Source organism: Pinus tabuliformis, chromosome 8 (assembly GCF_031772625.1).
Source record: "Pinus tabuliformis cultivar Carrire ecotype Pingquan chromosome 8, CPIR1, whole genome shotgun sequence".
In the NCBI taxonomy this organism is placed as follows: domain Eukaryota; kingdom Viridiplantae; phylum Streptophyta; class Pinopsida; order Pinales; family Pinaceae; genus Pinus; species Pinus tabuliformis.
The window spans coordinates 142,379,341-142,451,429 of NC_142294.1; the positions used below are offsets into that span (position 1 = coordinate 142,379,341).

General features: G+C 38.1%; 1 long non-coding RNA gene across 1 annotated transcript; it reads left to right on the top strand.

Moving 5' to 3' along the window:
• The first annotated feature begins 40,295 nt into the window (after nucleotides 1-40,295).
• Nucleotides 40,296-57,373, top strand: LOC149234515 (uncharacterized). The gene is made up of 3 exons (XR_016246088.1): nucleotides 40,296-40,505; nucleotides 57,182-57,244; nucleotides 57,343-57,373. It is a non-coding gene; the product is annotated as an uncharacterized LOC149234515 (long non-coding RNA).
• Nucleotides 57,374-72,089: the final 14,716 nt, after the last annotated feature.

Below are 72,089 nucleotides of genomic sequence, written 5' to 3' on the forward strand. Positions count from 1 at the left end.
ATATATATATATATTAAGGAATATTGTTGTCCTGTGAGGCAACCTCAGAGAAGGATGAACCCTGCATTGAAAAATGTTGTGAAAGAAGAACTTCAGAAATTAGTGGACGTAGGTTTTATTTACCCCATTTTAGATAGCCAATGGGTTTCTCCATTAGTAATGGTCCCCAAGAAAAATGGTAAATGGCGAATATGCGTGGATTATAGAGAATTAAATAAGGCAACGTAGAAAGATCATTTTCCTTTACCATTTATTGACCAAGTTCTGGACACATTGGCTAGCAAAAAGTTTTTCTCTTTCCTAGACAGATTTAGTGGATATAATCGGATCTAGATAGCCCCTGAAGATCACGACAAAACCACTTTCACATGCCCCTGGGGAACATTTGCATACCGGGTCCTTCCTTTTGGCCTGTGTAATGCACCTGCAACGTTCCAGAGGACAATTTTGGGGATCTTCTCTGATTTGGTGGACGATAGTGTTGAAATTTACATGGATGACTTTACTCCATATGGGGATTCACTTGTAGAAGGGTTGAAAAATTTAGAGAAAGTTCTTGAAAGGTGCATATAGGCATGTGTCTCCTTAAGTACGGGAAAATGTCATATGATGATGGAGGAAGGGATTGTTCTGGGACATTTGCTCTCGGCTAAAGGGATCCAGATGGACCCAGCTAAAATAAAGGTAATTTTGCACTTTCTGATACCCCAAACACCCACGTAGGTACACAGCTTCATTGGTTGTGCTGGTTATTACAGGCGCTTTATAGAAAATTTTGCTAAAGTAGCACATCCACTTTTTCAATTGCTAACAAAAGATGTAGATTTTGTGTGGACAAATGACTGTGATGTAGCCTTCACAAAAATCAAGGAATTGGTCTGTAGTGCTCCGATCCTTAGAGGGCCAGACTGGCCATTACCTTTCCATATTCACACGGATGCTTCCCAGACAGCGGTTAGTGCAGTATTAGGATAGCAAGAGGACAGGGTACCATATGTAGTTTACTATGTAAGTAAAAATTTTGCCCTTGTTGAATTAAATTACACAATGACTGAAAAAGACTTCCTTGTTGTCATCTACGCCATCAACAAATTCCGACATTACATTATTGGGTATCCTACCTTTGTACATACTGATCATGAAGCTATTAGGTACTTAATGAATAAACCTGTTACCCCTGGTCACATTAAAAGATGGCTTTTGCTACTACAAGAATTTGACATTACTATAGTAGATAAACCAGGGAAGGACAATGTGGTTGCAGATTTCCTATCTAGGATAGAAAATGATGGTAAGAATACACCAATTGAAGATATTTTTCCAAATGAATATCTTTTTGCAGTTTCCGCTAACACTCCGTGGCATGCAGATATTGCTAACTATCTTGCTACAGGGAAGGTGCCTCGTCATTTGTCATATAAGGAACAGAGAAAGATTATTCATCATAGTACCCAATATTCATGGATGGCAGAGTATCTCTTTCATACAGGGGTTGACCAACGGGTTCAGCGTTGTGTGGCAGAGGATGACATTTATGAGATATTAAACGTCGCCCATGACGGCCCCCGTGGAGGACATTTTGCAGATAAGAGAACATGCCATAAAGTGTTGCACATGGGATACTACTGGCCTTCCATCTTTCGTGATGCTCGGGATTATGTCCGTAGATGTGATAGTTGCCAATGGATGGGACAACCTCAGAAAGCAGATGAAATGCCTCAATAGCCCCAGATAGTCCTCAAACCTTTCGAGAAATGGGTCATCGATTTTGTTGGACCTTTCAATCCACCTTCTCATAAAAAAGCTCACATCTTGGTCTGCATCGATTATGTGACTAAATGGGTAGAAGCCAGAGCAATCGCAAGAGCAACTGAGCAAGTAGTGGCAGACTTTCTTTTTGAAGAAATCTTTGCTCGATATGGTACTCCAAGGGAAATTGTGTCAGATGGAGGGGCACAGTTCACATCTCACATGATAGGGAAGCTGATGCAGAAATACGGGGTTAAACACAGAGTGACAACCCCTTATCATCCCCAGGCGAATGGACAGGTAGAAAACATAAACAAGATATTGGAAAATATCTTGACAAAAATAGTAGCAAGTCATCGTCGTGACTGGTCACAGAAACTTCCAGAAGCTTTATGGGTGTATAGAAAAACATGGCGGAATACAACCAGGTTTTCTCCATTTGAGTTAGTCTATGGGAAATCCCCCTTGTTTCTGGTAGAATTTGAGATCAACACACTCATAACAGCTTTAGAAGTAGGCCTAGACCTATCAGAAGCACAGAAACACCGACTGGAATAGCTGAATGAGTTGGACGAGATTCAATCGGTAGTTGTCCAGAAAACTACTGTTGTTCAACAGCAGAGAATGAAATGGCATGATAAATTTATCAAGAACAAGGTGTTTCATGAAAGGGATTAGGCATTACTTTACGACCCCCGGTTTAATGATTTCCAAGGCAAGCTTCGCACTCGTTGGATGGGACTGTATGAAGTGGACACAGTATTTGACAATGGAACAATTAGACTAATTACAATAGATGGGAATCATACTACATTCTTAGTAAATGGACACCGTCTAAAGCTATACCACCATCTAGCCTTTAGAGATGCCTTTGTCAAACACCTTTCTGATTCATCTGGTTTAATGGTCGTTGGTATAAAGGATTCTCTCTCTCTCTCTCTCTCTCTCTCTATCTCTATATATATATATATATATATATATATATATATATATATATATATATATATATATATATATATATATATATATATATATATATATATATATATATATATCTATACATATGTATATATATATACATATGTATAGATATATACATATGTATAGATATATACATATGTATAGATATATATGTATATATATATATATATATATATATATATATATATATATATTATGTATATATATATATGTATATATATATATATATAGATATATATATATATATATATATATATATATATATATATATATATATATGTATAGATCTATATATATATACATATACATATACATATACATATACATATACATATACATATATATATATATATATATATATATATATATATTGTTATTACTTACTTGTTGGTATTTTGCAGGAATAACAAAGGAATATGGCCAGGAGAAATGTAACACTCGGCGTTGTTACTCCATCGGTGTTGCTACTTAGCTGTCGCTGTTACTCCACTGGTACTGTTACTCCACTAGTGTTGTTACTCCGCTGGTGCAGTTAATCCGCTGGTGCCATTACTCCGCTGTTGTTATTAGTCCGCTGGTGCTGTTACTCCGCCGGTGGTGTTACTTCGTCGTTGTTGTTACTCCGCCGGTGTTGTTACTCCATCGTTGTCGTTACTCCACCGTTGTTGTTACTCCATCGTTGTTGTTACTCCACCGTTGTTGTTACTCTGTCGTTTCTATTACTCCGTCGTCGTTGTTACTCCGCAGTTGTTGTTACTCCGGCGGTGCTATTACTCCATTGTTGTCATTACTCCGTCACTGTTGTTACTCAATGTGCTGTTACTCCACCACAAGGTAGGTCCCCAGGTATGTCTCCGCTCAATTTTACAGATTTAACTAAAATATTCCAAAAAGACACCAATACGTGCTGCGGACGGCAATAATTAAGTTGGGGGGGTGGTGTCCCGTCATAATAAACGACGACATACCAACGAAAATGCATTCATGTCACAAGATTCACACCAAACTAAATCTAATGATTACAACATTTCGTAATCACGATCTCAATGCATTGGAATGCGTATTCATACGCAAAAAAGTCACAACTAGTCACCTCCCCAACACGTCACATTAAACCACTGAAAATATCCAACCGTACTGCCATAACTCGCCATCATCCTCTGAGATTTATTCAAATGTACCAACACTGTTACCATCCTTTTTCCCAAGGTGACCGTGACATTATTACTGCTACCAACAGTTTGGGTCCCTGTCATTTTCCCCTACCAGTTAACTATATTCGTCATGTTGATCCTGCCTCTACAACGATGGGTGGACTGTCTGTGTGGCATGAGCTAGAAGATACAACAAGAGTTCGAAATAGTTGGGATGTATGGTAGGTCTTCGAAAACACAGGATGGCATGTCTACCTTGACAGGTTGAGGGGGTCCAACGAGGAAATTGCGGTAGAATTTGCACTCAACCTGGAAGAAGAAAGTTCTCAGGTCCGCGGGATAGAAGTCCCTGTTACGGAGGAAGCCATTGCAGAAGTTAGCGGGCTCCCTCAAAATGGACAGAGATGGTTTTCAAGGAGGACTTCCCTCCCGGAGTTTCCCGAAGCCTTTTTGCAGGCAGGAGAAAGCATCGCCCAGAAGGGTCGAGGATACGACCGAAACTCATTACTGCATCCATGGGGAGAGGTAGCAGAGTTTGTCATAAAATATATAACTTGTGAGGGGAGATACTCCACTGTGTTTAAATATCATCTCCGGATATTATCTCACCTCCAATTCCCCCAAGTAGAGGCATTTTCATTAAATGTGCCTTATTTCTTACTAAGGAGTCTTCAGCTGATGGCACATTCTGCTCAACGGTCGCGACAGGTGATGGCGGTCATTACCCACCATGGGCTGGTCCAGTTGTTGGTGATGAATGCAATTAGACGGATTTTGATTCCGTGGGAGCTGTTTCAGGATTCCGCGGAGAAGAGATAGCAGCCGCTATGGCCGCCAAGGAAGATGAACCAGAAGAAATGGAGGAAGAATATGCAGAAGGAGATGACTATGTTGATCAGGAGGAGCCAAAGGAGATGGAAATGGAAGCTGAAGAATTTGAAGAAGAGGTTGCTCCTCAAGAGCAAGCCACAACTGCAATGGAAGACGCAGGAGTCGACACAGAAAGGCCCACTAGTACCATGGCCGAGGTTGTTCCACAAGAACTAGCCTCGACTGTGGAGCTAGCAGAGCAAATTGATAGCATGAAAACAACAGAGGAGGTACCACAACAAGTAAGGATGAGAGAATTGGTCGATATTGTGACTGAAGGTACCCCACAAGGACCTCCTGCCACCATGGAGCCAATGGAGGAAGACAACCCGAATGAAGAAGAGGTCGTGACCACCCCGACCATAGGACCAATGGAAGAGGATGAACCAGGACAAGAAGAGCTCGGAGCTGGGAGAACCATGGAACATATGGAGGGAGTTCTAAGAGAACTAGTGCATGAGGTTGGCGCTACTCCACAAGAACCAACATCAACCTCGGGACTAAACACTGAAGAGCCCTGCCAGTTTTCCTTTTTCTCTTCTATCCCAAGAGGAGCAAGGGTATCTCGTTCCCCTCGGCACACAGAAAAAAGATATCGTCATTCCTCTTGCTTTGAATTTATCATGAAGACCACAACCGGGTGGGATAGATGTTGCCCAGGTTACAAGCACTTCGGAGCCTGAAAGGGGAGAAGAGGCAGAGATCCCTGAGGCAAGGGAAATGGGAGGGGTCCCAGCAGACACATTAATAGGTGGTCATCTCACAAGGGCACCACCGGTCATGGTGATCGTGAAACAAAGGGAAGTGGTTGTTGGCAAAGAGGAGGGACCAAGCAAAGCGGTCCCGACGAATGAGCCAGTGGTAAGGCTAGGCGAGAAGGCCGCAAAATAAGAAATAATCAAGGAAGAATGGGCAGTGGAAGGAAACCCAACAATCGGTGGAGCAGATGCTATCCCGGGGGATTTACCTCTAGCTGAAACAGTTGCCGAAACTGAGGAAGTTTTGGTTAAGCAAGAATGGGTGGAGTTGTGTGAATAGCGAAGACTACTTGTCAAAAAAAAATACCAGCTGCAATTTAGAGAAACAATGCGGCTTAAGATGGAGGTTAGGAAATTAAGGAAGAAGGTACACAAATTGCAGAAGCGGGTGAAGAAATACAAGCAGCAGGCCAAAAAGTCCAAGGCCACAGTAGTAGAAGCAGGGACTCAGGTGGACCAGATAGCCACAACTTCTACTACCACTCAAACAGACCCGGTTGAGCGACTGTTTGAAGACCGGGAATATGCCCTAACAGCCGAAGTGCAGACTTGGAAATCCACTATAGCTCGGTATCAAAGTGAGGTCAAAAGAACTCAAGAACGAGCCTCCACAACCATTTTTGAATATGTGGAGCATATAGATGTCATGAGATTGAGGCATGTGAAGCAGCAGCTCAAGATGGAGCAGCTGGAAAAGCAAGTGGCAGAGTTGAAAACTGATAAGGAGCAGATGTTTAACTTGGCACAAGAGGTGATGGCATGTCGTTCCCCTGCTTCTTGTTATTCTTTATTCTTGCATGAACATTTTCTTTTATTCTGCATGGAGAGCATCAAGAACGAGATTAGTTATGAAATAGAGGATGGTGTACAATTCCTCCGCATATTGAGGAGCCATGACGTGCCAACTCAGCATTTGATGTGTGAGTTTTACATGCATGGGTATTTGTTGCGCATGGACAGAGGATTTAACCTGGTGCCATATGTGGGATACATTCATTTAAGGGCTCTCACCTCTTACACTTTTAATCAGATCAGTTGGAAAAAGGCTTTTAATACATTTGAGTCCAATCAGGTTACAAAGCCATTTATAGTAAGAGGAGAACATGAAAGGTCAATCACCATGTTCACTAAACACAACACCTTTTTGGGAATTGAGGGAAACAGGGAAAGAATGCTAAGGACACAAAAATGGTGCCTTGATATTTGTGTCAAACAATTAGTCACATTTCAAGATGAAGCCCTTGATTGTTGTTAGAAAAGGTGGATGATGTCACCTACAGCTGTCCGGAACACGGAACTATTTGGAGCACCAAATTTTGCACGAGTGCTCACCAGATTGCCCAAGTATGTGGTGTGCGTCCGAACATGCAGGGTCCGGTGGATGGGGATCGAGTTCCAGTTCCCCACTATTTGGTTTCCAGTGGAAAATTACACCCCAGCATATAATGTTTCAGGTGATTGGTGGAAGGAAATCCTCCTCTCATAAGGTTTTAAAGTTCTAGGGACAGAGATGGCCGAAGAGTATGATCTCGCTCAGCTCCAGGAAGCCAACAGTCCGCGGAACCCAGACCTGCGGAGGCGGCGAACTGCATGAGGACATGCAGAAGGCTAGTTGGGGGGAGATGTTGGGCACCAAATCCGGCTATCTTTCTATTGCATTTCCATCCCTCCTTTTGTCCTTTTTGCACTTATTCACCTATGTTTACTACGTTAAATCTGCAAGGTAATTACCCCTTTCCTGTATGTTGGAATATTCTATTAATGAAGTAAAGTTGCGAGGTTTTGCCTATTCACAGCACTAAAATGCATGTTTGACCACAGCTTCCGGAGAACAGGTACCGATCTTTAAGCAATCCGCAGCAGATCCGCAATTCACAATAACGACCAACCACAAGGGAGCCGTGTAGCTAGAGTCGCAAATCCCTGAACCATTCTTGGACCATTTGCTGATCTTGTTCATCTAGTGTTGGTGCCGTTCTAAACTAATGTATATTTCTAGGTATACGGTTACTAGGTTTTGGGGAAAGATGTTGTTCTCCTTCACTGTGTATAAAAGACAGGTTATTCCTGTAATTCAGGGACTCCCCATCAATATTGTAATAGCTCTTTCCAGATTAATAATATCATCTCTTTTGTTGCTCCATTCATTGTGATTAACGTAGCCCTAATCAGAGAGTTGGGCCTGCTCTTCTGATCAGGTGTCGCGAATTTCCTGTGTGTGTCATTTATTATTTCATGGTTGTTGTTACATATTGTTAGTTCCTACAATTTCTTTTCTTGAGTACTGTAGCTAGTTCAGTTTTACAGTAATGTTTTGAATATTAATCACAAACCCTTGGTCGGTAACGGATGGTAACCTTGCCCTTGCATGCACTTTGTGTGTTGCCTTGAAAGGATACACACCCGGATTGATAAATTAATGTAGGAAAAAGGGTGAATAGATTGTTCATCCCTGGACCCCAACAACAACAAAGGAAGCAGATCTTCTTCTGAAACAAATGAAGTTCAAATTCAGTTTTATCTGGTCTTATGGTCCCTTGAGGATTATTTCTAATCTAAGGGTAGAACATAAAACTACTCCTTATGCACACACTTTAAGACCAAAATTTGAACAGTACATGAATCAAGAGGAGTGGTAAGAGAATACATTGCAGGAGGCAGAAGAGCAAGTCTTCATTTCAACAACATCACAGACTCCAATTCCATAGGAAAAACGTGCTAAGAGGACAAGGGAAAGTGTTTCCTCTTCAATTTCAAAAGTTCTAGAGACATAGTTCATAATGTATAAAAACAAGGAGAAGAAGAATCCTCTTAAAGATCCATTTCAGGAAGAAAGTTCACAAGAACATACCACATTGGTTCTCATAGGTCCCCATGCTACAACATTTCCAATGATTGAGGAAATTTTCTCGAGCTCTCCTGTATCTTCAGTCACTCAAGACCCATTATAAACAGCTCAGACAAGAGATCTAACTCATACTACAATATAACCAAGCATCTTTGCTAGATAGTTTAGCACGGGCTTCTTTCTGCACTAGATATTAAGAAAGGACAGTTTCAGATGGCCCTCTTGGAGCCTAAAGTTCCCTTTCCTAGAACTGCAAAAGACTACAAAAAATATATTTTTATTTTTGATACTAAACAAATTCATCTTATTGACTAAATTGATCTGTACAAGCAAGTTGGAGAAATGATTTACTCCACCTTGACTAGCTCAGCAATGGCAACATCTAAGTTGCAGGTTTCAGTGAATAATATTCAGTCTCAGCTAAAGCTAGAAAAGATATCATCTCTGGCCAAAGATACCAAGCTAAAATCCTTATAAGATCTGGTAATCGAATTGGGATATGATCCCAGTAAGGTTAAAGTTGACGAAAAAATTATCAAGAAGAAAAATGATGCTATTTTAGCATTAAGAAAACAACTAAAGCTCCCTACCACAGAAGATCCACAAACCAAAGAAGTTGGTGAATTGGAGAAGGAGAAAGAAAGCATGTTTAAGATTATTGTAGAACAGAATTCACAGATACAGAAGATGGAGAAGGAATCAGAAAATTTATTAAAGGAAAAAAACACCAAGTTGATGTAGCAGCAACTATTCCTATAGCAAGAACTTCTATTGCAAGTACTTCAACAACATGCACTTCTATTGCAACAGCCATAACAGTGGAAACATAGTCCACAAATCAGTAGTTGATCTAGCTAAAGCTATGGGAGATTTATCCTTAAAGGATCAAGAAATTGAAAAGCTAAAGGCTCAACTCAGTAGTCTTCAGGAGCAGAAAATCAAAACTGATAATGCTTATTTGGCAGAGCTTCTGAAAATCTACAAGCTAACTCAGAGAATAGAGACCCTTGAAAATGAGATTTCTATTGCTCAAACCATTGCACAAGCCAAAGAGAATATTTGGTTGGATATCAATGAGTCCATAACCAAATTATGGCCTTCAATTGAAATCATCTTTAAGCAAGAAGAATTATTGGTAAGGTCAAAGGAGGTAATAATAGAAGTGAAGAAAGACTTGGGTCATAAACCAGAAGATGCAACAACATTGATCAGGATTTTGAATTCAAAGACAAGAGAAGAGTTGGAAGACTATGACATTGAGGACATAATTGAAACCATTTTGGAAGTGAGAAGGATACTTACTAAAAGAAATTTAATGTTGCAATTATAAAATTAGTGTCATAATTTAGAAGCTAATATTCAGAAGTTTCATAAAAAGTTTAATGTGCTTCATCAGAAAGGACTTCCAGGTTTGAGAGGAATGGGAGACAAACTGGTTACCATTGAATAATACCAGCGTATACTACATTCTATAGCCGTGGATAAATCAAAATTTGCTAAAATCAAGGGAACCATTACAGGGAAGGCTTTTATTGAAGGTTTAAGTTTTGAATATGTTAATCCAACATGAAATAAAACATTTGTTCATAGTCAAACTCACCTTTCAAAAATACACTGAAGTGGATGAAACTCACAGAAAATTAATAAAATATTGCATTCCTGATGAAGAAAGATGGGGAAAGATATGTCAACTCATTGACTGAACAGGCAATAGGTTTTCAGCAACATGATGAAAATTTTTAGGAGCATAAGGACAGATGATTAGGAAAGACAACAAAACAACAATTTTTTTAGCCTTAGTCATCACTAGAAGCCTCAAATTTTGTGCAAAGATGTCCAAGCAGATTTATTTTCCTATTTTGTATTTATATTTTTGTAATTAGTTTTAAAGATATTTGTAAATAAATTTTGATCTTTAAATCAAGATGTTGTGGATAAAGTTGTATAAATACTTTGTAGTTCAAAATATGAAGGGTTGAACCCTTGTGATAAACTTTTAAGCATATTTTTAATCCTCTGAAGTTATTTTCTGAGATTAATAGGCAGAGTATGGATTCATTTTGAAACAACTTGTGTTTTTGTGAGTACTTCTATGTTATTTATGTTTTTTTTGTTGTTTAAATCTGCATATGTTTAAAATTAATGTGAAATATGGGTAAGATAAGGTTGAATATCAGTCTATCTAAAAACCCCTGTGAAGTTATAATCAATTAGAGAGATTAATTAATCAGAACTTTCTGTTTTCATTAATTCATGTATATCTTTTAATTATCACTTCCTATTGAGCTTTAAATGTATTTTGTTTGGCTGTAAAAGGATTTTACACGCTTCACTTATATATGATTAGTTAAATACTTTGTTTGAAGGTTTAATAGATCATATATCTTCTTAAGTTCAACCTTACACATTTTTTTCAAAGCTAAATACTGTTAAAGGTGAATAACCAACCTTTCTAATATATCATGAATAATTAAGACTATGCATCTGTTTAACAATTTAGAGCATTGGTCATCCAAAAATCCAAAACAAAACAAAACATTTCAGATGCTCTAGCATAATTCCTTAACTTAGAATTGTCTACAGAGGTACAACATCAATTTGGCACCATTGTCGGGGATCGAAAATTTTTGAATTATCTTTCCTTGAGACAATAATTAGGCTTTCCTTTTAATGGTGAATAATAGGTTAGTAGGTTAAAATATTTCACCTGGCGACTCCCTAAAACAAAATTGGCTTCACACAGGCACACAAGTTCTCTCTTATATTCCCATCTTTATTCTCCATTATCAGATCCAGAGAGGCTGGTGAGAGATTCCTCTTTAAGACGAAGATTAGAAGCCTCTACCTTTGCTCCTGTATCACTTCTACCTAAATTTGTTTCAGAAAAAATGATCCTTTTAGACCTGTCCCAATTCCTCTTGAACTATCAGATATGCCACCAAAAGTGTTAGAACTTTATTCAAAGGGGTTGATTTTCAGTCAACTCTTCTTGTTTATCAATTAGAATCTTACCAAATTCCTGAAACTCTTTCTGAATCTCCCAAATGAAAATCAGAATTTGGTTTAGAATTACTCTAATAAAACCTAGTGATTTCATTTCTTCTGTCATTCATACATATCCATCTACTTCTGCTAAACCTGAAGATAGCTTCTCTGTTTATACTAATCCTTTATTTGAAAGTGAAGGAAAATTTGGTCCAGAAGTGTAGAAGTTAGTTATACAATCTTATACAATCACCACTAATAAAAACTTCCAGAAATTCTACTTAATCATCTTCACCTCCTTCATATCCCATAAGTTCATCTTCATCTTCACCTTCCCCGTCTCCTCAAAGTTCATCTCCATCCTCACTATCCTCACCTAATCAAATGGCTGGTTTTCGACCTATCATTCAGGGTCGTTATGCAACCTTAGTCCTTCCCGGTCTGCTTAATAATTTTCCGAATGGATATTTAAAGCACTTACCTAGGTTCAATGGGGAAACTGGTTTGTCTGTTTAGGATCATTTAGCAGCCTTTTTGGATTTTGCTAATAATGTGAACATAGAGCATGAAGATGCATACATGAGGTTATTTGTTCAATCTCTTGAAGGAAATGTTAGGATTTAGTTTAGACAATTGCAAGCTCGTTCTATCCCTACATGGAATGAATTGATTACTATCTTTAAAAACCAATGGGGAGTTAAAAAGGATCTTGTTTACTATCTTACAAAATTTGATGATCTAAAAAGAAATCTTGGTGAACCTGTGGTTGATTTCATAAAAAGATTTAATAAAATTTATAACAAAATGCCACCAAACTGTAAACCACCAGTGGTTGCAGCTAAAGTTATATTTTCTAAAGGTTTTGATGATGATTTTGCTGTTATTCTTAGAGAAAGAACATTTGTCACCCTAGCAGACATGCAAACCAATGCCATTGAAGTTGAAGCTAATAGATCAACATCAACTAAACTTAAGGCAAAGGCAGAAAAAGCTGAGAGAAAGATGAAAGATAGGGAAGAAGGTACTTCTTCTTCTAAAAATAAGAGTAAAGATCTTAAAATAGATCAAATTACTTCTCTACTAAGAAATATTTCAAATAAAATTTCAAAAGTGGAAGCACAGCCTAGAGTAGTTCAACCAGCGTCAAATAGACCTCAAGTTCAGTATAAAAGACCTTTTCAACCTCAAATCTTGCAAAGACCTAATATTGATCAACAAACTCAACCCTCACTAATGATTGATGATTAGGAACTGTTGATGCCTCGAAAATCGCTGAAACAACATTGGGGGATAAACACCCCGTCCGGACCTTAGTACAGCTCCTTTTCCGTTTGGAATGGTGGCTCCGACTGGGGATAATGGGACCAGTTTCCCAGCAATGAACAAACGGGATGAATGGATAATTGAGTGACTAATCTAATGATAGGCGAATAGCTAAATTTATCAGCAAAATAAAAGAACTATTACTTATCCCGGGAACTATTATACTTTGAAGTGTAGTGCTTGATGATCTATGTCTATGAACAGGCATATAGATGACTCCATCTAACAGACATGGACATTAATTCGTTCAAGGATTACTTTGCTTAAATAGCTAAGCAAGGCGATTAAAGCAATATTACTACACTTGTCATTTATATCATCGACACATATATGATTAAAAGAAAAGCACACCATAAACATCCGATAGTGGAAGGAATACAGAGCTGTTGTTAACGCACATACATATATTCGATAATAGCAAAGATAATCAAATAACAATTCATACGAAAAGAATGAATTCAGACATAGATAAAAGTACCATACGAGCTGCTAGACACTCCCAATATCAATCGCTACTTGAGATTCTTCCTTCAACGCAGAAACACTTTCAAACAAAGACAATAGTGCACAGTTGCATAAAAGCTTCCTTGTCAAATTTAGAATAACTGGTCCAGTTTCATAAAAGAATATGACTGAAGCACAATAGTGCGACTTCAGTCTTTAAGTCAAGTACAAAACTTTTACGACCCTTTCCAAAACAATGAAAGGGTCTATAAATACTTAATTAATCTAACTATCTATAAAACAGAAATCCTACTTAATTGGTATCAATTGATTTTGATTCTATTTTCTTCAGCAATCTGGCAGTCGGCGGCATGAATCATCAAGTAGGCTGTTTGCCTTTAAATCTAAGCTGACTTATCGCAAGTATCGGCTCCACTTCGGTGGTTTTTTTAGGCGAGAGCTGAGCTGGGCGGCATAGGTGGCATCCTGAATATTGGGGATAATATACCCGATTGCATCCATAAGGCACTTGAGGGCGGCTCTCTGTGTGTGCGGCTTTACCAAGAAGAACCAATAGGTGTCCCAGGTTAAGCTGTTAATCCCAGCAATTAATCTCCCCTTTTCCTCCAGATCTGGGTAACATGATTTCTCCAATGTTTTCATTGTTGTTAATTTTCCTGGTGTGCATTGGGAAATCATGTTTGATAAGTAGAGAGTGTTATTGACTAATTCAACTAAATTGCTCGAAGTTGATTTGCATCTTGAAACTGCCCTCTTTGCTTTCATTAACTGGGACTGCCATTCTGTAAAGAGTATATATTTATGTGACTCTAAGATTCTTGGTAAATTCGTCGATTGTCCTTGATCAGAATCTTGCCAGTCGAGAAATGCAGCTATCATTTCTTCAGCTTGATCCAATTCAGTCCTCGCCTTGTCAACTTTATTACTTATGGATGCCGTTAATTCACATAGTGGCTCTGCCTGGGCGATTTGTTGACATAGAAGCTTAATTTGGGCTATCAATGCAGTATTTATCTGTAGTGCTTTTGCTCTGAATTCAGCTACTTGTGGAACGCCCTTTGTCTTTTGAATCTGTGCTGATAGTTGAGCAATTTGCTCATCTTTTGATTTCAGCATTTTCTCATTTGCTGCCTTCAATTGCGCCAAAGCCTCTGACAATTCTTTCTGCTTTTGGATTGTGCTTTGGTCAATCCTTTGTTTTCCTGCCTACAATTGTTGAGTCAGTTGACTACTTAATTGTTGTTGCGTCAACAATTGCTGCTCTGCCTGCTCCGCTTTCTGCTTTGCTTCAGTCAGTTGTGCCTGTAACAAGAAAATCTCTTGATCCTTTGTTTTCAGCAAAAGGCTTACCTCTGATGCCTTATCTATTGTCGCTACCGAATAAGCTCCAACATATTCTGACAGTTTTGTCAGGTCATCGGAGGGGTCAAATTCCTCCTTCCAAACCACATTGCCTGTGACCGTCTGTTCTGGGAAAAGGGGAGGTTGATCAGTCCTTCTTCTTTTCCTTTGTCGTTTAACTACAGCTTTATGCCTTGGGCTGTAGAAGACATCCAAGGGAGGAATCTCTTCTACCTACAAAATGATTTGGTCAGAGGGGTCCTTTGGTATTATCTCTACCTCTTTTGAAATGGGTGGGCCGCTGGTTCCACTTAGAACCTGTGGTGAAGTGATTTCCTGTGTGTCTGTTGCCTTTGAAGTGTCAGTGTCCTTTGAACATTCCAGACCACTGATAATGGAATCAAATTGCCGCAATTCCTGGAGCAATTTTGGGTCAATATGAGTATCCACGTTTACTTCAGTGGTGGTCTGTTTTTCCTTTTCAATTTGGGTCTCCTCCCGCACTTTTTCTTGCTCTTTCTTCTGTTGATTCTCATGCTCTTTCTTCTGATTTTCCTCCTGTGGCTTCTCTTGTTCTTTTGTTGTAACTGGAGGTTCCTTTGACTATTTCCGTTCAGGCTCGCTTGACGATGTCGCTGGGGTTGTTGCTAATAAATCTAGAGGCAGAGTTTGCAACCTCTGTTCTCTAAGTCTGTTAAATTCAGTCAACCCTTCATCATGATATTTCATTTTGGCAAAAGTTTTAACCTGCATTATTGACTCAGCTGAAGAGAACAGGTCGTCAAACATATCTTCTTTATGATCAAATTTTGACAATTTGGCCTATTCTAGTGCATTATAGGCAACTTTGTTTGGATCAAATTGCCTATTTGGAAGAGTTGCTAGAGTTAATGATTTAATCTTTGTAGCTTCTTTTTCTGCATGTTTGAGATCATGCAAGGTATAGACACCGCATCTCAAAGGAAAAGAGGGCCAGCCCTGCTTTTTATTTTTCTTGAGAGTCTGTGTAACACTCTCAGAAATAATCTGGTAAGAGATTTCCCTTGCCAGCAGTTTATCAGGTATGTATAAAGGGAGGACATGAGGTTCGGCTTGGCTACCGAAAACTCTTATATAAGTGAACTTTTCCTCCCCAAACCAGCTCCCTACTGCTGTTAAATCAATCCCAGCTTGGTAGGAAATCTTGGGAATGGGTTTATCAAAAATAGAATAATAAATAGGCAACATAAAGCCATTGCAGACTTGGTACAAATGGTGCTTATAAGAGGATTTCCATAATTTCTGATGGTATATGTGAATAGGCGTGGGGTATTGTGGCGTCCACCTCCAGCCAAGCACGGGAAATTCAGAATTAAAACACAAGGTATCTAAAATATATGCACTGTAATAGAATGGGGGAATTATCCTTTCAGAGATGCGAGTCTTATTCCTAAACTCAAGAACAACTTTGGCTAGTTTATCTGAGAGAATAGTGGCCCAATCCATTATTATACTGTTGCATGCCGCTTCCATTAAGGGAACCATTTCTATAGTGAAATTAGAAGAGTCGTGCAATCCCCACAATCTACACATCATTATTCCAGCGTAGCAATAAGGAGAAGCCAAGGAATCAACCGAGTACTTACCGGAAGATTCATGTTTGTGCTTTGCCGGATTTTGTCTCCAATCCCGGATGGGTTCGGATTCAACTTCGTTCTCATTTCGGAATTTTTCCAGGAACGCCTTATTGTATGTCTTCTCTGGCTCAGGCAAATGATACATTTGCCTTAGATCATCAGCTTTGAACGACCCGAAAATTCTCCCGTCTCTGGTGCTGAAGGTTCTATCCAGGATTGGGATTTCCTCAATTGCCCACCGCACTACATCTGTATATGGGAGAATTTGTTCCCTAGCTGCTATCCGGTGAAGGAAGGAGTCAGCTAAGTCCTTAAGAGTACCATCAGATTTACGAGTTGAATCTGCAGTAGCTTGTACCGTTGTCACTTTAGGTTCTTCGACTTCAATCAAGTTGTAGGTACTTTGCCAAGTAGTTCTACCGAGACCAGAACATGTAGTATCCGAGATCAATCCTTTCTTTTTGTTTGAAGGATCAGTGACAGCTTGTCTTGTGGCTGGCGCAACGGAAGCGCCTGTGGTCTTCTTAGATTTCTTCCCCATTTTGCTTGAGTTTTCTTCTTTGGATGAATTCTGCACAGAAGCGAAAATAAACGTAACACAGAGAATTGGCAATGAAAACTTCAATGTGATGAGATATATTGACCGATGCGTGGTAAGAGATTAACTTTTAAAATGGCCGCGGATACAATCCATGGGAAGATTTTAGGACTTACAATTACATTAAATGGCCGTTTAAAACCTGCCAATCCTTAAATGCCCATTATATCATTAATCGGCCGAATGATTCATTTGAGCGTGCTGTAGATGTTTTGGCGGTTGAGTGCAGGTGAATCATTGTTGGACAGATCAAGCTTTTAATATGAATTGATCGTAATATCCCTCCATTTAAATGGCTTTTTTGAAATTTGTGCTTTATCGCAATCGGCCATCGGGGAAAGTTTAACCTCTCAAATTGACACTTCTTGAAACCCCGATCGCCGATAGCGATATCGCATCGCATCGGGAGTATTGGCATTATATGAGACATGTATAGTATATCGCCAATCGTCGATAGCGATATCACATCGCATCGGGGCGAATGGCCTGGGGCATTTTAAGAATGTGCATGGAATATTGCCGATAGCGATATCGCATCGGCGGAAACCAATGTGCCATCTAGTTATGCTCCTTGTGTTATTGCGATATGCGATCTTGCGATCACTTTATCGCAATGATAAAAGATTGATTTATTTGCATAAATGGGTTTTTCAAAAAGGTTTTTTATAATGTTTTGATTTGGTTTTCGGACCTTTTTAAATAATACAATATTGATACCAATCAAAATCTAAAGGGGCCCATTTCATATGATAGTTTTGTGAATAAAAATGATATGAAATGGGGGGTTGTTGTAAAGCACAACAATTGGCGACTCGCTGGAAGAAACAGTTATCTCTGAAAAGTATAGAAATACTTAAACTTTTTCAAAATAGAGTTCTAATCAAAGGGGAAAATTCTAATATAACTAGGTATATATGCATTGCGAGTAAAATGAAACTATTTTTTGCTAAGTTCCTCTCTTTTTAAGAAAATAGATACATTCTAAGTTTTAAATAGGCCTCTGTTGGTTTATAATGATAAGACAGAAAACCTTTCCAAATCAGCTTTTATAGTAAACTCGTCTGTCATAGGTAGAGCCTCTGCTGCCAGAAAACGTTCGTAGTTTCGACAGGGATACCTTTTAACCATGTTATTGTCCATTGTCCCATTCAACTAAGAGTGTGATTAACAGAATGAATTCAAAGCATGTTTTCATATTTTGTATTTCTTTTGCTTTTTCTGTTATTGATAAGATAAAAAGCCATTGTCCTGGTTTGGTAGCCAGCTATTGACAATGCCATTCACTGGTAGTAATCTAACAGAACAAGCTGGCTCGTGATGAGACCCCTTGTCTTATAATTCTTAAGCCATTACCCTGTTATGGTATGCAGTATTGGTAATGTCGGTTAAACTATTTCCCTATGATCATGGTAAGCAGGCTTGTAATAAGACCTCTTATCTTTTATATCAAATTTTAGAATTACACTCTGAGTAATCATAAACTTTGGTGAATGGGATGGACAATTTTCTCCTTAAGAGTAGATGGATGACAGGGTAAGAGTTGAAGATGCTGAAGTTGGATTAGCTTCTATCTTGATATTGATAACCTTTTGTGACCAATTTGAAAACAGAAAATGATTTACAATACTTCTAAATTTTGAGAGGAGTTCACAAAACTTGAAGTGTGGTTTCAGAATACAATGATACCCAGTTTCCTAGACATTATCCCTTTCGGTTAAGACTTCTATTATTTTAAAAGCAAATATCATATTACTTCTGTGGATCAAGTTTTCAAACACAGCAAAGGTCAATGGAGGATACCTTACAACATTATTTTCTAAAAATCCTACAAACTACAAAACTCTATTAAACTAAAAGGAGAAGGGGTTACCTCCTCAATTAAAGAATTTCTTCAAGATAAGGCCATTAACAGGGAGAGAATCTCTCAAACCTGATAAATCTTGCAATATGAAGGTCGAATGGCCTATCTTCTCACAGATCTGAAATGGTCCAAGCCACATCTTCTGGAACTTGGTGTGTTTTCCCTTGTCCTCATGGGCTTTGTCCCATTTCAGAACCAAATCACCGACTTGAAATTGTTTTGAACCGGATGAGACTGAATCAAAAGCTGCCTTGATGATTTGTTGATGTTTGGCATGAATAACCTTGGCTTTTTCTCTTTCCTCTTCTAATTTTAGAATTTGATCATGTCTAAGCTGAATAGAAGAAGAAGGACTTTCCTCAATGAATTGAACTAGGGCTAAAGAAGGAAGAACAAGATTTGTGGGTAGTACTGCTTCTTTTCCATACACAAGATTGAACGGAGAAGATCCTATAGAAGCTTTCTGTGTTATCCTATCAGCCCATAATGCAAACATTAAGGATTTGTGCCAGTTTTTATGATTCTGTTCGATAGTTCGCTTAATGATTTTGATCAGATTTTTATTGGTAGACTCTGCTAAACCATTACCCTGGGGATAGTAATTAGCAGAATATTTTAATTTAAATCCTCTTTTAATAGCGAAATCAAACATAGCATTGCCTGAGAAATAAGATGCATTATAAAAAACAAGAGCATTTGGGACACCAAACCTGGTAATGATGAATTGATCTATGAATTCAATGATTGCTTCAGAATTTACTGTCTTCAAAGGAATTGCCTCAACCCATTTAGTAAAATAATCGGTAGCAGTAAGGATATACTTATGCTGTTTGGAAGAAGGTGGAGTAATTTCCCCAATGATATCCAATCCCCATTGCTCAAATGGTTGTTCAATGTTGACTGGTTGCAGTGGGAAAGCTGGTTTTCGTTGTTTTCCACTAGAAGTTTGACAATTGCGGCATTTCCTTACATACTCGTGGGCGTCTCTAAACAGAGTGGGCCAATAGTATCCAGCATGAATAATTTTGTGAGCTGTTGTGTCAGCTCCAAAATGTCCTCCTGCTGGTCCATCATGTAACTCCTGCAAAACCTTTTGTGCTTCAGGTTTCTCAAGGCATCTTAATAAGATTGAATCATAATTCTGCTTAAAAAGCACATCATCAATAATCGTAAATTTTTTTTCTTTTAACCTAATGGCCCTTTTGTTTTTGTAAGACAGGTTAGGAGGTGCATAACCATTTTTCAAATAAAAGATTAAATCTGCATATTGAGACTCAGAATCAGTAACACTTATCTGGTTAACTTCTTTAGTTTGATTTGTACCACTTGATTCTGGAATGTTGGATGCTCCTGCCAATAACCTGCAAAAACCTTGGCCCCTAACAATCTTTGCTGGCTTAATTTCTAAGTCATATTCTTGAAGCGCTGTGACCCAGTTTGCCCTTTTTTCACCCAGTTCTCTTTGGATTAATAGTTGCCTAACTGCAGGGAAAGGAACTATAACTTTTGTGTGGGTTTTCAACAGGAAGGGTCTATAATGTTTGACCGCTTTAAATACAGCAAAGGCTTGTTTTTCTACTTCAGAGTAATTCAATTCAGCACCCTGAAGATTTGAACTAAAAAATGAAATGGGTGCTTCCAAATTGTGATCGTTGAGCTGCGTGAGTACTGCTGCATAAAAAGAGGTGGATGCGATAGTGTATAATGTAAAATGATTAGAAAAATTGGGAGTATTTAAGGCTGGGGCATTGATTATTGATTGCTTGATTAAATCAAACGCTTCTTTTTCTGTTGATTCCCACTTAAAGACTGAATTTTTCTTGATCATAGTTTGAAGTGGCAAAATAATTTGAGAAAATTCTGGAACAAACCTTTTAACAAAATTGATTTGGCCTAAAAATGACTGCATGGATTTCTTATTATGTGGAAAAGGGATTTCAGAGATTTCTTTGATTCGATCAGGATCAATATAAATGCCATCTTTAGACACAATAAAGCCTAAGAGCTTTCCTTGGTCAAGAGCAAAGAAAGATTTTTTAGGGTTAAGAGAAATACCATATCTTTTCCAGCGTTGAAAGATTTGATTTAGGTCATGCAAATGATTGGACCTCTCTTTAGAGAATACAGTAATATCATCTAGATAGACGACTACTGTTCTATTAATCATCCCTTTAAAAGCTATATCCATCGCTCTTTGGAATGTCGCTCCTGCATTAATAAGTTCGAAAGGCATTTTATGATATGCATATGTTCCCCATTTTGTTCTGAATGTGGTTTTAAGCTAGTCATCAGGATGAACCAAAACTTGGTTATATCCTGAGAAACCGTCTAGAAAGGACATTAATTCAGAGCCTGCTACTGATTGGAGTATTTGCTCCATGGTAGGTAATGGGAAATTGTCTTTTAAGCTCGCTTTGTTCAAATTTCTGAAATCAATACAAATCCGAATGTCGCCATTTTTCTTTCTGACTGGCACCATATTGGAGACCCAGTTTGAGTGTCTGACTGGAAAAATAATCTTGGCTTTCAAGAGTTTGTTAAGTTCAGTTTTTATTTGACTCTCTAAGCTTGGATGTATTTTTCTTAACTTCTGCTGAATTGGTTTCTGATCGGGAAGCACTGGAATGGTATGCTGGATAATAGATGTATCATATGTCTTCAAATCATCATATTTCCAAGCAAAAACCTGTTTATTTTTCCTTAACAGTTTAATGAATGCCTCTTTTTCTTCCAAGGAAAGTCCTAATCCTAAATTAATGTTTTGAGGAGTTTGATCAGTGCCAAGATTTATCAACTCAAACCGTAGGGTAGAACTTTGGAGCTTTGTATTAGTCACAGGTTTAAACCTGTCTTTAATATCATAAAGATCCTCCAGCTTTACCACAGGTTTAGGAATTGAATTTTCCTGAGGTGTTTCTCTCATTTGAAAGTCATGCTCATTTTCCTCAATAATTTGATTATCATAGGACTTTTCAGAAGTTAAGAATTGTAAAATATCCTCATCATGATTGAATACTCTCCAATTAGTGACATTGTCAGGAATTGATGGCCTAAAAAGCAATTCTACTGAAAATCTATCTGGGCTGTAGTCTTCAGAAAGTAGGAGCTTGGAAGCTACATTGGCTAGCAGGTCGGCTGCCGAGTTTTGAGACCTCGGGATGGAGGAAATATTGAATGCCGAAAAGTGTGAGGTGAGTTCTTGTACTAGCGACTGATAATGTTTAAGATGATTTGAAAGACAATGAATTGTATTTCTCACCTGTTTGATAATAATTTCAGAATCGCCGAATACTTTTAAATATTGCACTTTAAGGCCGATTGCTTTATACAGCCCTTGGACTAAGGCTTCATACTCGGCTGTATTGTTAGTGCACTCAAATTCCAGCCTACAAGACAGCATTGTTTTTTCTCCTTGTGGGCTAACCAAAATACATCCTGCTCCTGAGCCCTCACTAGATTTGGACCCATCGAAATATAACGACCAAAATAAAGAAGTATTAACAATTTTATTTACAGTTTTCTCAGCATCATTGAAACATCTAGACCTATCTGTCTGTGAAAAATTCTCAATTTGAGATGTAAAATGGTTTACTGAGAAAGGGGATGGCTGGGCAGTAATGTTGCCAAAGAATGACTCAGATGAATAATTCCCCAAAATGTTGTTATTAAATGCTACCGGTTGGTTTTCTTGCTCAAATTCAGTAACTGTATGGGTCATATGTTTTTCTCGATCAATCCTTATTTGATTTGGCTTACCCTTATAGGGAAGCCACATATGTGACCAATCAATAGAAATATACCCATGTAGTTTTTCAGACTAGTCCCTACTAAATATTAAACCGTAAAATTCAGGTATATCGGCTATTAGGATATTAATCCTTTGTACTACCCTGGGATCAGCAGATAACCTGATAGTTACGGAATTAATCTCTCCCACAACTTGTACTTTGGTCCTGTCCAACTGTACAATATGAATAGCAGACTTCTGGGGTTCAATGTTCAGTTTGGAACAAACTGAAGCTGGCATTATGTTAGAAGATGCCCCTGAGTCAATCAAACAGTTGTGCAGGTTTCTGTTGTAGATCTCATAGGTTAGAAGGAAAGGTGGAGTATGAGAGTTTGATCTATCTCCAATCAAAACCGCATCGGTAGCTTCAACCATACCGGGAGGAGGTTGCCCTGAATCATTAGCAGCTTTAGCACTGGGAAGAGGTGAAGAAGGAACAACATTCAATTCTTTGAGAAGCAATTTCTGCTGATGTTTTAATTTACTAAGTTTGAACATAGTAATGTTTGCTTTAGTTTTCTTCATGTCATCAACAATATTGTACTCCATTGAATCGGATACCACTAATGTTTTAGATGTTGAAGGAGTATTAGAAGTTGAAGGATGGTCTTGGGGGACTGCTGCAGGTGGTTTCTTTGTAGGTATTTTTTCCTTGGTTGTAGCAGCACCTGCACTCCTTTTCTTTGATGTTGCCTGAACAGGTTCGGAAGTACTTTTACTCCTAGTAGTGACCGGGAACGCTTCTTCTTCATTATCAGTATCGGAGTTGGGGAGTATAAAATCCCACATTCCATGACATTCGACTACTTCTTCTTTAGCATCGGTTGGTGAGATTGTTTCCTCTTCCTCTTCTTCTTGTTCTGAATCTGCATTAGATATGACATTCGGTGGCTTTGATTCGGTTTTCTTATAAGTCCTAAAGGGTCTTTTGGTTGAAATTTCTGCTACCTGTTTTTTTATTTCAACCATTTCATTTGACAAAGTTTTTAGGACTTTTGCAAACCCTCCATGTCATATGGGTCTTTTGGGGTCTTCTTCCTTGAGTCATCTTTGAAAGAGACTTTTTTGGCTTTTCTGTCTTCCAGAGCATCTTTCTTTTCTAGAGCATTGATACGTTTCTCCACAGCAAGTGCTTCTTTCATATTTTCGGCTAAGGTAGGTTTCCCAGCCCTATCTACGAAAATGGCTATATTGGCAGGTAGGGCGGTTATATACCATTCGCTTCGAATTTGTTCACTTGGTTTGGAGGCCGTTGGGATTTTATTCAGGAGTTTATTGAATCGAGCATTAAATTCCTTAATTGGTTCCCTATGCTCTATCCTAAGATTGGAGAGATCGTTTATTAGCGTAGCCAAGGACCTATCATCTCCATATTTGGTAAGAAACTACTCTTGGCAAGTGTTCCAACTGGTAATGGAACCAGAGGGTAAATAAAAATACCAGGATCCTGCTGATCCTTGCAAGGTGTAAGGGAAAATTCTAACAACAACATCTTGTTCTGTTACTCCTTTCAAGTTGACTGCCAACATGAAATTATTAATATGTTCCTCAGCCTGGGTCCCATCATCTGGGTTAAACTTGGGTAGCCATTTTTCAGGAGCATCTAGTAATGCATGCAATGGTGCAGGCATGTTGACTGCACCAGGCCTGGTCCATGGATCTGCCATTGTAATAGCAGTAGTGGTTGATACTACTGTTGGAATTCCAAATGTCTGGGAAGAAAAGAATGTTGAGGAGTGAGCAGTTTGGGATGTTACAGTACCTAATCCCTGATGAACAACAATATGTAATGGGGGAGTGGATGGTTGACTTTGCAGAGGAGAAGATGAAATGGAGGATGTGGATGAAAGCTCTTCACTGTCAGATCCTTCAGTATATTTCTTCGCCTTTTTCCTTTTGGGTAAAGGGAACTCAGTGGGTTCAATACCGAGCTTTTCGCTCTGAAGTCTGGTGAGAGGGTGAGGTAAATTGAACTTCGAAGTCTCACTGCTTTGTGATACTTCAGATTTCTGTGGTGAAATTGCGAAGTGCTGAAGTTTGTGGATAAGAGACTGGACTTCAGGGGATTCAAGACTTAATTGTTCTAGAGTATGATGGGTTTGAGCAGTGGTAGTTGATTCCTCTTCTTCTTGTTTGGATACTGGAGAACCAGCATGCAATTAGGAAGGTCGAGGGGATACGGAGGGAGAATTTCTCTTAGAATGGCCTGCAGATTTGGGTTTGCTTGCCATTCACATTTGATGGCCCTCCTTCTAGCGCCAAAATTTTTGATGCCTCGAAAATCGCTGCAACAACATTGGGGGATAACCACCCGGTGCGGACCTTAGTACAACTCCTTTTCCGTTTGGAATGGTGGCTCCGACTGGGGATAATGGGACCAGTTTCCCAGCAATGAACAAACGGGATGAATGGATAATTGATTGACTAATCTAATGATAGGCGAATAGCTAAATTTATCAGCAAAATAAAAGAACTATTACTTATCCCGGGAACTATTATACTTTGAAGTGTAGCGCTTGATGATCTATGTCTATGAACAGGCATATAGATGACTCCATCTAACAGACATGGACATTAATTCATTCAAGGATTACTTTGCTTAAATAGTTAAGCAAGGCGATTAAAGCAATATTACTACACTTGTCATTTATATCATCGACACATATATGATTAAAAGAAAAGCACACCATAAACATCCAATAGTGGAAGGAATACAGAGCTGCTGTTAACGCACATACATATATTCGATAATAGCAAAGATAATCAAATAACAATTCATATGAAAAGAATGAATTCAGACATAGATAAAAGTATCATATGAGCTTCTAGACACTCCCAATATCAATCGCTACTTGAGATTCTTCCTTCAACGCAGAAACACTTTCAAACAAAGACAATAGTGCACAGTTGCATAAAAGCTTCCTTGTCAAATTTAGAATAACTGGTCCAGTTTCATAAAAGAATATGACTGAAGCACAATAGTGCGACTTCAGTCTTTAAGTCAAGTACAAAACTTTTACGACCCTTTCCAAAACAATGAAAGGGTCTATAAATACTTAATTAATCTAACTATCTATAAAACAGAAATCCTACTTAATTGGTATCAATTGATTTTGATCCTATTTTCTTCAGCAATCTGGCAGTCGGCGGCATGAATCATCAAGTAGGTTGTTTGCCTTTAAATCTAAGCTGACTTATCGCAAGCATCGGCTCCACTTCGGGTGGTTTGTTGAGGCGAGAGCTGAGCTGGGCGGCATAGGTGGCATCCTGAATATCGGGGATAATATACCCGATTGCATCTGTAAGGCACTTGAGGGCGGCTCTCTGTGTGTGCGGCTTTACCAAGAAGAACCAATAGGTGTCCCAGGTTAAGCTGTTAATCCCAGCAATTAATCTCCCCTTTTCTTCCAGATCTGGGTAACATGATTGCTCCAATGTTTTCATTGTTGTTAATTTTCCTAGTGTGCATTGGGAAATCATGTTTGATAAGTAGAGAGTGTTATTGACTAATTCAACTAAATTGCTCGAAGTTGATTTGCATCTTGAAACTGCCCTCTCTGCTTTCATTAACTGGGACTGCCATTCTGTAAAGAGTATATCTTTATGTGACTCTAAGATTCTTGGTAAATTCGCCGATTGTCCTTGATCAGAATCTTGCCAGTCGAGAAATGCAACTATCGTTTCTTCAGCTTGATCCAATTCAGTCCTCGCCTTGTCAACTTTATTACTTATGGATGCCGTTAATTCACATAGTGGCTCTGCCTGGGCGATTTGTTGACATAGAAGCTTAATTTGGGCTATCAATGCAGTATTTATCTGTAGTGCTTCTGCTATGAATTCAGCTACTTGTGGAACGCCCTTTGTCTTTTCAATTTGTGCTGATAGTTGAGCGATTTGCTCATCTTTTGATTTCAGCATTTTCTCATTCGCTGCCTTCAATTGCGCCAAAGCCTCTGACAATTCTTTCTGCTTTTGGATTGCGCTTTGGTCAATCCTTTGTTTTTCTGCCTGCAATTGTTGAGTCAGTTGACTGTTTAATTGCTGTTGCGTCAACAATTGCTGCTCTGCCTGCTCCGCTTTCTGCTTTGCTTCAGTCAGCTATGCCTGTAACAATAAAATCTCTTGTTCCTTTGTTTTCAGTAAAAGGCTTACCTCTGATGCCTTATCTATTGTCGCTGCCGAATAAGCTCCAGCATATTGTGATAGTTTTGTCAGGTCATCGGAGGGGTCAAATTCCTCCTTCCAAACCACATTGCCCGTGACCGTCTATTCTGGGAAAAGGGGAGGTTGATCAGTCCTTCTTCTTTTCCTTTGTTGTTTAACTACAGCTTTATGCCTTGGGATGTAGAAGACATCCAAGGGAGGAATCTCTTCTACCTGCAAAATGATTTGGTCGGAGGGGTCCTTTGGTATTATCTCTACATCTTTTGAAATGGGTGGGCCGCTGGTTCCACTTAGAACCTGTGGTGAAGTGATTTCCTGTGTGTCTGTTGCCTTTGAAGTGTCAGTGTCCTTTGAACATTCCAGACCACTGATAATGGAATCAAATTGCCGCCATTCCTGGAGAAATTTTGGGTCAATATGAGTATCCACGTTTACTTCAGTGGTGGTCTGTTTTTCCTTTTCAGTTTGGGTCTCCTCTCGCACTTTTTCTTGCTCTTTCTTCTGCTGATTCTCATGCTCTTTCTTCTGATTTTCCTCCTGTGGCTTCTCTTGTTCTTTTGTTGTAACTGGAGGTCCCTTTGACTGTTGCCGTTCAGGCTGACTTGACGATGTCGCTGGGGTGTTGCTAATAGATCTAGAGGCAGAGTTTGCAACCTCTGTTCTCTAAGTCTGTTAAATTCAGTCAACCCTTCATCATGATATTTCATTTTGGCAAATGTTTTAACCTGCATTATTGACTCAGCTGAAGAGAACAGGTCGTCAAACATATCTTCTTTATGATCAAATTTTGGCAATTTGGCCTGTTCTAGTGCATTATAGGCAACTTTGTTTGGATCAAATTGCCTATTTGGAAGAGTTGCTAGAGTTAATGATTTAATCTTTGTAGCTTCTTTTTCTGCATGTTTGAGATCATGCAAGGTATAGACACTGCATCTCAAAGGAAAAGAGGGCCAGCCCTGCTTCTTATTTTTCTTGAGAGTCTGTGTAACACTCTCAGCAATAATCTGGTAAGAGATTTCCCTTGCCAGCAGTTTATCAGGTATGTATAAAGGGAGGACATGAGGTTCGGCTTGGCTACCGAAAACTCTTATATAAGTGAACTTCTCCTCCCCAAACCAGCTCCCTACTGCTGTTAAATCAATCCCATCTTGGTAGGAAATCTTGGGAATGGGTTTATCAAAAATAGAATAATAAATAGGCAACATAAAGCCATTGCAGACTTGGTACAAATGGTGCTTATAAGAGGATTTCCATAATTTCTGATGGTATATGTGAATAGGCGTGGGGTCTTGTGGCGTCCACCTCCAGCCGAGCACGGGAAATTCAGAATTAAAACACAAGGTATCTAAAATATAGGCACTGTAATAGAATGGGGGAATTATCCTTTCAGAGATGCGAGTCTTATTCCTAAACTCAAGAACAGCTTTGGCTAGTTTATCTGAGAGAATAGTGGCCCAATCCATTATTATACTGTTGCATGCCGCTTCCATTAAGGGAACCATTTCTATAGTGAAATTAGAAGAGTCGTGCAATCCCCACAATCTACACATCATTATTCCAGCGTAGCAATAAGGAGAAGCCAAGGAATCAACCGAGTACTTACCGGAAGATTCATGTTTGTGCTTTGCCGGATTTTGTCTCCAATCCCGGATGGGTTCGGATTCAACTTCGTTCTCGTTTCGGAATTTTTCCAGGAACGCCTTATTGTATGTCTTCTCTAGCTCAGGCAAATGATACATTTGCCTTAGATCATCAGCTTTGAACGACCCGAAAATTCTCCCGTCTCTGGTGCTGAAGGTTCTATCCAGGATTGGGATTTCCTCAATTGCCCACCGCACTACATCTGTATATGGGAGAATTTGTTCCCTAGCTACTATCCGGTGAAGGAAGGAGTCAGCTAAGTCCTTAAGAGTACCATCAGATTTACGAGTTGAATCTGCAGTAGCTTGTACCGTTGTCACTTTAGGTTCTTCGACTTCAATCAAGTTGTAGGTACTTTGCCAAGTAGTTCTGCCGAGACCAGAACATGTAGTATCCGAGATCAATCCTTTCTTTTTGTTTGAAGGATCAGTGACAGCTTGTCCTGTGGCTGGCGCAACAGAAGCGCCTGTGGTCTTCTTAGATTTCTTCCCCATTTTGCTTGAGTTTTCTTCTTTGGATGAATTTTGCACAGAAGCGAAAATAAACGTAACACAGAGAATTGGCAATGAAAACTTCAATGTGATGATATATATTGACCGATGCGTGGTAAGAGATTAACTTTTAAAATGGCCGCGGATACAATCCATGGGAAGATTTTAGGACTTACAATTACATTAAATGGTTGTTTAAAACCTGCCAATCCTTAAATGCCCATTATATCATTAATCGGCCGAATGATTCATTTAAGCGTGCTGTAGATGTTTTGGCGGTTGAGCGCAGGTGAATCATTGTTGGACAGATCAAGCTTTTAATATGAATTGATCGTAATATCCCTCCATTTAAACGGCTTTTTTGAAATTTGTGCTTTATCGCAATCGGCCATCGGGGAAAGTTTAACCTCTTAAATTGACACTTCTTGAAACCCCGATCGCCGATAGCAATATCGCATCGCATCGGGAGTATTGGCATTATATGAGACATGTATAGTATATCGTTGATCGCCGATAGCGATATCGCATCGCATCGGGGCGAATGGCCTGGGGCGTTTTAAGAATGTGCATGGAATATTGCCGATAGCGATATCGCATCGGCGGAAACCAATGTGCCATCTAGTTATGCTCCTTGTGTTATTGCGATATGCGATCTTGCGATCTCTTTATCGCAATGATAAAATATTGATTTATTTGCATAAATGGGTTTTTCAAAAAGGTTTTTTATAATGTTTTGATTTGGTTTTCGGACCTTTTTAAATAATACAATATTGATACCAATCAAAATCTAAAGGGACCCATTTCATATGATAGTTTTGTGAATAAAAATGATATGAAATGGGGGGTTGTTGTAAAGCACAACAGGAACCTGAAGAAACTGGTCCTTTAGTTACAAATGATATCAATTTTTTTGATGATCCATCATTACAAAATGCTATAATTCTAGTTTCTCATGATCAACCTTCAATTCAAAATCAAGAGGCTTCCCAAGTTTCTAAATATCAAGGCTTCTCTAAATTTCTTATTGCATAATTAAACAGAAGATATGATCTGAGACCAAGACCAGGACCTTGTAGACCATCTAAACATGTCACTATCAATGAACCTCCAGTCAAAAAAACTTAAACAAAAACAACAATGATTCAACCATTAAATCACCAAATGAACATAATACATTTGAAAATATTTTTCCAATAACTTTAATTGTCGAGAAAGAATTAGATAGAGTCCAGATTCCCATTCCATTATTTGAACTCTCCAAAAATACAGGTTACAAGAATCAAGTGTCAAAATGGATTCAATCTTCAAGTATTGACACTGAGGGAGATGTGATTAGTTTACATGATGAAAAACCTTCAGTGGTTTTTGGTCCTAGTTCTGATATGATTGATGAAAATGTCCCTCCCTTCTATGTTACTTTGAAGGTTCATGATTTTCTCTTATATAATTGTATGTTAGATTATGGGGCCTCTCATAATCTAATGCCTAAAGTAATTATGGACCAGCTTCAATTACAAATCACAAGACCCTATCATGATCTATATACCTTTGATTCAAAGAAAGTACCTTGTCTTGGATTAATCAAAGATTTAGTTGTAACTCTTGCTCAGATCCCTGTTAAGAGTGTAGTTTTAGATATTTTTGTTACAGATATTCCCCCAAAATTTGGGATGTTATTATCCAGATCTTGTTGTGCCAAGTTAGGGGGAAGTCTGCAAATGGATATGTCTTTTGCTACAATTCTTGTTTATGGGGGAGAGCATCTTAGATTATACAAAGAGGTGAGATTTATTAATACTGTTTGCAAAGCTGATAAGGCAATAAATCATCTTATTTATGTTGTTGCTCAAGAATTTGGATGTTTTACCTTAACCACTAATAATCTTCAAAATTCTCAACTTAGCACTGAACTAACTGTGAATAAACTCCAATGTACAAAAACTGATGTCTAGAAGCTATACTTTGATGGAGCCTTTTCCAGAGATGGAGCTGGAGCTGGAATTCTACTTATCTCTCCAGACAAAGAAAATAAAACTCAATCTTTTAAGTTAGACTTTGATGTTACAAACAATGTAGCAGAGTATGAAGCCTTACTTTTAGGACTAGAGTTAACCAAAAGTTTAAAAGTCCAAAACTTAAGTGTATTTGGTGACTCAGAACTAATCTCTAGACAAATTATAAATCTATGCCAAGCAAAACATCCTAGGTTTAGATCTTATCGGAATAAGGTATGGGATTCTGTGGGCAATTACTTTCAGCCTTTTAATATAACATCAATCCCAAGAGATGAAAAACTTAGCAGTATCTGCTAGCTCTTTCAGAATTCCTGATCCTATGCAATTACAATATCAAATTCAAGTGAAATACAGACCTTCAATCCCTGGATACTAAGAAAGGACGGTTTTAGATGGGCCTCTTGGAGCCTAAAGTTCCCTTTCCTAGGACTGCAAAAGACTATAAAAATATATTTTTACGTTTGATCCTAAACAGATTCATCTTAATGACCAGATTGATCTACACAAGCAAGATGGAGAAATGACTTACTCCACCTTAACTAGCTCAGCAATGGCAGCATCTAAGTTGCAGGTTTCAATGAATAATATTCAGTCTCAGCTAAAGCTAGAAAATATATCATCCCTGGCCAAAGATACCAAGATAAAATCCTTAGAAGATCTGGTAATCAAATTGGGATATGATCCCAATAATGTTAAAGTTCTCGAAGAAATGATCAAGAGGAAAAATGTTGATATTTTAGCATTAAGAAAACAACTAAAGCTCCCTACCATAGAAGATCCACAAATCAAAGAATTTGGTGAATTGGAGAAGGAGAAAGAAAGAAGGTTTAAGATCATTGTGGAACAGAATTTACAAATACAGAAGATGGAGACTGAATTATAAAATTTATTAAAGAAAAAAGAACAACAAGCTAATGTAGCGATAACTATTCCTATAGAAACAAATTCTATTGCAGGTACTTCAACAACAGGGAATTCTATTTCAGCAACCATAACATTGGAAACACAGTCCATAGATTCAACAATTGATCTAGCTAAATCTATGGGAGATTTATCCTTAAAGGATCAAGAAATTGAAAAGCTAAAGGCTCAACTCAGCAATCTTCAGGAGCAGAAAATCAAAACTGATAATGCTTATTTGGCAGAGATTCAGAAAATCTATAGGCTAACTCAGAGAATATAGACCCTTGAAAATGAGATTGTTATTGCTCAAACCATTGCACAAGCCAAAGAGAATATTTGGCTGGATATCAATGAGTCCATAACCAATTTATGGCCTTCAATTGAAATCATCTTTGAGCAAGAAGAATTATTGGAAAGGTCAAAGGAGGTAATAGTAGAAGTGAAGAAAGACCTGGGTCATAAACCAGGAGATGCAACAACATTGATTAGGATTTTGAATTCAAAGACAAGAGAAGAGTTGGAAGACTATGACATTAAGGACAACACTGAAAACATTTTGGAAGTGAGAAGGATACTTACTAAAAGAAATTTAATGTTGCAATTAGAAAATAAGTGTCATAATTTAGAAGCTAATATTCAGAAGTTTCATAAAAAATTTAATGTGCTTCATCAAAAAGGACTTCCAGGTTTGAGAGGAATGGGAGACAAACCAGTTACCCTTGAAGAATACCAGCATAGACTACATTCTATAGTCATGGATAAATCAAAATTTGCTAAAATCAAGGGAACCATTACAGGGAATGTTTTTATTGAATGTTTAAGTTTTGATTTGTTAATCCAACATGAAATCAAACATTTGTTCATAGTCAAACCCACCTTTCAGAAATACACTTAAGTGGATGAAACTTACAGAAAATTAATGAAATATTCCATTCCTGATGAAGAAAGATGGGAAAAGATATGTCAACTCATTGACTGAACATGCAACATGATGCAGGTTTTTAGGAGCAAAAGGATAGATGATTAGGAAATACAACAAAACAACAACTTTTCTAGCCTTAGTCATCACTAGAAGCCTCGAATTCTGTGCAAATATGTCCAAGCAGTTTTATTTTCCTATTTTGTAGTTCTATTTTTGTAATTAGTTTTAAAGATATTTGTAAATAAATCTTGATCTTTAAATCAAGATATTTTGGAGAAAGTTGTATAAATACTTTGTAGCTCGAAGTATGAAGGGTTGAACCCTTGTGATAAACTATTAAGCAGATTTGTAATCCTCTGAAGTTATTTTCTGAGATTAATAGAAGGATTTTGGATTCATTTTGAAACAACTTGTGTTCCTGTGAGTATTTCTATGTTATTTATGTTTTCATTTTGTTTAAATCTGCATATGTTTAAAAATAATGGGAAATCTAGGTAAGATAAGGTTAAATATTAGTCTATCTGAAAACCCCTGTGAAGTTATAATCAATTACAGAGATTAGTTAATTATAACTTTTTGTTTTAATTAATTCCTCTATATCTTTTAATTATCACTTCCTATTGAGCTTTAAATGTATTTTGTTTGGCTGTAAAAGGATTTTACACGCATCACCTATATATGATTAGTTAAATACTTTGTTTGAAGGTTTAATAGATCTATATATTCTAAAGTTTAACCTTACCCATTTTTTTCAAAGCTAAATTCTGTTAAAGGTGAAGAATCAACCTTTCTAATATATCATGAATAATTAAGAGTATGCACCTATTTAACAATTTAGAGCATTGGTCATCCAAAAATCCAAAACAAAACAAAACATTTTAGGTGCTCTCGCATAATTTCTTAACCTAAAATTGTCTACAGAGGTACAACATCTTGAACATCCATGTCTTCGTCTCTTTGCTCCTCCTTTTCTTAATCTCATGAGCCTTCTCTCACAGCTTAGGCCATCATTAAACTCACATCGTTTGGTGTAGAAGTCCCATCCTGAAATACAGCCCGACTGTCGTTTACTTAGAGATTTACCTTGGATTAAGAAATTAGCATGAGAGAGTAGCACACATGTGCTTTTGAATGAGCAAGAGAGTGTGCCTTGTGAAATGTTAAATGTAGATATATCAAGGTTCTTTCACTGCAAGGAAGAGAAAGTGAGTCTCTAACAGAAAAGTAATAGTACTAATCTAGTGGAGAAACACACACATAAATAAGAAAGAAATGTTAAGCATCAAGTGAAGTAGTTCACATAGATGTAATGATCGTTAAATCATCACAACACATTTCCAACAAGTTTAGCACCAAAGTCACTGAAATAGTTCAATTACTTTAATGCGTATGAAAGCCACTATAAATTGAAAACATTAGAAGAATAGTATCAAAACATCCACGATTCATGCATGAAAATGTGTTGGTCGAATGGCATCAAGTATTAAGAAAAAGTTCCAAGATACATAAGTACAATGAACATCACTAGCTCCAATAGTGAAGCGTTAGAGCCACTATTTTCTCCCCAAAAGTACTATCTCTATCTCTATAATGCCTTGTGGGAGAAGCCAAGGTTAAAAGTCCTTTTCTTGAGTAATGAGGCTCCTTTTATTACTTGAGGCATGACTTTTCATATCCACATGACTCTTTACTTTCCAACTTCTCCCTTTGTACTTCTCTAACTCTTGAACTTCCAAATGACTTTTGGAACTACACATGACTCTTAGAATTACATGTCTTTTGGACTTCTTCACATGGATCTTTTGTTCATACACGACTCTTGGACTTTTACTTCTTTGTCTTTGCAATAATTACATCATTACATCCTAATTTCCACATCATCATGTGATGAGGACATGACAAGTCACTATTGTTGTTGATTTGGACTCATAGTGACTGATGACATGGAATTTATTCGATAGGTGACAAGGCTGCCAATTATGTCTTTGATCTTTCATGCAAATTTCATGTTGTTAACGTCTTCACCCTCCAAAGGGTCTTTGATCTCATGGAATCTTTTGGGCTGCTTTAATCATCAAAATTTGAATGTGTTCTTCGTTCTTGAATGCTTCCTTTAACTGCCCTCTTTGCCTGATTTCTTTGTGCATCCTTACCATGTTGTCTTGGAATACCTGCAACTGAAATCACTCATGGCAAGTAAATGTCAACTTGAAAAATATCCTATTATAACAATGTGTTTCATGCAAGTGTTCCTTTTATGTCTTAATAGTGCACTCAGAAAAGATAGGGGAACTTCTAGGTGTAAAGGCACACTGTGAAAGGCTGAAGAGTGAAAGCTTCGAGGCTTTTGGGTGCATTCATGCACTCAAGAGATCTAATGAGGGCACAAGGCGTAAATATGAAGGACGAGGGAAGAGAATTCGGGCTTCCCAAGTGCATTATGAGCACAAGGGAGACAAGGAGGGCATAGGGCGCACTGTCAAAGGATGAAGAAACGCTTCAGGGTGCACTCATGTGCAAAAGAGAGCCAAGGAGGGTGCAAGGCTTAGTGTTGAAGGTTGAAGGGGTTAGGCTTCATACTTTCCAAGTGCGCCATGCACTCAAGAGGGTCAAGGAGGGCACAGAGCACATTTCTGAAGGCTGAATGGGTCATGATGATGCTTCCATGCACTCAACAAGGAGGAATGCATTATTTGAGGGCACAATTCGAAATGAGGAAGGGGACTGAGGTTTAGGAGTGCACTATGTCCTCTTGGAGGGCATAGGGTACACTTTTGAACAATGAAGGAGTCTCGATCAAGGCTTAAGAGTGCACCATGCGCTCCTAGCCTTAATGGGTTAACTTGTACAACCAAAATTTGTCTAAGTTTGGAAGATAGAACAAGGGGCGAACACAATGAGTCTAGACATGAAATCAAGTGTGACACATACCAACTCATCAATAAGACTTAGATAGGATTGAACAATGAAAAATACACATCAAAACGCCAGTTTACAAACACTCCCCAAGTACAACGAACAAAGTGTGTGACGACCAAAAGTGTCATTTTACAACAAATAAAGGTGTTATGACCATGAAGTGCACTAAAGATGTTCTAAACAATGCAACGATACTTAAGAATGATCAAGAACACTTGAAACATGTAGAATGACTTGAAATGACACTTGATGCGATAGTTAGGTGGGCTCCAAAATTTGAATGTAGTGAAATTTTGGAGGGTTTTTTAGCAACGACAACACGCTAGTAGTTTACAAAAATTGTGATTCCATATTTAAAAGATGAGTAACAGAAATTTGTCCTTAATGGGAAGATGAATGAGGCTATGGGAGTCATAATGACCTACATCTCCTAAGAGATTTGTTTTCATATATACGAGATTGATTGACTTAATATTGTTTGGAGAAAGTTTGACCCTTGTTTTATAAAACCAATGAAATGTTGGTTATGCAGATTGAGCAAGAGTTAATCTCTCTAGATCCTCTCTCTTTTGAAAGAAATGAAGATTACTTGGCCCACATGAAGGAACTTCAGGAGAAACTAGGTGAATGCATATTTTTTTTTCCCAAAGAAAGATAGTTAGCTCATAGCTATAATCTTTATGAATCTAAAGACAGCCTATGGCATGCTTTGTTTGACATTTACACGATAGTTGGACTTATAGAAAGGACGACGACAAGTATTACTCTTTTGATTCTTATTATGGTTCACTAATTAGGCCACATGAAAAATTATTTAATGAAGGGAAACTTAGGGTCAAGAAGCAAGCCCAATTGTTGGACGGGAATGGTCGATAGAATTATAAAGAAAGATATCAACAATGCAGTCTAGAGAAAGAACGTCATTGCATATACCTAATGATTAAGAATAACATGTCAATCATATTCAAGTAATAAAAGCATAAAGAAGAAGAATTATTGTGATTGTAGGAAATTGGGGTACATGGAGAAGGTTTACTGCTAGAAAACCAAAGACCTAAAGGAGAAAGTGAAGAAGCTTGAAGGAGATGTCTCAACTAGAAGATTGATTGATCTACAACACCAAACTTTACAAGATAAGGCAAATAATTATACATTTTCCATCGATGATTTTCACCCCTTGAATGCTTACACTTCTAAGAATGAGTGGATAGTTGACTTTACATTCACCCATCACATGGATAAACATGCTTCTCTCTTTTCTTCATTAATTGAATTCAATAAAAAAAAAAAATCTTTGTAACAAATGAGTATGTACTTATTCTTGCTATCTATGCCAAGATTGAATGTCAAAATGGTGTGATCATTGTTTTGTATCATATACCTAGCTTGAGTGCCATTTTTTTCTCTATACAATGACTAACTTAGACTGCCAAGAAGGTAGAATTTTGGCTAGATTGGTTTGATATGAAGGTGATGCCATATAAATTTTGTGGATTTCCCAAGAAATATCTAGTTCCAACTGCACTCATACCTTAAACTAATGGACATAACACAATTCAACATGAACGACTTGGACCCTTGAATTTTTGAAGGTAGAAATTAGTGGTGAAACATAACATGATTACCAAACTACCTAAGCTTGTTTCTCCTAATGGAATATGTGAACAATATATGCCTAGCAAGCATCATCATGCTACTTTTGAAACAAGTAAGGCTTGTAGAGCAAAGACTTGGTTAGAACATGTTTGTATTGACCTATACTCCCTAAACAACCATCATTATATAGTGCAAGGTTAGTTATGCAATTCATTTAAGACTCTTATAGGTCTACTTGGGTATATTTCTTGAGTAATAAATGCCATATATTTAGGGCATCCACCAAAAAGAAACGCGGTACACCCATGAAATGCTTAAGATCATGCAATGGAGGAGAATCTAGGGCAATAATTTTGAAAGGTACTTGCCACCAAATGGTATTTCTTGGCAGAGATATGTACCTTACACACCTTAGTAGAATGACATCACAAAAAAAGGAAAAATAAGAGTTGGATATAAATGGAAAGTTGTTTGCTTTAGGCCAGAGCTTTGTCAACTACGCTTTGGGTTGACATTGTCTATTGTTCAAACTATTTGTTAAATTTGATTTCAACTAAAGTTGTATAGGATCTAACTCTAGTTAAGGAATGGAGTAGGAGAAAATCTTAGTTGGACATCTTAGAACCTTTGGATGCATAGCATGGGCTAACATCCCATGTGATAGAAGAAGATAACTTGATGTGAAGAATCTTGCTTGTATCATAATGTGCTTAAACTTTGAAGAGTCAAAGGCCTATAGGGTGTTTAACCTTGTTAGACGTGATTATCTCCAAAATGGATGTTGTCTTCCATGGGAAGACCTCAAGTATTACTCTATTGAATTGCTTTTCCAGTGCTTTTAATAGTGATCCTTTGGACATTCTACATAATTTTGGACCGACTAACTACTTCATAGAACTATCCACTACACATTTGACTTCTTTACTTAAATTGACTTGTAGTGGACCATCCACAACATAATTGACCACAAGTTTTGGAATCCCTATCCAATGCAATAATGGCGATCTTGTTACAATACTCTTTCAACAAAAGGGATTTGTCTTCTTAAGTGGGAAATTAAGACAATTAAAGCTAATGGCATTGATGCAAGAGATATTAAAGACTCAAGAAAAACTAGAAGTCAAAAACAATTTGGTAATGTTGCTCTAATGTCATGTGGTGCTACAGGTATGCAATCCAAATGCATATGCAAAGGCACATGGTTGACTTAAATGGGAGAATGTTATAGTTGTTAAGTATCATTCCTTTGTCAAAAATGACACATGGGATTTAGTTCCTTGATTACAAGGAAATAATATGATGAAGTATCGATGGGTCTAGGAAACCAAATTTATCTTTAAATGATTTGTTGAAAGACATAAAGCTTACTTGGTAGTGAAAGGTTTTTCTTAACAAGAAGGCATTGACTAGACTAAAATCTTGCTCCTATTTCCAAGCTGAACTTTGTTCGGTTGATTATTTTATACAATTATCATTTTGGATGGGAGGTACATTAGATGGATGTCAAAAGTGATTTTATATAATGATCTCATTAAAGAGATTTATATGGAGCACATTGAGAAGGACAACAATGTAGCTATCAACCAAAGAAATCCTTGCATGGTTTAAAACAACCCCCCTAGGGTATGTATAAGAAGACTAGTAATTTTTTCCTCAATCTTGGTTTCAAATGCTATGAATTTGATCATAATGTCTATGTATCACATATTGATGGTTAAACATTAATTATTGCTTTATATGTGGATGACTTGGTCATCATTGGAGACAATTTTGACTTGATTTTGAGGTTAAAGAAACAATTTGTAACTACATTTGAGATCACTAACCTTGGTTTGCTACATTTCTTTTTGGGCATCCAAATGTTACAAATGGATGATGGTATCTTTATTTATTGACCTAAACATGTGTTGAACCTTCTATAATTGTTTATAATGGAAGACTATAAGCCATGTGCTATACCTTCTCCATTAGGAGTGAAAATAACCTAGGAGTGTGATTTTTGAAAGTCAATGTTACACATAATCAACAACTTAGTAGTTTTTTCTATTTAACTAAAAATCAACTTGATATTTCTTCATCGTCAATGTGTTTTATTTCTTTATGCAATATCGAGAAGAAAGTCACCATAAGGCTACAAAAGGGATTGTTTGTTATATCACAGAACTTAGCAACAAAAGAGTACCAATTATTCATTACACTAACTCGAATTCAACTAGAGATGACAATCATAGGAAATCTACATCTAGCTATGTTCTCATCTTGGTTTTAGACTCATAGTTTGATCCTCAAGTTGACATGAAGGCAATATTGATTCAACATCTCATGGGTGAATTTGATTTCTAAGTCAAGATACAAAATATGGTATATTGTGACAATCAAAGTGCAATGGATGTTGTAGAGATTCTTGTTGCACACAATAAGATAAATCACATGGAGCTTCATTCTCATTACTTTAGATGCTTAGTACAAAATAATGTTGTCAATCTTGTTTATTATAAGATAGATGATTAGGTTACTAATATCTTTACAAAGCCCCTACTAGAGTTATAAACATTGGCATATGATTGGGTTTTAGGATGCTGTGATTATTGGGGAGGTATATAGAAGTAATTTCACATCTTGAATGTCCAAAGCGTTGTGTTGATGGTGGTTGTTGGGATAATGGGCTAAGTAGGTTCATCACACCTCTAGATCTTCTAGAGATGGCGAGTTGACAATAGATAATTAACTAGGAGAGTCCATTGATTGGTCTATTAAATGGCTGACTGAGCATTCTATTAGTCATGCAGTTAGACCAAAGTAGTGAACTAGTGTGCCAAGCAAGGTAGAATTCACAAAATTTGTTATTTACCCTGACCAATTTGTGTGGACCTTAACTCCCTTACTTAAAAAGAGTTATTTAGATTTTGGTGATCTATAAAATAGCCTTATAAATCCATCACATAACATGAATAAGTACATCTACATAACATGAATGCATAATATTGTATATACATATTTTATAATTTGTTACACTTCCATATATATTGAACTATGCTAAAATGCTGTGATGATATTTTTAGATACCACCCCTCTTTGATTAACTAGCCTCTAATCTACTTAATCTCCTAGTTCTCCAATAAATTAGCAAAAATCTAAATCTAAAATGTTCTAAAGGACACCCACGACAGTGCTAATTATACGATGTATGAAAGTAGAGAGGGACATAATAGATTCCTCCCGGTCAATCATAGGTTGAAAGCGCAAGATCCTGTGAAGATTATATCCACGTAAGCAAATTTAACCGTCTGCCGGCTGACGTGTACAAGGGAAAGGCATTTATTTGTAAACGCGTCTACTTCAATTTATGCACATTTTTAACTCTTTGCTCGATTCTACCGTGCGGTTTATACACAATGAGTTTTCGTCTCTTTCATTTTCACGGACCGGTTTCTTTCAATTCAACAATTCAACGTCGGAAAGTTATGTGACAATCATAAGGATGAACCATAGATCCGTCATCGCAGGATTTGGAGAAGGTAATTCACCTCAAACCTTAGATTACTATATTGGCCTCCAACCCTAGATCAATATATGCTGCTTGGATTCTTATTTTACAGCAGGGAATGATGATTTTCCATTTAATGATAATACAGTGCAGTGCATGAGAATATAGCACAGATGATTGCACAACTGGCAGAAAACCATCAGTGGGGCTATTTTATGTTGAGCAACATAATAAATTCTGTACAAAGTTAAGGAGAATAGTATTTCTTTGCTGTTTTATAATTTTCCTTCAATTATAATTTGCCAAGCTTTCGAAGTTTTCAAAAATCAAGGTTCAGGTATTTCTCCTTTTGTCAATAGCCCCAATTGATTGCATTTTTGTCCATAATGAAATATACGCCACAGCATTTGGGCTGCAGCTCTAGGGCAGTTATTCACGCTTTAGGGCTTTTGCTCAATGTTGCATTTGATAGTATGTTCAGAAATTGGTTATCTGCTGACATTTGTATTCGTAGCCTAGGTTATGAATCTTTACTTTAGAGATTCTGCCATAAGCAGCACAATTTATTTTTGAATAATATGTTTCATAATTGTTATTGAACAAAATATTTAACTACAATGAGAATAATACGAATAAATGAACAACCAAAAAACTGTCACAATTGGACACCCATCAGGGGCAATACCCAGTGCCCTCAATCGAATATCTAATATGAGACAGACCCCACTAGAGCACGAAACTGAGTAGAACCACAAAAACAGTGTCAAATACTCTCTCAACAGAGACCGGGAGAACCAACAACAACGAAACGTGAGCTATCACAGTCTCTTCTGCAACATGCAGGGAACAGCATGTGCTTGGCCAAGAAAATGGAACCTTCTCCGACAAAACGTCGATAAGGTGCGCATAGAAAGACATATCCCTATGGTTACAATTCAATCAAACTGGAGAACCTTAACTCGCGAAAAGGCCCATGATGGGCTGGCGCAAAGTAGTCACGATGGGAAGACCACGGCAAGAGTAAAGAACCACCTACCCACCTACAACATAATGCAATCCATCAGCAGCCAAAAAATCAGTGCAGAGCACAACCAAACATTACATGCAAGGCCGTACTGATCTTACAAGGTACCATCTAAGGCCCCTCGATCATTCTACTAATTGAACACGGGACCAACAGCACAATCATCTTCCATGGGCCAAGCCACTCAGTGCTGTCCACCATAGAATGGGGGCTCCACACAGCTCTGTTGTGTGCCTTTGCAAAAAAGGGAAAGCCTGCTCTTTGAATCAACTGTGGCCAGGAAGACTGAACTACAAGCCCTGTATGAAATGGTTTTGGGTCTTTGAACATAACTTGCAAATAAAGCCCATCGATGACCATGCTGCTGTCACTAACTTTGATTAACAAAACCCTGCAGGAGAAAAGAATAATCCTTAGATGTATTATGAGTACCCTCTGCTACCCCTCATTTTGCACGAGGCTCAACCCAAGTTTCCCAAGTTGTGTCCCTCCTAAAATTGTAAGGCCTTAGGGGAGGTCCAATTGGACTAGGGCTAAAGACTAACCCTCCTAGAAAGGTGAGAGAACAAGTTTACTATCAAGATCGGTCGTTCATCCAAGTCACCCTTTTATTCATGTTAGAATGCCCAAAACATTAAGTAAAAGCACTTGATTGCAAAATGGTTAAAGTACTTGCTAAGTGGTAACCCACCATTTTTCAAGAACAATGCTGAGTGGTGAGGGGTGTGTGACCAGTGCAAATGGTGGAGAAATGTGGCATTTCATCATAACTGAGCAATGTATAGGGCTGCTGGTTGGTTGGCTGTCCAAGGTAGGAGATTTTTTTTTCCTCCCGTGGGGTACCCGTAAGAGTCCTTAGTTCATTAAAATCCATGGCCTCTGTCAATCAGAGCTTGTTAAACAAAGAAAGAACTGGAATTGGTTTTGCTTCACACCATGGAATAGAATTCCCTACTGTTAATTCTTCCTTCTCTTGAGTGCTCAGGTTGCAATCAAGGGAGCCATGGACTATGAATTATTAATCCCACCCTTGCTGCATGTGATGAGACTGTAGTGATTATATCCCAAGGTGGCGCATATGTAAAACATAATGAAAAGAGGTGTATGCTTGAGGGATGTTCTACTTCCTTCGTGTGGATTTAACTCCTTTGTCATTCCCCCAATGATTACTTCTGAGGTGACGCTTGGAGGTTTAATATTCCTATGGGATAGGTTGTGCGACATGTTGCTCATTAAATGAAAATTGCTCCTTTTTGTTAATTGGATGACCAAATTGGCTTGGGAATCGATTAAGTGGTCATTGTTTCTTGGGATGTGGAACGGTTCAAATTGGCAATCCATATTATCAAACCAAAGATCGAATTCTAGTGAGAATTGCTTCCATTCTTAAATCCTTGGCCTAGGTTCCTAGCTATAAGTGTCCATATTTATAATGGTAAGTGAATCACCTATGATGGTGAGATGTCTAGGACGAAGAGAGCGAGACAATATAATGCCTTGAAGAAGTGTATAGGCTTTGGATAGATAATTTGTCATGACCCCTAACTTCCAAGTGAATTTTCCTTCAATTGTTTTTTGGGACGAAAGATTTGTAAACAAGTTACTTTGATTGTATATGGGAGGGTTATCACAAGGCCTTGATAGGTGCCTCCAACCCTAAGGGGAGGAACAATTCCTAGAACAACCCCTTAATCAATAGGTGTAAGTGATTAATGACATGATATGGGGTTTACTTTATGGAGGATGCTACAATCTTGTACCACCTATGAAATTCCAACATCCTTGAGCATTATGATGTGAAGAGGGAACAATCGTGGGACTTGAGTTACCACCTTGAGCATTATTTTTACCACCCCTCTTGTGTGTCTTTCTAATCATCAATATTTTTTTTAAACAATATAGCTTCGGCTACATGCGTTCATTAATTCATCATTGATGCCTTAAAGATGAAGCGTTTCCTTGCTCATCGGGGTTGGGATATTCAAAGTTCCTTTTATTTAGATAGCTCGTGCATTACCCACGAATGGGGTGAGGGCTAATGAGGGGTTACAGGTCAAGCTAGGCTTTTGTCCATGAACTTTCATTTATTTCTGCCAATGTTTTGCATTTTCTTTTCTTTTTGCTGCATCGACCTCTTGTGGCAAAGTTTCCAAGCCCCTACTCAAGGTTGAGGAAACCAAGGAATCGACATAGGTGACAGATATCAATTAACCCGAAGATGGGATGTGGATACATGGGAAAGTTGTGCTAATTTTCACAATGTTCTATGCGGTAACAATCACTTAAAAACTTTCTTCTTTCAACAACATTCACTTTTCCAATTTATTTTCAATCACCCAATAAAAATAAGAAGTTGTAGATAGAACAATAAACAATATGCACAATGGAAGACAACTAAGATCAATGAGACACAGAGATTTAGGTCAAAGACCAGGGAAAAAGCCCCACAAGGGGGAAACCAACTAGATTCTTCTTCAATTAGGTCGAATTTTCAGTAGAGATACATAGTCCAAGCCATCAACAAGTCAAAGGTCAAAGCTTGGACTATCCAAGTCAACAATCCAATAACTAATCAATGATGAGACATAAAGTCAAATCTAGTCAAAGTACTAGTCTTGCAATTTTCAGTCCTGTCAAAGTGCAGTCAACAATAGTCAACGACAACCCTAACCAGTCAATGTCAATGGTCAAAATAGCTTAGTAAAGTTTGGTCTGATCAACAATGAGTTTGCCCTTGCTTCCTTAGTTAAACTCAGTCAAAATAGTCCACAAATCAGCCAGCAGCTCGATCAAACTTCAGGGTCAACCTGTGGTCAAACTCTAGCTTCAGACCTGTGGTCAAAGATGGTCAAAGTGCCTAGAAGAGTTTGGTCAACCCCTCATTCAATGGGTCCTTCCAAAACAGATCATAATTCGGTCAAATGAAGTCCAAATCAAGCGAAGTCAAAGTTGGTCAAATATGCCCAAAACAAAAAGTCAATGATAGTCAAACAAAAGTCCTCCTTTCACACATGTGAAGTCAACCTGCAATTTTCAGAAGTGTACTAACCAAATGACGAAGAAGAGATGTGTGATGCCTCCAAGTGAAGTCAACGATAGTCAATCTATATGTGATGGAGGGTCAATTGCTCTCTCTAGGCCGACTTGTACTTTTCATTTTGAGTTGGACCAACGTAAAAATAATATTTTTCCATGTGCAAATTTGATTTTTTCCTAGTGGAGGAGGGGTCTCTTTAGGGTTTGTTGGGCTTCCCCAATTGGGAAATTGCTCTCTCAACTGCCAATTTTCAACACTCCCTCTTAGCGAGGGAGGAATTTCCATCTACAACATAAGTCTCATCTTGGATGTACATGTCTCATTGTCCCTGCATCACATCTCATCTCATCTCTTCTCATCTCGGCTCATCATAATGATGTCTCAATCTAAAGAAGAAGAATCATCATAGGGGAGATCAATTTACCACTAGGGTACAAATCCTCCAAACCCTATATCAATGACAATAGGGGAGATCTATTTACCGCTCCTTGGTAATATCCTCCAAACCCTATACCAATGACAATAGGGGAGATCGATTTACCGCTCCTTGGTAATATCCTCCAAACCCTATGTCCACCGACTAATCCTCATCGACCATAGGGGAGATTGATTTACCACAAGTGGTAAAGATCCTCCAAACCCTATGTCATATCCAACATTAATTCTTAGTGATCAAGTGGTTGAACACCATGCATCTCGGACTTAGGGAGATCAATCTACCAGACGCGTCTACCATAGGTAAGGATCCTCCAAACCTAACTCTCCTCACTCATTGGCTAGATGAGTAGCAATCCAACAAGCTTGTCTTGTGGGTAGGATGCATGTTGGGGTATGTACTTCGTCAAGGTCTAGACTTGACTATTGGAGATCAACTTATCAAAATGATAAGGATCCTCTAACTCTATAATTCCAAGGAGTACCCCACGGCCCCCAAGAGCTCCTAGAGCTCAATGTTCTTGATCAACCGTGACCCCTTCTCAGAAGGGTCACATCCACCAGCCCAAACTGCTCTTTGAAGACCAAGAACTTCCCTTTTGGCAAAGGCTTGGTAAGAATGTCAACTATTTGCTTAGCAGTCGAAATGTGATGGAGCCTTACTGCTCTGCTCTGCACCATATCCCGGATATAGTGATATTTAATCTCAATGTGCTTGGAACTGTTGTGTAACACAAAATTATCTGAAAGTCGAATCCCACTCTTATTATCACAATATATCACATCGTGTCCAATACCTGCTCAAACAATTCCCAAAGAGCTTTCTCAGCCCAATGCCTCACAGCTAGCTGTGCTAGCAACAATGTATTCAAGCCTCAGTTGTACTAAGGGCAATAAAATTCTGCTTCTTGCTCATCCAAGATATCATGGTGGACCCCAAGCTAAAGCAACACCCAGATGTGCTCTTTCTGTCAACAACATTTCCAACCCAATCAACATCGGTGTATTCATGAAGTCTCAAGTCTCCGAAAGTGTATTTCAGTCCATGATTAATAGTCCCATGTGGGTATCTCAGTACATGTTTATCAACAACCCAATGTGCTTGTAATGGCTCCACCATAAATTGACTCAAGGTGTAGACAACAAAACATGTCTGGTCTCGTGGTCACTAAGAACATCAATGACCCTATTAGCTGTCGGTACTCAGAAGGATTTGCCAAGTTAGGTCCTGCAGCTTCACCATATAACTTCTTGAAATTCATTTCCATTGGTGTGGCCATGGACTTACATTCCACCTTTTGAAATCTTTCAAACAACTTGACAACATATTTTCCTTGAGAAAGGAAAATCTCATCAGGTCTTTGCCACAACTCTAGTCCCAGGAAGTAGTGCATCAAACCAAGGTCTTTCGTCTTAAACTCAGAGGCCAACTCCCTCTTACACTAGAGAATAATTGGTTCTCCACCTGTCAAGAATAAATCATCAACATATAGTACCAGAATCAAAGGCATACCTTGGTCAATTTTGTAGTAAAGGTTTGGATCAACATTGTTTCTAGTAAATCCAAGCTTCATTAGATAGCTATCAATGTGGACATACCAAACCCTGGGGGCTTGCTTCAATCCATAAAGAGCTTTCTTCAATACACACGTCTTCTTGTCATGCTCCTCAAAGCCCTGTGGTTGCTACAAGTATACCTCTTCCTTGAGAATTCCATGAAGAAAGGCAATCTTCACATCCATCTGATGAAGTGTCTATCCTTGGCTAGCAACAAGAGCAATGATACATCGGATGGTAGTATATTGGGGCCTGGGCAACTGGTGAAAAAATCTCATCGTAGTCCTCTCCCTCTTTTTGGGAGAAACTTATAACTACGAACCTCGTCTTCTACTTTTCAATACTTCCATCAACACCATGCTTAATTTTGTAAATCCACTTTGAAGTCACAATAGATTTACCTTCCGGGCTCAGAACCACTTCCCATACATTGTTCTTCACGATGGACTCATATTCTTCAGCCATAACATTTTTCCAAACTTGTCCTTTCACAATTTCTTCAAACGTGCATGGTTCAACCTGTATAATGTTGCTCATAGCTACAACGTATCCCTGGTATCGACATGGCTTCTTACTTTCTCTAAAGGTCCTCTCGTGGTAGCATGTTTCTCAGCGTCCTGTAAAGTGTCACAAAGCCATAATGGTCTCTTTCTATTAGAGGGAGGATCACATGGAGGGGGATCCAAAGGATCCATGGGTGCCATTTGTGCCATAACCTTGGGTGTATGAATGTGGGAGGGAGCAATCGTTGTACATGAGTTACCTCATCCTTTGTTTTTCCACCCTTCTTCATATGCCTTCTGCCTTTTATTGATTTTTCTTTATTTTATTCCTCGGGCTTAGGGGATGAGAGCATGATGTGTAAGATATAACAGTGATTAAGGTGGGGCAGTTCATCGCCCACCAGGGGTTGGGACATTGATAGGTTCCTTAATGATGTAGGGCGTACTCATAGGGGCCCTATGAGCCAAGGTGATGGCCATAATGATAAGGGGTAGAGCTCAAGTTTGGCTTTTGCCCACGTGTTAAATTTTATTGTCCGGACCATCTTTGCGTTTTATGGTACTTTTCCTGTTGTATGTGGCCATAATACATATTACGCTTTTATCTTTTTGTTTTTTAGGTACATCAACCTCTTGGGCATCATTCCACGCTTGACCCAAGGTGTGGGCAAGGGGAAGAGGACGTTAACACCTTCTGGACCCAATGGACAAATGTAGACCAAGATATGGAGAATGTGAAAAGGGCTTGTAATGATTGGAGGGGAGCGAGATATATGGTATTGGGAAACGGGACCACACAACCAAAATCAAGGTTTCTCATGTAGTGCCATTCCTAGAGCTAATAGCCAATAAAGTAGATCCCACGGGACTAGGGTTCAGGATTAACCCCCCAGTTAAGGTAAGGGAACAAGAGTATAGTCAAAGCCCTTCCTTCTTCCAAGTCTCCCAGTAATCCATTCCCAGGTGTGCCTAAGAAAAACAAGCATAAACACCCAATTACATAATGAAAAATATACCTTTGGGATTGGATGGCCCACCTTCAAACATACGATCATGACAGATGAACTAGGGTACACATTGGCTGACTCAGGTGGCAGAGAAAAGTGGCACATCAAAGTTATCAGGTGTCTAGCAAGGGGTTGTTGGTTGCCGGTTGAAGACAAATCTAGGAGAAAATTTCTCCTATGGAGTCACCCATTGGTGGTGGGTAACAAGATCATCGTCAAGATTAGGCTTGGGTTCAGGCATAGGCTCTTCTTGCACATCCATGGCATCATCCTTTCTTTCAACATTAGTAGGGGGAGGAGTGTCCCTTGCTTACCCAAGAGCAACATTGTCATCAAATGTCACATCCCTACTAAACTCTATGTTCCTTTGAACAGATACATATAGCCTTAGAATTTTCACAATGTCCAACAAAAGTACCTTTCTTTCTCGAAGCTTCTAGCTTGGTCCTCTTCTCCTTCGGCACATGAGAGTAAATGGGGTAGCCAAAGAGCCTCAAGTGTCCAACCTCGGGCTTCATACCTGTGAAGGCTTCTTCGGGAGTCTTGTCACCTAAGACTTGGTGAGGAGTTCTATTTTGAATGTAGACAATAGTCTTAGTAGCTTCTGCCCATAGAAACATTGGTAGCTTTTGGTCATGCAACATAGCTTTGGCTACTTCCATGACAATCCTGTTCTTCCTTTCAACTACACCATTTTGTTTAGGATTATAAGGTATGATAATCTCCTTCTTAATTCCAGCTTCCTTGCAAAAGTCAATGAATTCATTTGAAATGAATTCTCATCCATTGTCAGTCCTCCAAATTTTGATCTTCTTTCCGGTTTGATTTTCGACCAACACCTTGAAGTCCCCGAACATGTTAAATGCTTGGTCCTTGTTCTTAAAGAAGAAAATTCGTGTCTTGCGGGAAAATTCATCCACAAAGATTATATAGCAAATAGCAACCAAGAGAGGTCACAGGCATGGGTCCACAAAGGTCAGAATGTATAAGTTGAAGTATTCCATTTATCCCACTCCTACTGGAAGGGAATGGTCCCTTCACATGTTTTCCATTGGCACATCCCTAACAAACTCCATCATGATCTAGTCATATTTTAGGCATCCCAAAAACCATATTTCTCACATTAGGTGAAGCTCTATAGTGAAGGTAGGTGAATCTTCGATGCCACAACTCACATTGATGATTACTCTCATGGACCAATGCTTGGATTGGTCTTCCATTGACTTTGTAAAGGCCTTCAATTCTAGACCCCCAAGCGAAGACATCCTTAAGCTAGACCCTCTTGGCCAAGCACGAATCTTTCCATCTATGAAAGCAACTTTGAATCCTTTGTCCTCTAGGGTAGATATATATACAGGATTCTTCTTCAATCCCGACACATTTAAAACCTCTTGTAGATGTATAGTTTGATCAAAATCCAAATGAAAAGAAACAAAACTAGTTCTCTTTATAGGATATGTAGCATTATCTCCAAGAATAATCTTCAAATTGGACTCCCTCTCAAATAGGTTTGAGAGGACTTTATGATAACTAGTGAAGTGTCTAGAGGCCCCACTATCTACTAACCAGCTATCAAAAGAATCCAAAGGAGAGGAACTAGAAATCGCAGAAATAAGAAAGTATTCAGATTGAGTTTCAACTGCATTATTATCATACCTTGAATTCCTTGATCTCTTGGGAGTTGGACGGGTCTCTTCACGGGCAGGGGTTCCTCCTTTCTTCCTTCTATGATCAAAGTTGTTCCTTGGAGCGCTTCTTCCATCCGGACAATCTCGAACATAGTGATTATGCTTGTGGCAATTGTAGCATTGCATCTTGGACATATCCTTCTTGAATCCTCTATTGTTGTTCTTGAATCCTTGATTGTCGTTCTTGAATCCTTGACCTGGCTTTCTTGACTTCCAATTTGAGGGCCTTCCTTTCTCTTTCTTCTTCTTGGCTTGGGCAGAAAATGTAGTAGGTTCTCCTTCTTCATGCTTTTGAATTCTTCCTCTAGAGATCATCTTGGACTCCTCTTGAGTGCACTTGCCTAAGAGCTCATCAAATGTGGGGAGCTTGTCATTGTTGCTAATGGTTGTGATGAATGTTTCCCAATACATAAGGAGGCCTCCAAGTGTAACCAGCACCAACTCTCTATTATGAATAAAATATATAAAATTAATATAAATAATAATAATTAGTAATAATGATTAATTTTAAATTCAATAATAATTAGTTATGAAGAGGCATGTCTCTAAGGACATGGCTGTTCATGAAGGGGCACCTGCATGGATATTTATATATTTCAGATCTTCTGAGTATTCTCCTGAGTTTATGAACTTTGTTTATAACAAAGGAGAGAGAAGAAGGGGCAAAATTTGCCCTGCTGGACTTCTGGTGACCTGGTCTTCAAAATTTTGATAGGTGCCTAGTCCGTCCGTTAGGCCATGGGGTCTTCAATTCTGCTAGGTACAACTTAGCGGATAACAAATAGCATGTCTAAAAATAGATGCTGCTAAAAGTAGCACCACCGTGCATTTTGCTTGAAAACAAGCTGATTTGACTCATTGTGCCAAAGAACAAGAATATGTTGACTATTTTCCCATCTGAGCTCCCTAACTTCACCTTCTAAAAGTAAGTCTCTCAAAACATCATGCATGTCTCTGAAAATGCTCTCAATTCACTCATGGAAATAAGGAAGATGGATATTGCATCAAACCCTGCATGCAACTTCTGGAAGCATGAATTCGAAACCTGCTAAATACCATGATCCACACTAGCTCCCTGTGGACACATTGATCTCTTTAATGTAACTGAAATCCTGGAAGCTGAAATCTAACCACTTGAGTGTGCAGCCATAGAACCCATGGAGAATGTGTCCACAAACTGTCAATTCCTGACAATCAAGTTGGACCAAGGAGAAGTCCACTCTGATCTCGAATGTGCTCATGAACAATAATGAAGGTACCACTTGAATTTACCAAGGGTAAATTCAGAGTTAACAATTATGGCCTATTTTGTAAACATTATTTTAAACTTTGAATTTTGAAGTTTGTACCTACCTTTGAAGTTTGAACTGTTGACTGCATATTACAACTGTTTGGTAATGAATATGATGCTCTCTTTGGTTTTGTGATTGATGTTACCTGTTACAGTTTCTTCATGACAAATGTCGTATGTTGAAACTTGAAGGTTGACAGTATAGTTGATCATTTGATGACAATGTTATATGTTATAACTGCTAGATGATTGATATTATGTGTATTAAATAGTTGATGCTTTATTGATCATCATTAATCAATTGTTAACTCTATGTTTTCATGTTTTCTGCAACTAATTTGAAATTTTGCATAGTTTTTTTAACACATATCCATCAAAATAATATTCAAATAGATACTTGTATAAAATATGCTGTTTAAACATTCCACTTCCGGAAGCTTTTGAAAATAGGTGTTTCCTGCTCTCACTCCCACTTCCACTCTCATTTTCTGCTTCCTGCTTCTGCTCTTGTTCCCATCTCAACAACCTTTCTCAAAACATCTTGGTGCCAATAACAATAGTCAATCCAAAGTCATCTTCCAGAACTTTATATGCATGTAAGAAATTTAAGGTCAGTGAACACGAGCCAGCCAATTGTTCTCACATCCCACTTTACAATTCATGTTGAAATATGTAACTAGGTCCGGTCTTTGTGTAATCATGCTTTTATGTATTTGATGTAATGAGAAAAAATAAATTTATTATTGATCTTGAGGCATGGGCTTCTTGCTCAAGAAGATTTAGTTTTAGGTCAAGCTCCCATTGTGAGCTCTTAGGGTTTGTCATTGAGCCATCAAGTCATTAGAGTCATTGTCATGTATGAGAGACCCGTTTGGGCAAGTTACATATTGTAAAGAAAAATATTTTTGTCCAAAAGTTATCAAGAAAACCCCTCCAGGATCAAGTATGCAAGCTACAAGTCAAGTTGGCCTGCTAGTGAAGTTGGCCTATTTTGGAGCCCAGCAAAGCCTATATAAAGGAGGACTCGGCTTCTCTCAAGGACACTAATTCAAGCATTACAGAAGTTTGATGAAGAGACAAAAAGAAGCTTCATACCCTAGCGAAGAAAGGAGAAACATAAGAAGGAAGAAAGCAAAAGTCTTTGGGTTTTTTTTGGGTCATCTCTCACATGCAGACTGTAACTAGGGCACACTTTCAGCTGCAAAAGGACGAAATTACAGTCAGATCAAGGAGTATCAAGGGTCAAAGAAGTTTGGGAATGTAAGCCGAATTGTTGCAAAAGAAGCCTATTTCCCAGCGAAGGAGAAAGGAGGAGAATTTGTCCATCCTTAGGTCAAACCTAAGGTTTCTGCAGAAGAAACTGAAATTGCAGGTCTGCAACAGCAAGCCAAAATTTTTGAGTTATGGCCGAAATCTGAAGCAGTGGATCAAGACGAGAAGTGCATCAAGAAGAAGCTTTGACTTGATCTTGGAGGGGTTGTTGGTCAAGGGTCTAGGTATTGGAATTCATCAATTGAAGATTTTATAAGAAGAAGAATTCTCGTGGGTTTTCCTCTCAAGTTTGGAGAGGTTTTGGCCCTGGCTGAATACCTATATCTTTTGTCCTTTGTCTCATTGTTCTTTATGGTTTGGTAGCTGTTTGATGAAGAAAACACTCATAATAACAAAAGCAAGAAGAAGCTAACTAAGTAAAACTAAAATTACATCACAAACAATTATTAAGTAAGAGAAATCACCTAATGTTGCTGCCCCTAGATTTCTCAAAATAGTATCGGAGCTAAGGTGGCAAGTCAAGGAAGGGCAGCTCAATAAAGGACACTCAAGGACCAAAGTTCTAGAAGATTATCAAGGGCATCAATCGTCAAGAAGATCCTCTCATCTCCAAGGCACTTCGAGGACATGGATTACATCATTATCTTGAAGTAAGTCAATAAAAGAAAATCTCAAAAACCCTAGTTTCTACACTTGAAGCATTCATGGGAACCTCGCTCAATTTTCAACTCAAAGAAGGAATACTTAGAATTTAAGAAGAAGGCTTGACCAAGTTCGGAAATTCTCAAGTCTGAAAGCAAAGAAATCTCAGAAGACTATATCTCTCTCAAGACATTGAAACTCATTCCAAAGTTAAGCAAAATTCTGGCTATAATATCAGTCCTCCAAGTAAGCAGAGTTCCGAACTGTGTGCATAATGGACTGACTTTTTAAGATACTATATCACTGTTTCAAGATGCCAAAGGCCTAATTCAAATATTCAAAGCAGTCCGAATCCTGTGACAAGAAGATCAAATCTCTGTGCCTTGAAGAAGAAGACTATTTTCATCACCAGATTATTTGTAGCGATCACATGACCTAATTTCTAGATATCTTCAGAAAGGAATCAAACTCCTCAAGAAGACCGAGAACTTCATGAAGATAATTCATATCACAGTTTGCAAAGCACCGAGTTTGGGATGAATCAATCATCTATGGCACTGAGGGTGCAATCATCTTCAAATCAAATATACTTGTTCTTTGTAGAACAATCAATCATTTGAGAAGGCTAACTTTCCAATGAAGTTCCTTGACAATCATTTTATACATTCTAAAAGGTAGTAAAAACAAGAATCTACAGGCAAAAAATAAGTGCAACGAAAAGAATCCCTAATTATGAAGTTCTGTTGCATTGAAGACCTGTAGCCAACAAGGTAGCAGAAAGGAGCTACAATCATTCTATGTCTTAAAGGAACTCGTGGAGAAGCAGGGCCCATTAAGAGAGCTGTAAAAGAAAGTCTGAAAGATAGCAAAAGGACAACAAAAGATACCTTTGTAAAGGAACTATGGCATCACAAGTAGGTATCCAGGAGGTATGTATGATACTTTTATTATTGTTAAGGGTCCATCATAAAAAGCTGCAGGGTTGAAATTATGACCTCTAGGGTTTGTTAGGATTCTAGGGCATGGGATAAACCCTATTGTAACATAATATAATCTATGGTTTGATCTTAAGAAACCCTAGGATTGCAAAGAAACCCTAGATAAATAACTTGATGTCATGTTTTAGTATTGTATTCTTTGCTTGGGGCACTTGTTAAGTTATATTGAAGGTACAAGAAGTAAAGATGGGCTGATCCTTTGAGAAACATGATGGAAAAAGGGAACTATACGGACTCTTAAGATCCTCAGACAATATTCATGATATAGTTATAGAACTATAGATAGCAAGGAGAAATAGAAGATGAAAAATCTCTGCCATGGTTAAAGAATTACAGTCAATAGAGTATGATAGGCTGCATCACATTAAGAATGGCATCATAATAGCATATGATTGGAGCAAGGGCCCATAGGAAGCTTGAAAGATAATTGAAGTAAAAAGTCTATTGCAGTCATCATTAGAAGTAGCTCTTGATAACCTCATTTGTAGCATAAATAGTACTTATGGGTAGAAGAAAGTCATCTAGTATAAAACTCATCATACATCATTGGAAAGGAGCATTTGCTGAATGAGGATAATTAAGATCTTGCATTGGAATCTTGATTAGAAGGTTCATCTCTTGAAGGAAGCAAGTGTCTCACTGAGAATTCCACCTTGGATGGAATTCATTGTTTAAAGGAATGATGGTATGATGACAAAGGAATGAAACATATCAAGGTGTTTGAAGAATCTTCAATCAAGGAAAAGAAGCTGTTGAAGGAAGCCTAGATGACCAAAAGAAGAAAAAGAGGTATGTGTGCATATGTTTGATAAGATAGGTCATGTCATCATATAGTTGCAGAGAACAGGGATAAATACACTACCTCATGAGTATAATCAAAGGAAAGGGATCTCTTTTGTTGGAAGAATGCATGAGGGCATGAGTCACATATTGCCTAGATGAAATCAACATAATATGCCCCCATATGGAATATGAGGTGGTTGACAAAAATGTAGGAACTATGGATAAGAAGTTCCTGGGGAGCAATATGTGAAGAAAGGAAGAAGAGATCATGAAAGATGCAACTATGATCATATAGAGGAATGCAACATCCGATAAAAGAAGTGACCACGAGTCTCCATGGGAAAGGTATTAAGACCCTTGATAAAGCAAGAATACCCTTGACAATGAATATCTTGGAGATGTGTCAATATGTATGCAAGATGTTGATTTTACAACAACCAGATGTCACGATGAAGGGCGATCACAAAAGGTAATTTTTTATTTGGTGTTCATTTTTTATATTTGAACAATATCTGGACGAGTTGATACAAGGCTACCAAAAGAGAGTTGTGGAACTCACCCACAACTAGTTATCATGTGGTCGGATGGAAGATCCTGAAGGAAACATGATATGGAAAAGGTAGTTGTATGAAGAAAAGCCAGATTTGATCTAATGGATCACTTACCGATGAAAGGAAGGATGATATGACTGCCTTGATTCGAGAAGGAAAGTGATGGATCGCCGATGCCCTATGAAGAAGTCCCAAAGATGAAATTCATGACATCGAATGAAGGAGCGCTACAAGCAGTTGAAGGTCCCATGATCTCCACCAATGAAGAAAAGCGTTGCTGCTGCAAATAGGTCCCTAGTTAAGAGGGAGCTTGGAAGAAAGTTTTTGATTAAAAGGAAACTTGGAAGCAAGTCCCTAAGCTAAGAGGGAGCTTGGACAAGTCCCTGGTTGAGAGGGAGCTTGGGTACATTCCTTTTATGGGAATGGGTACATTCCTTCATAGGAATGGGTATATCCTCCTTAGTTGAGAGGGAGAGATAGACACATCATTCTTGTCTTCACTTTGGAAGAAAGAATGGAGGATTGGGCAAACATCTGGCATCTGATACTCTTTGAGGATGTGGTAGGGCATTCAAGGTAAGAGTAGTCGTAGAGGACCAATATTCTTTGAGGACTGGGAATCCAAGATAAGAATAGTCTTGGGAGGACATACCCCTTGAACACCCGGGTAGGGTATGTTCCTTGAGAGACAATGATGAAGGTGTCTATAAATCATTGGTCTCGACAACATTGTGCTCTGATCTTGTGGAAAGACAGAGCTGTTAGTCAAGGCCTTGCTATGTGACAATGCTGGTTGATATGATGCTATATAGATGGGTTACCAATCCAACTCTTCTTATGAGAATTACTCAGATTGAGAATGTCCAAGTACCTGCAAAGCGGCCCATTTTGGAGCCCTGCAAAGCGTATATAAAGGAGGACTCTACCTCTCTCAAGGACACTAATTCAAGCATTACAAAAGTTTGATCAAGAGACAAAAAGAAGTCTCATACCCTAGCAAAGAAAGGAGAAACATAAGAAGGAAGAAAGCAGAAGTGTTTGGGTCTGTTCTAGGTCATCTCTCTCACGTGCGGACTGTAGCTAGGGCACACTTTCAGCTGCAAAAGGACAAAATTAGTCAGATCAAGGAGTATCAAGGGTCAAAGAAGTTTGGGAATGTAAGCTGAATTGTTGCAAAAGAAGCCTATTTCCCAGTGAAGGAAAAAGGAGGAGAATTTGTTCATCTTTAGGTCACACGTGTGACCTAGGGTTTCTGCAGAAGAAACTGAAATTGCAGGTCTGCAACAGCAAGTCGAAATTTTTGAGTTAGGGCTGAAATCTAAAGCAGTGGGTCAAGGCTGACCAGTGTTGACTTAAAGACGAGAAGTGCATCAAGAAGAACCTTTGACTTGATCTTGGAGGGGTTGTTGGTCAATGGTCTGGGGATTGGAATTTGTCAATTGAAGATTCTATAAGAAGAAGAATTATTGTGGGTTTTCCTCTAAAGTTTGGAGAGGTTTTGGCCTTGGCTGATCGCCTATATCTTGTGTCCTTTGTCTCATTGTTCTTTATGGTTTGGTAGCTGTTTGATGAAGAAAACATTAGTAATAACAAAAGCAAGAAGAAGCTAAGTAAAAGTAAAAATACATCAGAAACACTTATCAAGTAAGAGAAATCACCTAATGTTGCTGCCCCTAGATTTCTCAATAATTCACACTCCATTTTTTAACCCTTCCCCTTTCAATTTGTACTCCGTCATTTTTTAACACTTGTACTTTTCAATTTACACCACATTATTTTTTAACACCTAATAAGATTCAACTGCATAATCTCTACACTGGGATTGCTTTTCAGTTTCCTTCTTTCTTTGTTTCCATCAATTAGTTTCTTTGTGTGAATTAAGGTGGTTGAATTTATTATAAAATCTAACTGATCAACAGTGCCACTTTAGGTGACTACAATAAAAATGCACCATTGTTTGGTCATTGAAGGATTTGAAGAAGGCAAGTCACTCCAAAACCATGGTTAAGCATTTTTTCTGAATGCTTATTTTACATTTGTTTGAGGAGATAATTTTATTTGTTGTTGAATGGCCATGCAGTGCATGAGAATATATCCGAGATGATAAAGCAGGTGGCAAATGAACCCTCAGTGGGACTTTTCTATGTCCAACAACATGTTCACAATGCTGTTCCAATTTTGCATGAGATTAAGGTGACTACTTATTTTGTTTTTGTTTTATATTTTATTGAATGTCTTCCTTTTACTAAGCTAGCCGTTCAAAGATCTAAAAATTCTGTCCAACTTTCAAAGAATTATGATTAGGTTATAAATTCTTCTCTGTTATCCATTAACCCCAATTTACTGGTTATCTGCAGATATTTGTATTTGTATTTTATGTTATCATACTGTGCTTTAGACAATATCATAAGCAATGCATTAAAATAATAAATCTGGTTGATTTTGTCTATGGGATGAAAATAAGGATTTTATCAGTTATAAGTATAAAGTAAACACCACAGTTACTGAAAGTAACCAAAATAGAGGGTACCAAATATGCAGGATTTATTCCCTTACTAGTTTTTGAAACAGAACATGGAGTCTTGTTTATGATATTAAGATGATTGAGAGAAGTGTGATTCTTAGAAAACAGCCGTGTGCAACAACTATATAGAATGCTGTTGCACATGGATTTAGTTCCTTGAATGCATATTATCTTTTTACAAAATTATTATTTCTATACACCCTTGTAAAATTAAATTTTATATGTTACTTTGGAGAAAGAAATGTACATAAAAGTCCTATATTCCTGTATTCCTATATGCGCTTTATCTTTTTTTGACTTTGGGCTGAGTAACCATGGATGCCTTAGTCGAGTTTTTGTTGATAGAGTGTTATTTTCAAATGGAGGATACTCTATGGATAAGAATAGAATAGAATACAGTTAAATACACTATAATTTTTAGTAATATCCATGAGACCACTTCGTCTATGGGATGGAAAGTTTCTTATTTGTCAGGCCAAGCCTTTACAGAAGTATGAAAAAGTCGAATGCAGAGCTGAGAGAAGCTATACCGAGGAAGAAGATAAACACCATGGGGGCCCAATTTAGGTTTCTCTTCTATAAAACATTTATCTACTTATCTGGGAGACACCCATGAGATGGTTCAGCTACTCTCACCCAATCCATATGAATTATTCCCTTTAGATGCAACATTCTTGAGGTCCTTCCTGTGATGTCTTCCATGTTTCCATTTGAAATTTTTTCCCCAGCTAATTCTTTTCAATACTGTTCCTTTTCGATGTGTTTATATGCCTTACATTGGACCGTGAAGTGCTGTTTAGTCTCTACTTCCCCTGAAACGCAATCCAGGAAAGTCTTGCAGTTCCATTCTTCTTTGGTTTACCTCCATCTACCTTTCTCACATCTTAACCTATGTGAGGTAGTCTTTCATTGAGACAACACATGTTTTCCCCTTGGTGGTATATTTAATTTCACTTATTGTTGTATCTTGATCCTACATGAGGGGTTGAACTGATTGATGTAGTACTAAAGTTTTTGCTGTGTTTTTCTCTGCCATTTACCTCTCCAATATCAGCTTTTTATGTAGCTTTTCATCTGTCTATTTTTGCATTCTTCCCATACGCCCCAACTTTCAACCTATTTCCTGTGGCAGATTTCCTAGGTATTTTTCTGTCTTTGAAGCAGTGTTGCACATATCGTGATATTATTGTCAAACTTCTGCTCGCCCATATTATCACCTCAATTTATCGCGATATTTTCTATCGTGAGATGACAGCAAATTATCGCCCTGCTGCTCAATTTGGTGAAATAAAAGCTCTGGGTGAGGTTTTTTGGGGTCATTTTGAGTTTTTATTTTGCTGAGATTGAGCTCTGAGAGTACTGTGAGCCTCGTGGCCATTTTTCCACCAGCAAACAAAGGAAAATCCACAGTTCTAGTTGCTATTAGCTGAGCGTTTGTGAAGTGGAGATCTACTCCAATATACCATATCCATATTTCCAGGTATGTAAAAAAAATTGCCTTCCTTTTCTTTGTTTTTCAAGATCTAGTATAGGGTATGCAATGTTCATTAGATATACCTCTTTTTTCCCTCTTTGAATGGAGGATTTAATACTTATGTAGCTAGGGTATTTTAATTGGAGCACCTTTGATGCTTTTCAGTTTTGTGGATTTGTATTCTTTTTCCAAGTTCCCCTCCTTTTTTTTGTCCCATAGGTTTACAAATTGAATTAGTGCTCTAGAGTCTACACATTTCAAGAATTAAAATGCCAAAGCCATTAGATCCAATGTGGGAGTATGGTCTATCCAATGAGGGTCATAATAGAATGAGGTTGAATTACAAGTTATGTGGTATGAAAATGTTTGGTGGAATCAACTGTTTGAAATACCAGCTTGCTAGAATACCTGGAAATGAAGCAGATCTTTGCCCAACATCCACCCCAGAAAACATCCACATTGCAAACCAATCCATTTTTCAAATGCATAAGAAGAGAGATCAAAAGGAAGAAGTGAGGCTTGAGCTCACAAATAGATCTAAAAACTTCTCAGGAGTGGTGGAAAGCCAATCCTTGGGCTTCCCTAAATGTCCTTAACTTTCTTTGTGTTCCGTGCCTAGGGGGGCAACCTTCTATTCAATCAATGGCGAAATCAAAGGAGATGGAATTTGCTGACAAAAATGTGGCGAAATGCTTTCTATGGAGTGACATACCAGTGAACATTGCCAAGAACAACCCATTCTACCCTTCCATGTTTGAAGCTGCTGCCATTGTTGGTCCGGGCTACAAGGGCCCTTCTAATAATGACTTGAGAGGGCGTCTCCTTCAAGGGGAAAATGGTGATTGCACAAAGAGATTGGCTGAGTTGAAAGAATCATGTCAAGCCCTCCAATCTGCCCTGCAACTCGGCCTGATCTGATTTGCCCTGGCTGCCAGGAGCTGCTGGCTGCCGAATGAAGAGATAAGTAGGAGAAAAATTCTCCTATGGGGTCACCCAAGTTTGGTGGGTAACAGGTCAAACCCCTTCAAGTGGTGGTGCCAACTTGTCCATTTGAGGTTGACTTGGACAGCTGGAAAATACATAATTTCTCCTTCAATTTTGGCCATGAAAATATCGATTGAAGCTACCAATTTCCAACACTCCCTCTTAGCTGGGGAGGTACTTTTCATTCTCTCTTAAGGTCAATCTCCCCGACCACTACATTGTTCTCTCAGTAATGACCTAAGGGAGAGATTCTCATCATAAGGAAAGCTACATAGCATCAAGCTCATCCCACAAGCCAAAACTAATGGCATCAAGGTCAGAACCCAACTGGCCATGTGATTGATCAACGAGGCCAAAGTTTCCAACCATATGAAATGGTTTTTTAGTCAAGCATAATGACTCAAGAGAGTACACAAAATCAATCTTCTCGACCAAGTCCACTTGGTCTCTTTGTCAAACACAATGAATCAAGGGAGAGAACTCAAAAGTCAAAACCAGTGTTCCTGACCAAATCCACTGGTCTCTTAGTCAAACAAAATGACTTAAGGGATCACTCCAAGCCTCAGAACCAAACACCCCATCCATATTGGTTTCTCAGTTAATCTCAATGACCTAAGGGAGTAACCAGGACAATTTTCCTGACCATAAATCATGGTCTCTTAGCTAATCCCAAGGAAGATTGTCAGTCTCATGATGCTACATAATCAATGCTCCCTCTGTCCAAGAGAGGGATTCTCAACCACTCTAAACTGTTCTCTAAAATAAGCAAACTTCTTCTAGGACAATGGATTTGTCAAAACATCAACAACCTGCTCATCAGTAGGTATGTATTTGAGCTTCACAGCTCCTCTCTGGACAATATTTTGGATGTAATGATACTTGATCTCAATGTGCCTCAACCTGTCACAAAAAAATGGATTCACAGAAAGCTTTACACAACTTTGATTGTCACAATATATAATGGTCGATTTCAACACCTGATCAAACAAACCAGCAAACAACTTTTGAACCCAAACTGCGTCACAACAGGCTGAACAAGTAGTTATATCCTCAGCTTCAGTCGTACTAAGAGCAACAGAGGTCTGCTTCTTACTTGACCATGAAATCATAACAAAGCCCAAGCTAAAACATAAACCAAAAATGCTCTTTCTATCTTCAATGCATCCAACCTAATCAACATTTGTAAAACCATGCAACTGTCATTCTCCATTAGAAACATATCTCAAACCATAATCAATGGTGCCACGTAGATATCTCAATATATGTTTTGTTGCAACCCAATGCACATGACGGGGCTCAACCAAGAATTGGCTCAATGTGTTCACAACATAGCAAATATCAGGTTTGGCGTTAACGAGATTGTTTAATGAGCCAATCAATTTACGATACATAGGGGGATCAACCGGATTAGATACGGTCTTTCGACTTCTTCAAATTGGTCACCATGGGAGTATCCATGGACTTACAGATCATCGTGCCAAATTTCTTAAGGATCTTAATGATGTACTTTCCTTGCCCAACAAAGATTTCAATAGGCTTTTTCCATATTTCCAATCCCGCAAAGTAATGCATGAGACCAAGATTCTTCATCTCAAATTTAGAAATCAACTCCCTCTTACACTTGACAATGAGATTTTAAACCCGTGTCAGAAATAGATCATCTACACACAACAACAAAATCAAGGGCTCACCTTCAACAACTTTGAAGTATAAATTTGGATCAACATCGCTCATTGTGAAACCAAGGCTTAACAAATAACCATCAATACGGGAGTACCATGCACGAGGAGGGTGCTTAAGCCTAATACAAGGCTTTCTTCAATTTACAAACATGTGTCTATTATGAATCTCAAAGCCTTAAGGCTGTTCAATATATACTTCCTCTTCAATGAATCCATTAAGAAAAACAATTTTAACATCCATTTGATGTAGTTTCCAACCTATAATAAAAGCAAGAGCAATAGATCTAATAGAAGAGTACTTGGCAACAGAAGCAAATGTGTCTTCATAATCTTCTCCCTCTTTCTAGGAGAGTCCATTAGCCACAATTCTTGCTTTGTACTTCTCAATACATCCATCGACTGCATGCTTAATTTTGTACATCCATTTAGAAGACACAATAGATTTTCCTTCAAGTCTTGGTACAATTTCCCATACATCATTCTTCAATATGGATTGGTACTCTTCAATCATATCATCTCTCCAAACTTGATGTTCAATTGCCTCTTCATAGGTGGACGGCTCATATTCAATGATCTTACACATCAATGTTGCATACCTTGAAGACTTCTTTGGCCTCTTGCTTTCTCTGAAGGTGTCACAAGGTGTTGCATGTCCTTCTACTTATTTTAAAGTTCTTTCAAGCTAAGCTGGTCTTTTTCTCGTCTCAGGTACCATGATCCAACAAACTCATGTTGTTCATCTGACTCTTTAGGAGGATATTGTTCTGTAGGTTCATGCTTTTTAGGTTTTGATTCCACATTCTTAGGAGCCACCTGCATGTCATCATCAGAGTCCGAGTGCAATCCTTTGGACTTTCAGAAGGGAACGTCCTCATAAAAAATAACATCCTTGCAAGTTTCAATTGATTGTTGTCTTGGTACACAGACTCTGAAAGCTTTTGAATTTTCACTAGTCTACAAATTTTCCCTTCTTCTCTGAAGGTTCCAACTTTGTTCTTTTGTCCTTGGGCACATGAACATAAACAAGACAACCAAAAACTCTTAAATGTTTGACATTGGGCTTCTCACCTGTAAAGACTTCGGTGTGGACATCTATTTTGGACATAAACATCTGCCTTTGAAGCTTCTTCCCAGATAAATATAGGCATCTCTTGATCATGAAGCATGGCTTTGGCAACTTCTATAATAGTTCTATTTTTCCTTTCAACAATACCATTTTGTTGAGGATCGTAGGGAACTACCAACTTCCTCTTAATTCCAACATCCTTGCAGAAATCAATCAACTCCTTGGATACGTACTCTCCTCCATTGTCATATCTTAATGTCTTGACCCTTCTTCCTATAGCATTTTCAACTTCTGCCTTGAATTCTCGAAACTTTTCAAACACTTCATGCTTGGATTTCAAGAAATAAATCCATGTTTTATGAGAGTAATTATCAATAAAAGTGACATAGTACAAATATCCGTATAAGGATTTGCTAGACATAGGTCCACAAACATTAGAATGTATAAGGTCCAAGATTCCTTTGGACTTACTATCACTGCTAGTAAATTTTCCTTTGACATTTTCCCCAAGAGCACATCCTTTGTAGACTCCATCATGTTCAATCTTGATTTCAAGTACACCTTTAACAAAATCCTTCATTCTAGTCAAAGCTTTATAATGAACATGAGTGTATTTTTGATGCCATAGTTCATAGAGATCAGAGGTATTGTGTATCAAGGTTTGAATTGAGTGTCCAAGGAGACGATATAGGCCTCCTATTTGTATACCAATGACTTTGGTAGATTCAAAGGAGGAATCTTTCTTCCATACTTAAAACTTGACCATCAACAAAGGCAATTGTATATCCTTTATCATCAAGAGATGAAATGGACAACAAATTCTTCTTCAAACCAAGAACATATAAAATATTGTTAATAGAGACATTACCTCTTGATTCCAATTGGAAGGATGATGAACCAATGCCTTTTACTTTGTACTTTCCATTGTCTCCAAGTTCCACCCTTTGAGATATCTTCTCAACTAATTTAGAGAGATTATCACGACTTCCAGTCATGTGCCTATAGGCACCATTGTCCACCAGCCAAATTTCTTCATGACCTGCAATAGAACCTATGAAAGCAAAATAAAAGGAATATTCATCATCAAAATCTTTCTTCCTAGGCCTCCTCTTGTGTGAAGGTTCATTAAGATCAGTTGCAGAAGCATGTTGCTTCCCTTTCCTTTTTTGATCATCATTCCTTTGAGGACACCTATTTTGATAGTGACCATATTCTTAGCAACGAAAACATTGAACAATAGGCATGTCCCTTCTTTCTTGAAAGGGAGGAGGAGGTATTCTTTGTGGAGTAGGTTCTCTTCCTGGAGTAGGTCTTGGAACAGGTCTTCTACCTATACAATCGTCCAAAATTTCTTCTTCCCTTGTTTTTCTTTGAGTGGGCTACAAAAGCTTGAGAATCTTCAACTACATTTGGAATCTTGCCTTTGGACATGAGCCTAGATTCTTCTTGAGTGCAAGCAACCCATAGTTTATCAAAAGTAGGAGCAATTTCTCTTCCACTAATGCTTGATGCAAAAGAATCCCAAGAGTCAAGCAAACCATTGAGTGCTACAACTACTAGTTCTTTATCAGGTACCTCTTCATCAATAGCTTTGAGTTGATCTCTTAATTGAGATATTCTTACAAAATATGATGCCACAATATCATTCTTTGTCATCTTAACATCACGAAGTTGATTCCTTAGACTTATAGATTGACTAATGTTGTTGATGGTGTATAATCTAGTGAGAGCCTCATACATTTCCTTGGAAGACATGATCAACAATATAAGGAATTAGATGATCTCTAACAGATTCCACAATGATGCTCATAGCCAAGATGTCATCTTCTTGGAACTTGTCTTTTCTTGCTTGATCAATTGGTTCAGTAAACTTTCCCTTCATAATGCCTAAGACCTTATGCCTTGCAAGAACAAGGTCATTTCTAGTCTTCCATGCTCTGAAGGTTGTAGCTCCTCTAATCTTGTTTTCTGTCTTCATGAAGGAATTCATGATGAAGATGATCAATAAAAAACAAAAGATGTAGGATCTCAATGCTCTTCAAGGTGATCTCAATGCTTTTTTCCTTCACCAAAGCTCTCATACCATGTTGATCTTCTAGTTGCAAACAAGACTAGAACAATTTTCAAACTAATAACTACTTACAATGATGCAATTTGACTTATTTAGAGCATTCCAATCATTAAGCAGTTATACATGAAAATTTCAACCATTAACTTCAATAGAGCAATCAAGATCACAATAGTAATGAAACAAGAAGACACCAAAATTTCTTGGGGCAAAACCCAACAAGGGAGAAAATCCGGTAAGCTTTCCTTATGAGAGTTCATCAATTGTACATCATAATATTCTAGTCAAAATGCGAATCTTTGAATTCAATAAATGCCAAGTAAAAAATAGTCAAATGAGAGAAAAAGTCAACGAATTGCTCACAATCAAGGTCTAAACAAGGAGGATAAGGTTGTTGGTCAAAGGGCCAAAATTCGACCTGCAATTCAATGGTCAAAATTTCGGTCAAAATTCAGTGGTTGACTCGCGATCAACTCTTGGTCAAAGGCCTAGAAACAAACATAGAACTTCGGTCAAAGACAATCAACGAATAATAGAAAATTTTTGCCTCCAAACCTCAATCAATGGCTCAGTCAAACAAGAGAAATAGATCGAGTCAACACTCTTCAACAAAAGTCAAGTGAGCTGGTCAACGCAAAAGTCAATCCTCTTCTCCTTGCACGTGTGAACAAATTTCCTTGATTGGCCGAATGAGTGAGTGATGATGATGATGCCAAATGAGGTTAATGAACTCCACTATATATGTGAGTCAAGAGGAGGGTTTTGACCATGGGGTCAAACCCCTTCAAGTGATGGGGCTAACTTGTCCATTTGAGGTTGACTTGGATGGATGGAAAATACATAATTTCCCCTTCACTTTTGGCCATGAAAATACTGATCGAAGCTACCAATTTCCAACAATCATCAATAAAGGTCACATAGTATAAAGATCCTCCAAGATATTTTACTGGCATCAGACTACATATATTAGAATGGACTAGATCTAAGATTTCTTTAGATCTACTTTCACTGCTTGGAAAAGGCTTCTTGAGATTCTTCCCAAGCACACATCCTTTACATACACCATGTTCTATTTGCAATTTTGGAACACCTACACCCTTTTGCTTTAAGGATAGCAAAGCTTTATAGTGCAGGTGAACATATCCTCTATGCCAAAGCTCAAATGGATTAATATCATTATGTAGAAGTGCTTGAGTAGGTTGTTTCAAAAGAAAAGGCAACCTTCCTTCATGAACTCCAATCACTCTAGCTGACTCTAGCGAAATTTGTACGAGAGCCTTTTGCGCAAACTAAAACTTTTCCTCAACAAATGCTACTCTATCTCCTTTATCTTCCAACATGAAATAGAAACAAAATCTTCTTTAAACCTAGTACATATAATATGTTGCTAAGGTGAACAATATCACCTAATTCTAGCTCAATGGATGTCTTCCCAATGCCTTTGACTGTATAACTGTTGTTGTCACCAAGTTCCACCTCTTGTGATAATCTTCTTTCCATTAGACTTGTGAAGTTGTCTCTATCTCCCATCATGTGCCTTGAGGTACCACTGTCTACTAGCTACAAGTCTCCACTATCTGCAACAGAACCAATAAGAGCAGAAAAATAAAAGAATTCTTTATTACCTAGATCTTCATTCTTAGGCTTCTTTGGAACTTCATCCAAGTATGCCATGATAACATGCTGGTTTCCGTTCCTCTTTCTATCGTTCAATCTTTCAGGACAATTACTTCTATAATGACCAAATTTATGAGAATGATAGCATTGAACTTTTCACATGTCTCTCTTTCCTTGAGGAGGGGATCTTCTTTCTTCAGGTCTTCTTCCCTCATTTCTTCTTCCTCCATTTCTTCTTTGAAAGTCAGACTTCTTTCTTTCTCCACCTTTCTTGAAACGTGCTGCATATGCTTGAGAGTCACCTTCTTCGAATCTATGAATTCTCCTTCTTGACATGAGCCTTGATTCTTCTAGAGTACATGCGGTCGATAGTTCATCAAACTTCGAAGCTTCTTTTCTGGCACATATTGCTGTTGCAAATGAGTCCCATGATTCAGGTAAACAATTGAGTGCTATAGTCACTAGTATTTTTTTAGGAATGATTTCATCAATTGCTTGAAGTTGATCTCTTAATTGAGAAATCCTCATAAAATATGAGGCTATAATATCATTCCTTGTCATTCTAACATCATGAAGCTCATTCTTCAAACTCATTGCTTGACCAATATTGTTGATGGTGTACAATCCAATTAGGGCATTCTACATTTTCTTTGAAGAGTCAAGATTTGCAATACATGAGATCAAATGATCTCTAACGGAGTCTGCAATGATACTTCTGGTTATAATATCATGTTTCTCAAATTTTAATTTCTCTTCATCTTTTTTTGGTTTACTGCCCTTGCTTTTCATAATACCCAAAATATCTTCTTTTGCAAGAAGATCAATCCTTGTTTTTTAAGCCTTAAAATTCGTAGCTCATTCTAGTTTGTTTTCTGCGTTCATATGGGAACCCATAGTCATGGACAAGCAAATAGATTGTAGATATAGGTCTTCCTCAAGAGTGGTCACTTACCAAAGCTTCTTCAAGAGTGATCTAAATTTATCATTAAGCAATTGCACTTCAAAAATTCAACCATAAAATCATAAGGACAATAGAGATCACAATGCACAAAGAGAACACAAGATTTACCCTGGGAAAATCCACTTAGGGGAAAAACCCAACCACCTTTTTCTTAGAGAAATTCTTTAGTTCAACAAGAGATACATCTAATGCTATTAGCCAACTATGAGGTCAAATTGACCAACAAAGCTTATGGTCAAACCCGGTCTCCAAACCTCAAGTCAAGCCTTCAATCTGCCCTAGGCCGAGATTCGGCCTCCTATAAACTGTCCAGAAACCTAGAAATTCAGCCTCCCAGTTTGCCCAGACATTCGGCCTTCTTAGAATATGCTGCCTAGAAACACACATGCGAACTAGAGAAAGAGAGATGCGAGTTAGAGAGAGAGAAAGATGATCTTTGTCCTTCATTTCCTTCACTTGGATGCCTTGAAACTATCTTTCTTGTGAGAGGTCAAATGGTGCCTTTGTGGAGGAGGTCTAATACCTTTATATAGTGTTCAATCTTCGCAAATGGGTGTACCGTGTATCTCTTCACTAGGGCTAACTTGACTTGAGGGAGGGCTGACTTGACTATCTTGGAGCCAAAAATTCAAATTTCAAAATTTGAAATTCTCTCTTTTAATCCGACATGAAGAACATGTCTTATAATAATTCTTTCCAGGGTTGAATAATCAAAATGACAAGAAGAACATGTCTCACAAGTTCTTTATATATTACAAGAGCTAAAATATAAATTATGAAGACTAACTATAGCTACAAAACTTCAACACCCCCCCTTGGCTTTGTTAGGAGTTGGCCTATATGGAGGAGTTGAGAATTGAGTGATAGCCTCAACTCGAGTCTTGCTCCCAAGGCCACACCAAGTGGAGTTAGAGATTTTCTCCATGATAATCCTAGGTGTGGATTAAGGCGACAACAATACCCATAGAGTTCAGGTATAAGATTGGTTTAGTGATGTGATCCTGATTCAAAGATGGACATTTCATAGGTTTTCCATTAGATTGGAGAGTTACACTTTTAAGTTTTAGGTAGTACTCGTACATTTTAGGAGACAAGGCTTGGAGACTTGCATATCGGAGATGATGGTATACTTGTGAGCTCATGATTCCAATCAAGAACTTTTGGGTGATATACGATACATTTCTATTTTTAGCAGGGGTTGCATGTCAGTTTGATTCACATATTTGGATTCCTTATTGAAAATTGAAACCAATGAGAGTAGTTTCATGGACATTTGAGGGATTTCTATATTTAGTAGTGCCTATTTTTAGGCATGTTACATTTAACAATTTTACTCTAATAGTTCCAAACATTTTCTACTTTTCCTATCTTTTACACATGGCAGTTCCCAAGGGTGACAAATGGGAAGTTCAAGATGCATGCATGAGGATTAGTGCATATGCATAAGGCTGGGAGCATCTTGGAGTTAATTGTAGTGCTTGCATGAGTTAATTGTAGACCAATGGGATGCATGCATTGATTTAGGAGTGATTTGGCACCTTCTTGGAGTTAACTAAGTCGCATGCATGGATGGAGGAGATAACTAAGTGTGTGGATGAGTTTACCTGGTACATGCCTTCTCTCTCTCTGTTTCACATCAGTTGATCAACAATTGGACCCAAAGAATCTCTATTGTGCTAGTTCGCATTATTTACTTCACTTAATTCTCACCTAGTCAACAAGTGCATGCTTCTCTCTCTCTCTCCACTTCATCTTTAGTTCACTAGAGAGCATCTCAAGAGATCTAAAGCACATGGCTTTTCTTCTTCACCTCAACTCTAGCTAGTTAATACTTCGCTCCTCTCTATCATTAGTTCATTATTGCACATCTCTAGTGGGTCAAAGCGCATGGAGGAAGAATTCAGTGCATGGACACTCTATTCCACTCATTGAATGATTGATCACAACTCTTGTCCACTCAAACTCATTAATGTGCATGGGGTTCAACTTCAATATTTAATAAAAGAAGGTCACTTTGGTTTAGAGTTGGATCTTCTTTAGCAACAACGTACTCTGTCTCATTCTCTGTCTTTCTCATTTCTAGATTCTACATTGTTGTGTAGGAAACATCATTATACTGGTTTTGTATTTGTCTCTTTGGTGCAATCAACATCTTGGTTCATGCAAAATAAAGCTTTTTTATGCTCTTATCTAGCTCTCAAAGTTTGTGGGTATTTTGATGATTTCTCATTCAATGTTTTAGAAGTTCACGGGCCTTCATTTTGATAACAAATCTACCATCTAAAGCACTTTTCATTTTCTTTCATCATTTAAAGCTAATGTTGAAGGGAATTCCACTGCTGTTTACACAATATATTTCATAATAACCCCCTTTGGCAACATGGTTGCATGCCAAAGGATTTTTTGTGATGTTTTATGTGTCTATTTTGTAGGTCTACGGGAAAACCAATGCATGCAAGTATAGTGGCACCCCTTGACATTGGCAAGCACTAACTCGAACAAGGAGAAGAATTGCAAGTGATATCATTTGACAGATTTGTCTAAATGTTACACTAAAATTTTCACTGCAGGGTCATAAAGTTACTTGCTTTTCGAGGAGTTTATTTCTATGCTAACATGCTCCCTTGCACACATTTCGAGGCATTTCTCGGGGAGTTGGGGATCTAGGCTATTGATGGTGGTTGTTACATGCATGAGGAGGTTGCTGAGCACTTGATATATGGTGTTTATTCATCACTAGTCAGTTTCCTACCTTGAGATTCACCTCATCAACGTTGATTTATGGATGATTGGAGCCACACGTGGCTCTTGGAGGGTCTTCTTGCATATTTCTTGAAGTTTGTTACACCTTGGCGCTTGAGCTTGATGACTTGGCACACTTCTACTTGAGCGCTCCACCTATTAATGCATCTATCTGTTTGAGGAGGTCACATTGCACATATTTCTATGCCATTTGTTGAGGGTGTCCATATATTTGAAGGATTTCCAACTTGGGATGGTGATAGCATGTGCATATTGATGAGGTTTCCTTGTGCACTTTACTATGCATGTATATCTGGTCCTCCACCACTACTACCTTGGGATCTAGTGTTCCACAAGGATGCATCCCCCAGGGTAGGGGGCGGACCCCCCACATTTCCCCCTCTTCGGTTACAGGGGGGGGCCTGGGGAAATGTTTCCCCATGCCCCCCTTTGGGGAAACTTGAGGAAATGTGCGGGTAAATGTTTCCTCAGTGTGGAAAACACATTTTCCGAAAATGGGGATGTATGAGTGCTCCTTTCCTCCCAGATGGGAGGGGGCACCTAGGCATTCCCCCCCAGATTTTTATCTATTAACTCATGAAGATAGGAAACATGCAGGGGACAAAGATTTGAGGAGTCTAGGACCTTAATAATTATTGTTATTAAATTATTAAAGTAAAAGAACACCCGTTTATTTAGATTTTTAACATTAAAATTAATTGTTTTAGGATGTTTTGAGTGGATGCAACCTCATCAAACTTTATATGGAGAAAGTATAATTTCATATCCGATTTAGAATTCAGTAGACTTAACAGTATACAAGATTTCAGGAATGGTGGGATTATAGCATTTCCACTGAATTGTACAATTATGAATATGCATGGGATGGGTTGTTATTGTTGGGATTTTATCATTATCATTTTTATATCTTATAATTTTAGAGATGAGGACCCCTATGCTAGGGACCCTGATGTCCCCTTTTGCCCCCCCTGATTTTTCGTAAAATTTGGGGGTGCTCCCACATACCCCCTTGTGTGTTTCATTGCTCCCAGGCCTAGCCTACTGCAAAAACTTGGTGGAACATAGCTGGGATCTTGCACGTGCTACAGGAAAATTTTATTGATACATTCTACATCTCACTTGTTGGAGCAACTTGGTCCTCGATGCACATATGTGGATAAGGTTGATTATTTTCACATCTATTCGGTTTGGCCACTTATGAAGGTCATTCATTGCTAATCATGGAGAGCATTCCAGTATCTTGCACATTCGACTCATGTCTAGGAGGGCATGCTTGTAGATAATAATATGTCTTGCTATTTTTAGAGCCTAGACTTGGTCTATCTCTCAAGCCATGAAGGCGCTTAACTACTTGCTCCTATTTTTAGATTGTTGTTTTAACTAACTTCTGTATTCTATTATTGTTGAGTTAGCTCTTGGAGTTATCTTCATTGATAGTTGTTTTACTAAAATATTTTATTGTAACCTCCTAAAGAGAATTGTAGATCTCAATAAAGTCTTTCTACTTTTATTAAAGGTTTCTTAAAGAAGATTGTTTTATGATTATTCCTTGGAGAGACTAATGGATCTAAGGAAACAATTCATATTTTATTGTAAATAGGAATGGAGCTTATGTTGGAGAATGTAACTAGGTTTGGTCTGCATAATGACTTTATGTAATCATGACATTGTATATTTTATATAAAAGA